Source organism: Natrix helvetica, assembly GCF_964273705.1.
Source record: "Natrix helvetica genome assembly, chromosome: 15".
NCBI classification, from domain to species: domain Eukaryota; kingdom Metazoa; phylum Chordata; class Lepidosauria; order Squamata; family Natricidae; genus Natrix; species Natrix helvetica.
The window spans coordinates 368,251-430,727 of NC_138565.1; the positions used below are offsets into that span (position 1 = coordinate 368,251).

General features: G+C 47.2%; 3 protein-coding genes across 6 annotated transcripts in view; all 3 read right to left on the bottom strand.

Moving 5' to 3' along the window:
• Positions 1 to 19,072, bottom strand: part of ABL1 (ABL proto-oncogene 1, non-receptor tyrosine kinase) — a 64,237-nt gene extending 45,165 nt beyond the window's left edge. The window contains exon 1 of one of the 2 annotated variants that reach the window (XM_081967529.1): positions 18,511 to 19,072. In XM_081967529.1, coding sequence (XP_081823655.1) covers positions 18,511 to 18,649 — 139 coding nt within the window. In that variant the 5' untranslated portion in view covers positions 18,650 to 19,072. The remainder of the gene's footprint in view (positions 1 to 18,510) is intronic. The other variant, XM_081967528.1, reaches the window with a different exon arrangement.
• A 2,043-nt stretch (positions 19,073 to 21,115) lies between these two features.
• On the bottom strand, positions 21,116 to 28,434 carry EXOSC2 (exosome component 2). The gene is made up of 9 exons (XM_081967443.1): positions 28,266 to 28,434; positions 26,863 to 26,964; positions 26,366 to 26,411; positions 25,949 to 26,038; positions 24,928 to 24,993; positions 24,403 to 24,471; positions 23,248 to 23,424; positions 22,220 to 22,348; positions 21,116 to 22,006 (listed from the first exon to the last, which is right to left on the bottom strand). The coding sequence occupies exons 1-9, from the start codon at positions 28,391 to 28,393 to the stop codon at positions 21,926 to 21,928; spliced, it is 888 nt and encodes a 295-aa protein (XP_081823569.1). The 5' UTR covers positions 28,394 to 28,434; the 3' UTR covers positions 21,116 to 21,925.
• Positions 28,435 to 32,516: 4,082 nt separating this feature from the next.
• PRDM12 (PR/SET domain 12) lies at positions 32,517 to 60,695 on the bottom strand (the record flags this gene model as incomplete). Of its 3 annotated transcripts, none has more annotated exons than XM_081967575.1 (6): positions 32,517 to 33,128; positions 33,848 to 33,959; positions 36,229 to 36,384; positions 40,447 to 40,637; positions 59,212 to 59,358; positions 60,497 to 60,695. In XM_081967575.1, the coding sequence occupies 5 exons, from the start codon at positions 59,312 to 59,314 to the stop codon at positions 32,746 to 32,748; spliced, it is 945 nt and encodes a 314-aa protein (XP_081823701.1). In that variant the 3' UTR covers positions 32,517 to 32,745. The 3 variants fall into 3 exon arrangements, with proteins under 3 accessions (XP_081823701.1, XP_081823700.1, XP_081823699.1); XM_081967574.1 differs by lacking the exon at positions 60,497 to 60,695 and adding an exon at positions 60,052 to 60,338; XM_081967573.1 differs by lacking the exons at positions 59,212 to 59,358; positions 60,497 to 60,695 and adding an exon at positions 46,597 to 46,864.
• Between the last annotated feature and the right edge of the window lie 1,782 nt (positions 60,696 to 62,477).

The window sequence follows — 62,477 nt, forward strand, 5'->3', positions numbered from 1 at the left end:
ATTTCCAAGCTGAAATATTGTTCCCTCTCCTGCAGAAAAATGATGGAAGGAAATTGGGGTCGTCAAAATTTCATCTGTTCATTCTATTCCCTCACTCACGGATTCATTCATTCAGAAGATATTGTAAAATTTGGAAAGGTAGCAGAACCATTAGCAGGGAAAATGGGCTGGCGATCAACCCTCTGTGGGGAATCGCTTAAAAGTCTGAATTTATGCCTGTGAAGAACTTTGAAAAAAAAAAGTACAAAAAAAAAAAAACCCTAACAAGGAGAGAAGCAACCTAGAACTAAGGAAAAACTTCCTGACGATCAGAACAATTAACCAGTGGAACAACTTGCCTCCAGAAATTCTGGGTGATCCATCACTGGAGGTTTCCAGGAAGTTATTGGACAATCATTTGTCTGGGATGGTATAGGGGTCTCCTGCTTGAGTAGGGGGTTAGACTAGAAGACCTCTAAGTTCCCTTCCAACTCTCTTATTCCGTATTTAGAGCGGGGTAAGAGAGCAATTTGCTCTATTTCATCAAAGGACACTACCATTGCTCAGTCCCAATTTATCCCCAAGCGGCTGTTTGGACAAAGTCAACGACACCGTCCTTCCAAAATTGTCAGTCTAACTCTTTTGAGAAACTCCTCTACATTCATGCAAATTAGCTATCCCCGGTCTTTCAAATCCTTTTTAAAGGAGGAAATTAATTGCACACCATTCCGTGGAGTTATTTCATTTGAGTGCCGGTCATCTTCTTTTTTAAAAAGTTTTTTCCCCCCCCTTTTTCTTCATTTCTTTCTTTCTGGGCTACCGCCGCCACTGCTGTTCATTTATTCCAATCTGCTGCATATTCCCGCAGCAAGATTATTACCTCTTTTGCTAATGGCTGCCAGGACTCATTTAATTCTGCTTAATGAATGTATGTCTGAGCTGCGGAACCTATTATGTGGAGCTTAATAAAGGTTGGGAATGAATTTCCCCCCCCCCACCAAATTTATGGCTACAGGCTGCTGCTTCCAGATAAAATACACGGTAATTGCTGGGAAGAAACCAGGCAGGGGAAATGCCGGGGTGAAATCCAGCCGGTTCTGACAGGTTCTGGAGAACCGAGAGCGGAAATTTTGAGTAGTTCAGAGAGCCGGCAAACGCCCCCATCTAGTCTCTGCCTCCCGAGTCCCAGCTGATCAGGAGGAAATGGGGATTTTGCAGCATCCATCCCCTGCCACACCCAACAAGCCACGCCCACAGAACCAGTAGTAAAAAAAATTGAATTTCACCACTGGGGAAGTGATGGAAAAAGCACCATACTCTGAGATGGGTGTGTGGTGGGTGAGGAAGGTACCCTGTGTATCAACTTATTCGAATCTGATTTTTAGGGGGAGAAATTCACTGCAGTTGTTAAGTTGGTCACACCAGTTGTTAAACAAATCTGCCCTTCTCCCTTGACTTTTACAATTAAAAGTCAAGGGAGAAGGGCAGATTCGTTTAACAACTGGTGTGACCAACTTAACAACTGACTTTGCTTGTCAGACGGTCGCAAAAGGGGATCACGTGACTCCAGGACACTGCGACCATCGTACGTGTGAGTCAGTTGCCAAGGGTCAAAGTTTTGTAACTGTGGGGGATGCTGCAATGGTCGGAAGTGTGAAAAACAGTCATAAGTCCTTTTTTCCAGTGCCGTTGTAAGTTGGAACGGTCACAAAATGAACTGCAAATACCACTGTAAATGTATGAATTGGAGTTTCTCTAAGCATCTCCATAGATAATTGTTGTGTAAAAGGTAAATGTAAATATTCCCCTCGCATATATGTGCTAGTAGTCATTCTCAACTCTAGAGGGCGGTGCTTATCTCCATTACAAAGCCAAAGAGCCAGCGCTGTCCGAAGACGTCTCCGTGGTCATATGGCTGACATGACTCAACGCCGAAGGTGCATGGATGGTCTAGGGTCTCCTGCCTGAGCAAGGGGTGGGACTAGAAGACCTCCAAGGCCCCGTCCAGCTCTGTTATTCTGGGAAGGTGGCCTCCCAAGAAGTGCAGTTGGTCCATAAACGTCCCTCTAAGCAAACAAGTTCCTGTTAGCATCTCTGCTAGATCCATCATCTCCTTCCACCATCCCTCCACTGTGGGTGTCTCGGAGCCTTTCCATTTTTTACATTCCACAAACTCCTCCTTTGAACCACAAAACTCCTTTCTCACCAATTACGTCACCCAACACCGCTTGCCTGCCTGCCTGATTCATTCCTGGGCTAGGGTGGTGACACATCGATTCAGCGGGGTGACTCAGAAGCAACTCACCCCCTTCCGAGATGCATCAGGCCACGTGAGCTGTGCAGCTTGGTAGACCCATCTCCAAACTCGGCTCCCTAATTTGGAGGAGAGCTTAGTAGAATAGCAGAGTTGGAAGGGACCTTGGAGGTCTTCTAGTCCAATCCCCTGCTCAGGCAGGAAACCCTACACTACTTCAGACAAATGGATGTCCAACATCTTCCGTAAAAATCTCAAGTGTTCACAACATCTGGAGGCAAGTTGTTCCACCAATTAATTGTTCTAACTGTCGGGAAATTTCTCCTCAGTTCTCGGTTGCTTCTCTCCTTGATGGGTTTCCACCCGTTGCTTCTTGTCCTATACCCTCAGGTGCTTTGGAGAGTAGCTTGACTCCCTCTTCTTTGTGGCAACCCCTGAGATATTGGAAGACTGCTCTCACGTGTCCCCTGGTCCTTCTTTTCATTAAACTAGATGTATCTACTGAGTTCAACCTTCCTTCTCCCCCTTCCCTGAAAAACAACAAATCAAGATCACCACGGTACATAAAAGTAAGCCAGTTGCATGAACGTGCAGGCCATGAATGAGTGAGCGTGCAAAATCTGCACAGTTCCAGAAGCAAACCACATTTTTTGGCCTTCTGTACGAGCCCAGCCTCTCCTTCCTTCGCTCGCTTGCCGGCCGAGTGAAGAATTAAGAGCAAATCTCGCCCTCGGCTCCCAGTCCAAATGTTCTCCGTTGCACGTGATCGATTTCACAGGCCATCACTTATTTAATGTGTGACTCGTGTAACAATTAGAGGCAAATAATAGAGCATCGGACAGTCAGCGGCTGCCAAAACTCCAAGCTTTATTATTCCGATATGATCCGTAGCGGGAAAGATAATTATGGGCAGAAGTGGGACCGCATCTCCTCCGTCGTAAATACAAGTCAGTTGCCAAGTGTCTGAATTTAGATCACGTGACCATGGGGGGGGGGGGGGGAAAGCTGCAGTGGTCGTAAGTGTGAAAATGGCCAAAAATCACTTTTTTCAGTTCCCTTGTAACTTGGAACACCACCAAATGAACTAAATGACATACACCTACTCATTCATAAACTGTTCAAAGTTTATTTATATTTTTTTTTTATATTTCTCATTTCTAAACCGCCCCACCGCCCTCTAAGGTGGTACCTGTTATAAACAAAGTGACAATGGCCCTGGGAAGAAGAAAAAAGTACCGTTGTTAAGCAAGTCGGTTGCTATGTGAGTCACACCTAATTTTTATGACCTTTTGGCCATCATTGCCAGGGGAACCACTGCAGTTGTTAAGTAAATCAGCTGTTTCTCCAAGCCAAGCATTAGCATTTGCAGGAAAGCAGAAAGATATATAGTAGATATATTTAGACACAATCATAATTATAGATAACTAAACCCCACACCAACGTCTTATGTCAGCCAAGAAGTAAATGTCAAAGCTGGAACAGAAGTGTGGCACAGAGGGGGAAAAACACAATTCTGGAAAAATTCACCCAATTAATTTTCCTCCATCTATCCAATCAGATTTTTCATCCACCTCCAGACAAGTCAAAATTGCTTCCTCCACCTCTGATCATCTGTAGTTTCTTTTTGCAAAAGCTCTAAATTCTTCTATTTTCTCTTAATTCCTCAACACGGTACCCAGGGATGCTATTTTTTTTTAATTAAAAAAAAAAAAAGAACAACGCAATCTGTTTTTGCATAAATATAATATGGTTCTCCCCACCCCACCACTCCAAAAAATAAGATAAAAATAAAACGGAGTGGAGAACTGGGGAACAAGGTGGAAAGTGACTAGAGTGGGAGATTCAAAGTTACTTCCCATCCAGGCAGGCATTTTGTGAGTGTCCCCACAAAACAATCCAACAACAATGCAGCCCAACAATAGTCAATTCAGTGGAGGCTTAGGCAGTGGGGTGGGGGGTGGGGAAGCACAGGTACAGAATAGGAGGTACCTGGCTCAATAGGAGTACCAAGATAGGGGGATCTTGGAGTCCTATTGGACAATCACATAAATATGGGCCAGCCGTGTGTGGCAGCTGCCAAAAAGGCCAACAGAATCCTAAATTGAATTAATAGAGGGGTAACAGGAGGACAATTAGCCAGTGGAACGGCATCCCTCCAGAAATTGTGGGTGCTCCACCACCACCGGAGGTTTTTAAAGAAGAGATTGGACGGCCATTCGTCCAGAATGGTATAGCGTCTCTTGCTTGAGCAGGGGGTTGGACTAGAAGACCTCCAAGGTCCCTTCCAACGCTGTTATTTAGATAGTGCTACTCTTATTATCGCATCGGTGAAATCACACTTGAGATATTAAATCCAGTTTTGGTCAATAATGATAGAAAAAAAGATATTGAGATCCTGGAAAGATCACATGATGAGCTAGGTATGCCTAGTAGTCTAACAAAGAGAAGGAATGGGAAGAACGTGGTAGCATCTTCCAACACTTGAAGGGCTGCCCCAAAGAAGAGGGGGCCAACCTATTTTCCAAACCCCCTGAGGGCAGGACAAGAAGCAAGGGATGAAACACATCAAGGAGAGAAGCTACCTAGAACTAAGGAGAAATGTCCTCTGCATGGAGAACAATTCACCAGTAGAACAGCTCGCCACCAGAAGTTGTGCATGCCCCATCACTGCAGCTTTTAGGAAGAGACTGACAGTCATTTCTCCAGAATGGTAGATGGTCTCCTGCTTTAACAGGGGAGATGGACTAAAAGAGCTCCAAGGTCCCTTCCAGTGCTATGGTTCTAGGAAGCCATCTCAAAATTCCCCCCCCCCGTGGCCCCCAGCCTCAAAAGGCTAGAAAACCAAACCTCTGCTAATTTTCTCTTGGTTTGCATTTCTCTTGCTTTTAAAAGCAAGGGATCAAAGGCTTCCTTGACAGTCAGGCCCAGGGAAAAAAAAAAAAAAGTTGATTGCCTTGAAGACTGAAGGGGTGGAACAGATGGTTTATTCGTTTTCTCGGTCTTTTCAAGTTTTAAAACAGCCCCTAATTAAGTCACTTAAAGGAGATCTAATTAGGTGGTGTCAGGAGACGTACTCATTATCAAGACATTTCAAAAACAGGCAAAAAATCCAAAAAAAAAAGAGAAAGAGAGGACCATTATCCGAAAGGAATTTTTAATAGCTTCAGTTATACCTCCAGCTGCATGTCTGTCTTAGACCAAATCCCATCTTCTTTGTATATCATCTTCTTCTATCTTCTTCATCTTCATCTTCTTCTGTCTTCATCATCATCATCTTCTATCTTCTTCAACTTCTTCTTCTATCTTCTTCCTCCTCCTTCTCCTGTTCTTCTTCCTCCTCCTCCTTCTTTTTCTGTCTTCTATCTTCTTCTTCAATGTCTTCTTCTTCTTTATGGCTATGTGGGCCATTTCTTACAAACCAGTTGATTTTATTTATTCATTATTATTATTATTATTATGTATTAAATTGGCATGCCAGCCGGCTCCCAAGCACAGTGGTTGAGAAATTGAAAACAAGAAAAGGACATTTTATTTATGCTCCTTCAAATGTTTTTACGGCCTCCTGTTTCAGTTGAGTGGGTAGCTGACAATACAGAAAAAAAACAGAATAGAATAAAAACAATATAAGGCCATGAAAAAAGAAAAAGAAATACCCCGGAGGCTGCAAAAAAACCACATATTTTTCCCATCATGTCAGGCTTTTGAACGCTGATGCAATTTATTGGCAGGTTTAAGACTATGCTTCATTCCTGGGAGCCCTGCAAACTCCACCAAGAAATGTCTTAATAAGAAAAAAAAATGTTTTCCACAAATGTAATTCACAGATTGGACCCAAAGATAAGAAAGCATTTGTAAGCCTAGAATCTGATGAAGGCATCTTTTTGGAAATGCCTTTTTTGCACAGGAAGAAAAAGGTTAAGCTGTTAGGATTGAACATAGAGTAAGATGGAGGTTGGAAGGGACCTTGGAGGTCTTCTAGACCAGCCCATGCCAGGACATCACATACCGTTCCAGGCGAATGGCTGACCAACCTCTTCTAGAGAAAATGACCATTGGCTTACCTGAAGGGTCCTTTTCTGTACACCGCGGGAGAGTCCAAGCAATGGGTTAATTCAGTCTGCTTGCCCTTAGGACTGAGGAACTATTTTTCCTTAAGCCACACCTCCTCCTGGTGTGCTCAATCCCCCAGAATTCTTTGAAGGAGTCAGTTCGTGCGGACGGAGCGAAGCGTCCAAGATGATGTACTGTTGACACGAGGAACCCGAATCCCGGCCTTGAGAGCCAGGGTGGGTTGGACTCTCCCGCGGTGTACAGAAAAGGACCCTTCAGGTAAGCCAATGGTCATTTTCCTGTACACCGCTTGGAGAGTCCAAGCAATGGGACATACCAAAGTTATTGTCCATCTGGGTGGGCAGAAGAAGGCTCCCGGGATTCGGTCTCTGACACAACCGCCTGGAGCACACGCCTGCCGAAAGACGCCTCAGCCGAGGCGAAAATGTCCAGTTTATAGTGTCGCACAAATGGAGAAGGAGAGGACCACGTAGCGGCCCTGCAGATGTCCAGGATCGAGGCCTGGGTGGCCCAGGCCGCTGAAGTAGCAGCACTTCGTGTGGAGTGTGCAGTGATGCCGCGCGGAACGGCTTTGGATTGACTTTCATAGGCAGTCGCAATGCAAGCGCGAAGCCACCTGCCAATTGTGGAGGAAGTGACCTTCTTCCCTAGGGAACCGGGCTGGAAGGAGAGGAAAAGAGCCTCTGATTTCCTGAATTCCGCAGTACGAGCGATGTAGACCTTCAGGGCCCTCCTGACCTCAAGATTGTGCCAGGATCGCTCTCTGGGATGCGACGGATGAGGACAAAAATTTGGCAACACAATGTCTTGCGCTCTATGGAACCATGAGTTTACTTTGGGGGTAAAAGTCGGGTCCAGCCTCAAAATGACCCTGTCAGGGTGGATGACGCACAGATCCTGGCGAACAGAGAGAGCCGCCAGCTCCGAAATCCGGCGAGCTGACGTGATGGCAATCAAGAAGGCCGTCTTCAGCGTCAGGAATCGAAGAGAAGTAGTGCGTAAAGGCTCGAATGGAGGGCCAGAGAGGGCCCGCAGGACCACGGACAGCTGCCAAGTAGGATAGCGATGAACGGTGGGAGGGCGAAGGTTAGAAGCGCCCTTGAGGAAAAGACGCACCTTCGGGATTTTGCTGAGAGGCAAAAGGTGGTCGCCCGACCAGACAGTAGACAAAGCCGCCACTTGGCGTCGAAGGGTGTTCGGGGCCAGGCCCTTGTTGAGTCCCGCTTGAAGGAAGTCAAGCACTCTGGGAACAGGCGCGGTAGTCGGCTCGATGAGCAGCTCCTCACACCACTTGGCGAAGGCGGCCCAGGACGCATCATAAATCCTAGTGGTTGAAGGGCGTCTAGCCGCCTGAATGGTGTTCACTACCTCCTCCGACAGGCCTTGGTCTTTTAGTTGGTCCCCCTCAAGTGCCAGACGGCCAACTGGAGCCACTGGGGCTCTGGGTGAATCACGGCCCCCTGGCTGAGGGAGATCTGGTCCGGAGGAATGCGCCACGGAGGAGACACCGACAGGTGGACAAGGTCGGCAAACCACGACCTGCGGGGCCAATGCGGGGCCACGAGAAGGACCTCTGCTCCCTCTGCGATGACTTTGGAGATGAATTGAGGAAGGAGAGGCAGGGGAGGGAAGGCATACAGTAGCTCGCGGGGCCACTTGCAACGCAGTGCGTCTGTCCCCTCCGCCCCCGGGGTGAAGAACCGGGAGTAGAAGCGGTCGAGCTGCTTGTTGTCCCTTGACGCAAACAGGTCTACGGCCGGAGTCCCGAATCTGTCGGACATCTGGTGGAACAGGCGAGGGTCCAGTTTCCACTCCGCAGGATCTATGGTCGTCCTGCTCAGCCAGTCGGCCTGTGTGTTGTCCACTCCGGAGATATGGTCGGAGCGAAGGGATTCCAGATGGCGCTCCGCCCAGCGTCCCAGGGACTCCGCCTCTCTCATCAGTGCTCTGGATCTGGTGCCGCCCTGACGGTTGATGTGGGCCTTGGTGGCCACATTGTCCGTCATCAGAAGCACATGTTGACGATGGATGGGCCGGCTGAAATGTCGCAGGGCCAGGCGAGCAGCTCTCAGTTCCAGCAGGTTGATGCTGTAGCTGGATTCCACTTGGGACCACTTGCCTTGAACAACCAGGGACCCCATGTGGGCTCCCCAGCCGGAGAGGCTGGCGTCTGTGGTGATGATCAACCTCTCGGGTTCCTTGAATAGGTGGCCCTTGAGGATGGCCGGAGACACCCACCAGCGGAGAGACCTCTTCACGTCCGGGGGAACTCGAATCGGCCTGGTAGAGTTGCTCCTGGATGCCCTCTGGTGCGGCAGCAGCAGCCACTGAAGAGACCTGGAATGCAGGCGGGCCCACGGCACGATGGAAATGCAGGAGATCATTTTTCCCAGCAGCTGCGACAGAAGGACCACTGGAGCCTGCCTCAAGCTCAACACCTTGTGGGTCATGGACCTTAGACCGGTCAACCTGTCTCGGGAAAGGAAAACCCTGCACAAGTTGGTATCTATCACCGCCCCCAGGTGTACAAGTCTGTTGGTTGGAGTGAGATGGCTCTTCTCTATGTTTAGAGTGAAGCCGTGATTTCTGAGGGATCTCATAGTGGTTTGGAGATCCCGAAGGGCCTGCTGCCTGGACGACGACTGGATCAGGATGTCGTCCAGGTAGCACTGGAGCCTTATGGGCCTGCGTCTTAGCTGAGCCGCCACTACCGCCAGCACTTTGGTAAACGTCCGAGGAGCGGACGAGAGGCCGAATGGAAGAGCTTTGTACTGGAAGTGGCGACCCGCATAATAGAAGCGCAGGAACTTCCTGTGCTGAGGACGGATGGGGATGTGGAGGTATGCCTCTTTGAGATCTATAGATGTGAGAAGATCTCCCTGTCGAATCCCCGCCAGAATGGACTGCAGAGACTGCATCTTGAACCTCCGGTAGGCGATATGCCTGTTGAGGTTCTTGAGGTCCAAGATGGCTCTCCACCCCCCCGAGTTCTTTGGTACCAGGAAGAGGATGGAGTAAAACCCCTTCCCCTCTTCGCCTTGGGGAACTGGTTCCACGGCCCTGATGTCCAGGAGATGACGGACTTCCTGGTCCATACGCTGCCTCTTTTGGGGGCAGGACGGGACAGGGCATCGGATGAAGGTCCGAGGGGGAAGGGACAGGAATTCCAAGGAGAGGCCTTCCCTGACTGTCTGCAGAACCCAAGCATCCTCGGTGTTCTGGACCCAATGGGAGGCGAACAGCTGTAGGCGACCCCCGATGGGCGCCAAGCCCTGGCAGTCACTTTGACTTACGGAACGGCCTGTTGGAGGCCCCACCGCGGTTATACTTGCGGAAGCCGAACTGCTGCCTGCCTCTGTCCCGAAAGGGCGCTCTGTCTTGGGACCTGTCGCCCTGCTGGCCGAAGGACCTATTAGAGGGAGAGAAGGAAGAGGCAGAGGTGGAAGGCTCGGAGGCACGAAAGGACTGCCTCCTAGAGTAGGGAGCGGCCTTACGTTCCTGCTTTTTATTTAGAGAAGGTAGGATCTTCCTCTTGTCCTTGGACTCAATGAGGAGAGGATCCAGGGACTCGCCAAACAATTTGGACCCCTTAAAGGGGGCGGAAGCCAGTTTCCATTTGTTTTTCTGGTCCGCTTGCCAATGTCGGAGCCAGATCAGTCGACGGGAAGTTATGTTAGAACCGAGGGCCCTGGAGGCAAATTTGGTGGCATTGAGGGACGCGTCAGCGGCATACTGGGAGGCCGCGATTATTTTTGACACGTCCTGGTGGAGACGGATGTCTCCCGCCGGGAGCTTGTTTAGGAGCTCGCGCAGCCAGATCACAGAAGCCCTATTAAAAAGGAAGCGGAAGAAGAGGCCCTGATGGCCCAGGCAGCCGCCAGGTGGGTCTTGTGGCACGCCTTTTCCGCCTTCTTGTCCTCCGCCTTAAGGCCTTCCAGGAGGTCGGCCGGTAGCGAGGAGTTGGAAGTGAGCGCAGCGATGGGCGGGTCGACAGTGGGAAGGGCCAGAAGGTCCTCCAACACTGGCTCCATAGTATAAAGCTTCCTATCTACCCCACTGGGAGAGGATTGCGTGGCTGGCTGAGCCCACTGGCGCTGGATTAAGTCGAGGAACAGCCCCGGGACCGGAACCAGCTCTTGCTGGGGCGCTGGCACATCAAACATGACCGCATTGGGATTAGCCGGAGGGGCATCATCCGCCGGCGCGGTCGGCTTGGGCTTGATCCCCACCCTGGTGGCAGCCTTGACCTTGTGAAGGACCGATTTAAAAAGGCTGGGCTTGAAGAGACCCGCAAAGGCGGGCGCTTCGGGGGGAAGGTCCTCGTCGTCCGAGAGGCCTAGCACCTCCGGGTCAGGGTCCTCAATGGCAGAGGCCTCGCTGACCACCGAGGATTCCAGGGAAGGATGGCGAGCACGCTTGCTTGGGGGCGGAGCTGCCTGATCGGGCTTGGGACCCCTAGGGGCCGCTGCGGTAGGGCTTTTAAATTTCATGGCCTCCGTGATGCCCTTGGCAATGGCGCGGGCCATTAGCTCCTGCATGCGGGGTGATAACTCCTCAGAGTCAGAATCGGGATCCAAGCCCTCTTCTAGGGGGGGTGAAGCCTCACCCTGCATATCGTCTATGCTAGCATCCCCAGGGGGAGGAACCTGTTCACAGGCCCAAGAAGGGACCGGGGAAGCCGGCTCTGCAGATGACCTATTAGGGGATAGGTCCTGGGATTCCACCTCCTCGGCGAGGACCGACTGGAGATCTTCCCGGGAGGGAGGGGCTCCTGAAAGGGACTGCACCCTGTCTGCCTGGCGTCTGGCCTTCTCGAATTGCTTGTCAAGGGCCCGCTGGCGCCTTTCAGCATCCTTGGCCTCAGCTACCGAAGGGGTTCTGGAACGCTGTTTCCCAGAGCTACCCCCACCACTCTTGCCCGCACCCCCACTCCCCGAAGAGGAGGAACCCTTGCTAGGGGCCTGCGAGAGGCTCGGCCTAGCGTCTTGGGAATCGGGAGGACTGGGCAGGTCCATAGTCAATGACCACACAAGATGGAGCAAGGCTATGATAAGGCAGAAGGATAGATATAGACTGGGTGCTGTAATGGGAAACAAAACGAAATGATCGTTAAAATTGCCATATATACAATTAATCGAATCAATACTATGAAATCATCCCATGTTTCACACCAGTCGGAGGCCCAGGGGTAGGATTGGGGCCTGCACCGAGGTGCAAGGCTCCGCAGGAGAAGCAGGGAGGAGAATGACTATAGAAAAAATCTTCAGGCCTGCGCTTACTTAGGCCTCCTCCCTGAGCCGGTATGATGACCGTTGGAATGGCACAGGAACCAGCGCCGCTCGCAAAAATAGACAAATGGCGAAGGTGGCGATCCTAGCCCGAGAAACCCTTGCTAGGCCCTGCCACCTCCAGCGGCCTCCTGACAACGAGGCTGATGCAAAATGGCGGCCATGGCTGGGCGCGCTATTTTCGCGCCTAAAAATGGCCGCCGCAACAGCGTGGGGCTAAGGGAGAGCGAGGGGCGAACGCGCCTCGCAATGGCGACGATCGCCCACTCCTCCCTGCGGCAGAGGTCCTCTAGCAGGCCGGGGAGCGAAAAAACTTCGACGAAAATAACAAACGAGGGGCCTGGGGACTTAGGAACCTCGCCGCTGCAGCCGCGCCGTTTTAAACGACAAGCGGCAGGCCTCCGAAGCCGTCCCAAGAGGATCGGCTGAGGGGCACCCCCCACCACCTTGTAGCTTACCTCCTGGCCTTCAAGTGCAGATTCTATTGAAGAAAGTCGCAGAATTGAAGAGAGAAACGTCTCACGAGGTTGGGGAATATTAGAGAAAAAACTTTAAACGCAATTAGAGAGTCCAAGCCAAAAAAAAAAGATCAATTTAGCTCAGAGCTCTAACTAAATACGTCCAAACGGGCTGACTGAGGAAGAATTCTGGGGGATTGAGCACACCAGGAGGAGGTGTGGCTTAAGGAAAAATAGTTCCTCAGTCCTAAGGGCAAGCAGACTGAATTAACCCATTGCTTGGACTCTCCAAGCGGTGTACAGGAAAACCTCCAGTTATGGAGCACCGAACTAGAACTGTGTTGTTCCTCTGGGTCATATAATATATGTGGGTATATACATAATTTTGTATTTATGTATTTTGGCGTGGTTATGTAGTGTGTATTGGAGGTGGTGACCCTTTGAGAGCTGCATGCAAGGAAATTTCATTTTAATGTATGTCAATAAGTGTACATTCAAAGTGGCAATAAAGTTATTATTCTATTCTATTCTGATTTCTATTCTATTTATTATTTCATTCTTCTATTCTATTCTAAAGTTATTGTTATTCTATTCTATTCAATATTCTATTCAATCCTATATTCTATATTATTTCATTCTTCTATTCTATTTTAAAGTTATTGTTATTCTATTCTATTCAATATTCTATTCAATCCTATATTCTATATTATTTCATTCTTCTATTCTATTCTAAAGTTATTATTATAGTCCAGTCTAGTCTAGATTCTATTCTATATTCTATATTCCATTCTTATTCCTATTCCATTCTATTTTATTGATCGTCAGACGTGGAGCAACCTTTTTACTTGAATTTCAAATATTTCAAAGATAAGCAGAGCTGACTTAGGGCCAATTAATTACTGGGGTTTCCGAAACTTGGTCATTCCAATTTCCCCAGAACCTGACATAAACGGTACCAAACAAACCTTTTGTGATCAGGGAACTTCTTAAGCCGTCCTTTGGCTGTTTGTGTGGACAGGCCCCTCCTGCCACCCTGTGGTCAGTTTCACACCCACACAAACAGACATGGAGAGCACAAGGGGTGTTTAAATAACGCCACAGCCAGAAAGCAAAATTTCTGTATTTGCAACCCTCTCTTGGGCTTCCTTGGGTGGGACAACAAACTCCACGCTTTGCACCAGATTTCACAAGCTTTTTAGGAGACGGATTTTTATCCCGAGAACTAGAAACCGATTAAAATGTGACAAAAGGAACCGTGAATTCCCCCCTTCCTCCTGCAGCAAACAGATCTGCTCACCGCTTCTCCAGGAAAACAGAAAATGAAATAAAGGATAAATACTTCAAGGCCTGATGGTGCATTTCGCAGGTATGGCCCTTTCTCTCTCACACATACTCCAAAACGCAACCGTTATTTATGTCTTTTAGCCTCCAGTCCCCTCATCATCTTTGTTGCTCTTTTCTGCACTCTTTCTAGAGTATCTTTGAACCACTGTATCCATGGTCCAAATACTGTTATTTCACCAGGTAAAAACGCTCAAGGACAGACTTGACCCATCAAAGCGACAAAAGTGAAGTCAGTGAAATCTCACATCCAATGTTATGAAATCTACTTACCAATCTGGTATGCCATCCATCATTCCTGTTAATGAGCCTGCACATCACCAAAAGAAAAATGTATTTCCAGAGGAACTAAACTAAACCCCACAGAACATAAAGCGGAAAGAATAAAAGTTGTCCAGTTTTTCTTTTCTTCCCCCCAAAAAAGAGAGAGAGAGAGAAACCCACCAACGTTTCTGCAATTGGAAAGAGCTACGAGGCCCAGGTGCAAACTTGGACCGGAATTCAAAATTCAATATTCCACTTTAAGGTGTTATTTATCGTGCAAAGCTTCATAAAACTGCAAGGCCGAATAGGGAGCGATTGCATGGTTTAAGTAACTGAAAAGCATTAAAAAAAAAAAAACACACACACACCACCATTTCCATTCAGAGAGATTATTCTGTAAAAACAGGCAAGGATCCCCATGGGGCTTAGTCAAGTTTTGGCTGATGTTTAATAGGTGTTTTCCCCCCCTTATTTTTCTCTTTCAAGTTGTAGGCTTCTATTCTTCCCGATCAATTAGGATACACGTAATTTCTACCAACATATGGTGAGAAGATGCTACAAAAGTTCATTTCCGTCAATATATATATATATTTTCCCCAAGCCATGATATTAAACTTCAAGCAAACTTTCAAAAGAATGATAAATGTTGAGTAGATTGAGGTTAGTCAGAGCATCAAAAGGTTTTAGATCGGGTTTTTTTTCTGCTATCAACTTTCAAAACTTCTCTTTATGAGAGAAGCATAAGCAGAAGTTGTGGAGTTGGATGGATCCCCAAGGGTTATCTAGTCCAACCCTCTACAAATTAGAAAAACTCGCTTTGAGAAACAACTAACCAGCCTCCTGAAGAGATGGAGAATAGCAATAGCACTCATATACCGCTTCACGGTGCTTTCCAGCCCTCTCTAAGCGGTTTACAGAGTCTGCCTCTTGCACCCAATAATTTGGGTCCTCATTTTACCAACCTTCTAAAGGACGGAAGGCTGAGTCAACCTGGAGCCTGGTGAGATTCAAACTGCCAAATTGTAAGCAGCCGGGAGGAAGCAGAAGTAGCCTGCAGTACCGCACTCTAACCACTGCGCAACCACGGCTCATAGAAGCCATCATCTCCAATGACGGAGTGTTCCATTGTTGGATCAACAATGTTACTATGATAAACTTTTAGTACTAATATTGGAACTGAAAGGAAATTGTTTGGCTCTCCAAGGAAAAATCCAACATTAGAACATGGAATTGGATTTAAAGACAAAATGTATCTTCTAAAATAGAACATACAATCATATTGTATGGAATATGATTGGAAGGGACTTGGAGGTCTTCTAGTCTTACTCAAGCAAGAGGCACTATAATATTCTGGGCAAATGATTGTCCAATCTCTTCTTAAAAACCTCAAGTGTTAGAGCATTCACAACTTCTGGAGAAAAGATGCTGGATTACCATTTGTGGTGTAGGATTTCCTGCCTAAGCAGGGGGCTGGACTAGAAGACCTCCAAGGTCCTTTCCAACTCTGTTATTCTATTCTAAAGTCTTTCCACTGATCAATTCTTCATTCTGTCAGAAAATGTCTCCTTAGTTCTAAATTGGGTCTCTACGTTCCAAAATTTCTCAGCAGATTATCGGCTAAGGTGGGAAGCTAAAATGGTTAGGAGTGAAAAGAACACCACCAGGAGATCCCAACAAGGGGAAAAACTGAACCAGGAAGCTGAAAAATATTGCAAAGAAAAATGCTTCTAAACCACTGCTAAAAACATCAAGATGTGTCTGCGTCATTCCCAGAAAGCCAATATGGTTTTAAAAAAATCCACTTCCCCTTCATCTTTTTTAAAAAACTTTCTGATGCCAAGATAACCTTAACTGCCTTCTGAACTCCCTTTCGCACCAGGGCAGCATGGACTGGCTGCTAAAACCCAAGACACCACTCTCTGATTTCCTTCTTTCTGTTATCCCACAGGGTGGAAATTATCTGTAACTCAAACCCAGAGTCTTAGCTACCCACATAATAAAGAGGCAAGGAAAACACTGCCAGCTCTCCAAAGGAAAGGGCCTTGTGTGTGTTGGTGTGCGTGGTTCATAAACTCTGCGCGTTTTGACCACAAGCAGCGTGGTTTTATGGTAGGAAAACCTAATCCTAGCGACAACGTTCCTGAGAAACAGGTGGAGCATCAAACGTGGTCTCTCTGTGGTTCCTTACCGAAAGGATCAACCACAAAGCAATCCATAATTCAAGATTTCGGACAGAGTCCAGGTCTCCCTGGAGAAGTGGACGAGGCTGCCAAAAATGAGACGCCCAAACCAGAGAGGCCGGAGGAGGAGGAGAACCGGAGTCCAAACGCAAGGCCGAGGCTCGGCTTGGGCAGCTGTTTGCAGAATCCATTTGGAAAACGGATCCTCCTCCCCTCAACCCGTGAATTAAAGAGAAACCAAAGTCAAAAGTTCAGCCTCCGTGCGAAGGCCAGGACGGGTTGACTCCATCGTCCTGTGGTTGCAGAGGGCTGAAAAAGGTCTGTGGGAGGCATGCGAACAGGAGGAAAATCTTGTTTTTCCAAGTTCCTTTAAGGCTCTGGGGTGGAAATGTATTTGTCAATCAAGGGAAAACTTAAAAACACCCACAAACGTCAGAACTGCCTGTACGGAAAGAAATTCATTTTGCAAAAGGACCAGAGCAGAAATAAATAAGATTCCTCTTCTTCCAACAGCCACGGAAGGGCTCTCCACAATCCAGCTTTAAAGCGCTGCCTCGCATCATGCTATATAGCACGAACGTGGTTCACAAGCCGTCATGTCCTAAACCAGGGGTCAGCAACCATGTGGCTCTGGAGCCGTGTGTGGCTCTTTCATCCCTCTCCCTGTCACTCAAAATATGCATCACAACTGCCAATGGGTGACACCTACCGATGCACAAATTTACTAAGCTTTTCCACCCCTGGTAGTCCAACCATGGATAAACCCAATGAAAGTTTCAGAAGGAAACAGAACCTTTCATTCAACTCCACATGCTAGTTTTGTGGCTGCTCAGGAAATAGTTCAGGCAGGGGAAGGGTCCCGTGTCTCCCGGTGTTTTCTTTTTTCTGTGGGAAAGCGCTCTGAGTATTTAAGGTTGCCGACCCCTGCCCTGCGTTAAACCAAGCACGCCCAATCCAGGTCAAGCAAAAAACGACTCAGCCCAGCCAATAACCTACTGTCACATTTTCTTCTCTCCCTTAAGCTAATCTGAGAGGCCACACCGCCAACCCAGGCTCCAGCTGACTCAAGATGCGGAATTAACTTCCTATCTGTAGGAAGAGGCGACAGAGATAAATAAATTTATAAAAGGAATAAATCAGGGAAATGCGCCTGGAGCCGAACTCATTGCCCTGTGGATGAAACGATGACTAAGTAGCTCAAACCTTTTATTTGAAGGCTTGCAACGAAGGCAAATTAAACCCTACTCAGAGGCAATTCAACACACAGATGACACTGATTCTTGTTGTGGTTGCTTTCATGTGTCATACGAATCCCAAGTTTGTGGTAGCTTACAGAGAGCAGGTTGCGTCTGCACAACTTCCTTTTTCTCATTTATTCAGATTTATTTTCTTAGATTTCCCCCCCCCCCCCGCTCCCACCCTAATAACCACAGACCAGTTTTTGTTCTCCATTCTTCAGGCCCACCATGGGAAGCATCTGAAAACTACCTCAAGAGACCAGCTTTCCTTACCTAAACCATTATTTAGGTTAACTACAGTTTGTTAAACGACTTCGGGGTTGAATCACAGTTTAAACATCACAACAAGCTTACATCTCGTGATAGGCCACAAACAAGCATTGCTTAGCGTGTGTGATCATGGCCTCCTTCTCTTTCAAACCTGGTTTGATTAACACAGAAAAGCAAATAGTGTGGTAGCTATTACATACAAACAGGGAGTCCTTGCCTTACGACCAAAAATTGAGATCAGAATTCCCATTGTGAAGCAAGGTGGATGGTTAAGTCAGTTGCACCTGACTTGATGACTTTTTTTTAACCCGGTCGTTAAGTGAATCTCTACAGTGGTTAAGTGAACTGTGCAGTTGTTAAATGAATCCGGCTGCCCCTTTGAACTTGGCTGGTCAGAAGGTCGCAAAAGGGGATGACATGACCCCGGGCACATTGCAATCGTCATAAATATGAGGCAAGCGTCCTCATATTTATGGAATTCTTGCGATATTTTCTGGGAAGAAAAAAAAATAGGGTAAATAGCTAGAAAAACTGTGAAAAAAAGGTGAAATACAGGGCATACAGTGATGTTAACTACATGTAAAAATTGAATAAAAAACGACAAAGAGCTTAGTAAAGAGAATAATACTGTGGAAGTTGGAATAGCAAAGCTATGGTTAAAAATGATTAATTTGTAAAGATAAATTAATAGTAATTGGTTGAAGACAAAAAGAAAAGGGTGTTTATTAATGATATGTAAGCTCGAATGAATTAATGGAAAAAGATAAAGCATTATATAAAGGAGATGAATATTGATAAAAGTGGGAAGATTTGAATATATTGAAACTATGATTATAAATAGGATGCATAAGTTGTGACCTGGTCCACACTCTGTCCATAAAGTATGTATGATGGGGAAAAATTGCAATAAAACTTGTCTTAAAAAAAATTACGAGCCAAGCTTCCAAATGTTGATCACGGGAATGACGCAACGGTTGTTAAGTGTGGAAAAACAGACATAAGCCCCCCTTTTTAGGGCCTTTGCAACTTCACATCATGGTCGTAAGTGGAGGTCTCCCTGAATGTTCAGTCTTAAAGGCTCAGTCCCCCGTGCAAACTCACCTGGCCTGGTTAAGTGTGCTGTATGAACCCTAACCCACTCTGGTCAAAAGAAAGTAGAACTCTTACCATGCTCCAGAAAGACGTTGCAGTGGGTGCCCCCTTGCTTTGACGACGCTTCCTTCTTCACCCCACTCTTGATGAAGTGCAGGGCAGGAAGACTGGGCCTCCGTTGGTCGCCCACAACTTTGCCAGGTTGCTGACCCATAGATTTTTTCCCCTCCCACGCGAGGACAGACAGGAAACTTCAGCGTAGCCGTCCAAGCGCCGGCCTCTCAGAGCAAAAGCCAATCTTCTCTCTCTCCTTCTCCCTTTCAGCCCTGCGTAAATTTGCAAACTTCCATCCGGTCAGCAGGCCGGATTTTAAAGAGTCCTCTTTTGCTCCGTCTTGGCGCTTCACCTGCGGTAAGGTGAGGTCATCCGATTGCAAGAAGACTCCCACATAAAGGTCCCCTTTTTCTGGCATAGCTCGGGCCAAAGTCCTCCTGGCTTTAAGTGTTTATTCCAACGGAATCAAACAGAGTCCAAGAATTTTTGGGTTGTTTTGTCGTTCACCAGACCTCCATAAAAGTCCCCAAATTGTCATCTGTAACAGGAGACATTTCAGTAATGTTCAGTCCCGATGCAAACACCTGTGCGCCCCCATAGTCATTCTACCGTTGTTTCTGCCCTTTGGACATTCCTAGGAAGGTCAAATGGGAATTGAGGGTGAGGGAGGGGGCGGGTGGGGGGGCATTTTAAGGACCAAATGTGGCGATATCCGCGGGTAAATTCAATAAACCCAGCCACAGTCGGGTGTCCTGAGAAGCAAAGCATTGGTGAGCCTCGGAAGGAAGAATGGGGGTTAGTCCAAGGAGAGGGAAAGAGATGGAAGAGGAGCCTTGCCATGGAGGGGTCATCTCCGGTCAGTGCCGGTCAGGTTGCCCTCCAAAGCAGGTATTGGGGGGGATGGGGGGTGGGGGTTCAGTCAAGTGGGGGTTTGGTTGCTTTTCTGAGGATGGGGGCCCAGCATCGGTTCAGAAGCAGCAGGAAGACCAAGTTTGCATTGGGAATGGAGGTCGGGAGGGGTCCCTTCGAAATATGCTGTGGGGAGAAAAACAGGATGGGGGGGGAAAAAGTGGGAAGGAGGGGAAGGGAAGAAGGAGGGAAGGGAAGTCTGAGGGAGTGGGGAAAATGAAAGGGAAAGGGGAGGCTAAGGAAATGGTGAAGCCAAAGGAGGAAGGGAAAGGGGGGGGAAAGGGAAGGAAAGAAACGGAGGAGCCAAGGAAAAGAGAAGGAAGGAAAGGAAAGAAGGAGGGAAGCTCCAGAGGGCGGAGAGGCCAGCAGAGGAGAAGCCGAAGGAGGTCCGGGGAGCCGGCGGGGGGCGGGCGGCGGGCTCTCCGGCCTAGGGAGAAGCGGCGGCGGCGGTGGTGTTGGTGTTGGCGGCGGCCATGGCTGTAGAGGGCCGGCGGGAGGCCGAGGGCGGCGCCCGGCAGGAGGAGGAGCAACAGCCCGGCGAGCGCCAGAAAGCCCGCCAGAGAGCGACGCTGGGACGACCCATCCTCCCCTGCCACAAACACCCCGCCCCCACTGCCCGAGAGGCAGCTCCCATGCTCCGCCCCCCCTCCCTCAGGTCCCATGCTCCCCAGCCGCCCGACCCCCCCCCCACCCCCTCCCTCTCCTGCCTTTACCTCAGGGGCCCAGGGCTGGGCAGTTTCCCATCCTCCACCGCTGTCCTGAGCGGTGTGTCTGGCTTTGGCGCTTCCCCTCATCCCCAGCCCTCCTCTTTTTACCTCAAGGATACTGGACTACAACCCCCATTGCCCACTTTGTCGGGTTGGGCTCTGGCACCCATCATCCTCTGCCAGGCATCTCTTAACCAAGAGATTTCTATTTTACTTAATTTTTAATTAAAAGCAAACTCCTAAACCTCTGTAATAAGCCACTAATTAAAAAATATAAAAAAACTTAAGAAACTGGTGTTATTTTTTGTTTCTCTTGAAACTGTAGCAAGAGTGAGTCCTAAAATTATATAATAAACAAGTTTAAAACGCAAATAAAAGAATGTGTCCTTAGCCCATTTTTGTTTTGAAGTCCCGATGCAACAGTAATTAAGTCTACAAAATAACCCTTTAACAATAGAAACAATGAATTGTGGTGCATTGCACCTTAAAACCTGGCGGGCAAATTCCATTTTCATCCAGAAGGAAGGACAACAGATTTGATTTGATTTTTTTTTTTTAAGGCAGGGTTGATGCAAGCGAATCTTGACTTCCAATGACAACTTGGGGCGAAACCCCCCAACAATTTTCTGCCGTTTTCTTGGCAAGATTTCAGAAGAGGTTGCCATTGCCGGCTTCTTAGGGCTGAGAGAGAGTGGCCGGCCCAAGGTCAAACAGTTGGCTTTGTGTCCGAGGCAGGATTAGAACTCAGAATTAAAATGTATTCCCTCGTCCAAAGAACTGAACGAACGAGACGCAATTCGAAATTTGGTTTCGCTCCGAATTAAACACATTCTTTTTTGCAGCAACCACAACTTGAACCCAAATTTGCAAAGACAGCAATTCGAATTCACTGCCCCCCAAAATCTGAGGACTATTCTCTCGGTTGCCCAAACCCACGATGCAGAAATAGAAATTTAAAAGATTATTTATGGATTCCAGACATTTCAAAAGCCTTCCAACTTGCTCATAGGTGGCTTGTAACATTTTCTTTAATTAAGACACACAGTTTTAAGGAGGAGAGACATAAAATTACACAGGAATTGGAGATGGGTAGGTTCTCTTTTTTTTTAACATCAAGTCCTTTTGCGCCAAAGAACAGTTGTATGCTTAAGAAATCTCTTTCTAGTGCAATCTTTGGATTTTCCATCGATGCTGAACTTCAAAATCCAGCATTTGTCAGGGACACACAATGGAGCAAGGTTTTAAATAAAGGAATAAAAAACTGGGATGTGGAAAGATATTGTTTGAGGAAGAGAAGGATGTGGATTATATTAGCTCTTCCTTGCTACTCATCCTTCCTGTTGAGTCTAGAATCTTCTCCAATGATATTTCCAGGTCATGGAGCAGGAGACATGTGTTTGATGTTATTCACACAACAAGAGAAGATGGACAGACAATCCATCTCTTTGTGGTCTACAACAGGAGTCTACAACCTATGGGCCGCAGCCTACAACCGGACCACAACCGCGTGAGAAAGGAAGGAAGGAAGTAGATAGATGGGATGGATGGAAGAAGGAAGAGAGGGATGGGATAAGAAGGAAAGAAGACAAGATGGAAGAAAGGGAAAGGAAGATGGAAAGAAGATATGAGACGAATTGGATGGATGGTGGGTGGAAGGAAGGAAGGAAATGGATGGATGGAAGAAGGAAGGAATAAGAAAGAAAGAAGAAAAGATGGAAGGGAGGAAGGGAAGAAAAGAAGGAAGATGAGATGAATGGATGGATGAGTGGGCGGAAGGAAGGAAAGAACCCTTGCCGTTCCTCACCACTCCTTCTCTACCATCATCCTTCCAACTCCAGGAGCCTCTGGCGTGTCTCCAACACAATCTCCTCCACCACTTCTGGTTTGAGAAGGTCTTTGATCTGCAAGAAAGGAGAAGGAGACATCCAGGTAAACGTCACGCTTCCCTCTTCTCCCACCTCTGGCCCGGAAGCCCCCTGGCTTACTTGAGTTCCTGCCGGGCATCTCTGGGCCTTGGAGGTCCACCCGGTCTTTCCCTCGCAACCCCACCCCTTTCCCTTGAGGGACCTTCCCTGGTAGAGAGACCTGGTGCCCAAGCCAAGGAGGGGCCCTACCTGGTGAGGAAGAGAAGCTTCATAACAGTAGAGGATGCTGGTGTCGTACAAAGTCATCTTCTGGGAGACGAGCGCCAGGAGGCAGTTCCGGAGGCGGGAGATGACCTCGCGATCAGACAGGGGCACTGGCTGAAAAGACGGACACCTGAGCAGCTGCGTGCTTGGTGCGTACAGGTAGTCCTCCACTCAGGACCACTCGTTCAGCAACCGTTCAAAGTTATGACGGTGCGGAAATACTCCACCCTTCGCTCTTTCTTTCCTTCTCTCTTCCTTCTTTCCTTCCTCTTTCTTTTTTCTTTTTCTTACTTTTATTTGCTATGTATATGTATATGTGTTGTGTATGTATGTACGTTTGGTGTTGTTATGTATTTTATGTTATATGCTCCATTGTACGCCGCCCCGAGTCCTACTTGGAAAGGGAGCGGCTAATAAATCCAAATTTATTATTATTATTATTACCTTACTTCCCCTCCTCCCTCCCTCTTTTCTTCATACCTCCCTTTTCTTCTTTCCTTCCTTCCTTCTTTTTATTTCTTTTACTTCCTTTTTTCTTTGCTACCTTCCTTCCTCCCTCCCTCTTTTCTTCCTCCCTTCCTTTTTCCTTCCTTCCTTCCTTCCTTCCTTCCTTCCTTCTATCTTTCTTTCTTATTTATTTATTACACTTCTTCACCACTCATCCCCCTTGGAGAAGGGCTTTGCGCAAAGTACCATTGAATCCATAAAATTAAGCATTTGAAAGCAAAATAAGATTATTTTTTTAAAAAAGAAAAATATAAAACAACATTCTAAAATTACAAGAGAGATTTCCAGGATGGGAAGATTAGCAGTTGTTAACACAGGTGACGGGACTCGTGGGGCCAACTAGCCCCATGGTTCTGTGCCCCCTCCCACGCAAGGCTCCACAAGCAGATTTTGACCCGTTCGCAGTAAGCCAAGAGATTGGGGGGGGAGGGGAGGAGGATTTTCTCACAAGCTCCCCAAATTTTTGAAACCTCTTCGGTCACGGTATCCCCGAGTCTTCACCTCACCTCCAGATTAGTCACGAAGCCCCCAGCCTCGTCCTCTTTCTGCTCAGGGGTGGGGTAAATCCAGATGAAGCCATTGTTGCCAAGGATGATGGAGGCCCCACAGGGCAAGTCGTGGAAGTGAGTTTTCTGACGTTTCACCAGGGATGGAGAGACCTGGACTAAGACCCCCTGGCCCAGCTGGACAGGGAAATAAGGGCACCAGGAATGAAGGCGAAGGGTGAGCAGGTGGGGGGAAAATATATTACATTTTTGATATATGTATGTATATATATATATATATGATATATTTGATATAGCCTTGATTGTCATTGCAACGAAATTGGTTTTAGCCTCACTGCCGCAACCCATGACAAAAAGTACAAACAACATAAATAGCATAGGGAATAATCCCTATGCAAGTAATCAGGAAAGAGAAAGAGAAACTAGTCACGCATGTGTGTTTGGAGTGAGTATGGTTGTATTTAAGAGTCTGACAGCCCAAAGTTGCTCATTATTATCAAACTTAAAGTATTGACCATAATGTAAATATAATGGGGATATGAACAATTAATATTACTACAACTGTTAGCACAACTGTTATTACACTATGACAGATGTTAAAACCTATAAGGCAATGTAGATTAGAGGAGTACAAAAGCTAAATATGCATGCCAATACAGTAGATTGTAAAATTATTTTATATTGTTATGTTTGTCTTGTTTTTTCCTGTATTTGTTTTTTCCTGTTTTTAAAGGTAAAAATGTTTAATAAAAACTATTTAAAAAAAAAAAAAAGAGCCTGACATTCCAAGGATAGAAACTGTTTTTAAACCTATTTGTTCGGCTGGCTCTGCTTCAATGTCTGCTGCCCGATGGTCGAAGTGCAAAGAGACACTGACCAGGCTGTGAATCATCTCAGAGAATCTTCCTTACTCTGCTAAAGCAGCGAGACCTGGCGAGGTCATCCAGTGGTGTTAGATGGCGACCAATTGTGCCGAATTGACCACTCTCTGTAGGGCCTCCCTGTCCGCATCAGTTAAATCAGGGTACCATACTGTCATGCAGTATGTGAGGACACTTTCTATCGTGAACCTACAGAAAGAGGTCATCGGCCGTTGTTCCACCGGAATATGTTCCAATATTCTTTATTCCATATGAATAATGTTCGTTCTTATACCTTCCCGTATTTGAGACTTCGAGTGTGCAATGAGACCGCCCCGTCGGAAAACACCGCTTGGACTTCGGCCTGCCGGGAGCATTTAAGGAAATAAAAGCACAGTGGATTCCCCCTGAATTTCTACCAACGCCGATAATTACAAAGCCAACCGATGGCTGAACTTAATTCAAAGTTCTCCTTCCAGAATGACTGAATGGTTCTTCCCACCCTCTAGTCAGGCGTGAGAGCAAAAGGTGTTGGGAAATGTATGCTAGCTGAGGAATTCTGGGAGTTGAAGTCAAGTGGACAAAGTTGAGAAACACCAACCAAGCTTGGTATTATTATGGGCGCAGGAGCCCAGCAAACGAGGCTTTAACACAAGCCAACCATAAAAATGTTCAGCAGTCAACATGTAGACCTGCAGGAAGGATGGAACGCAGCTCCCATCATCCCCAGAGTATGGGCAACGGTGCTCCATCAGCAACGGGGTCAGAACAAGATTCTTAAAAGAGATTTTCACTTCCCCCCCCCCCAAAAAAAGGATACGCTGACAAGGTCTCCTTCTTGGAGGAAATCTCTCATGGCCAACTCATCTTCTGCAGATCGGCGTCTCTGGGGAATAAATACAGATGGAATTGAACACTTCATTTGGCCAAGGGGGCTTTAGACACACAAGGAATTTGCCTCCGCTGCAGGAACTCTCGGTGTACATAGAAAAAAAAGCAACAGAATCCAGGTATTGTGCTTGACTTACAACAGTTTAATTTAGCAGCCATTCAACGGCAACGAAAAAAGTGACTTTCACACTTAGGACCGATGACGCATATCCGTGGCCATGTGATCAAAATTCAGATGCTGGGCAACTGCTTCATATTATGACCGTCGCAAATGTCCCAGGCTCATGTGCTTTTGCAACCTGATGAGGAGGGCTGATTCACTTAATAACTGGGTTATCATCTGCAGTGATTCACTTAACAACGGAAGCAAGAAAGGACTCAAAATGGGGCAAAACTGGGGATATTTTTTAAATAAAACAGTGGCATAACTGAAAATTAGAAAGGGTACAAGGGAAGATTATAATTCAATATAAATCTGTGCATTACTATTAGAATTATAGAAGTCTGTTAAACATAACAAATGTGATTATGGGTATTTTATATGTAATAAAAGGAGTAATATCAAGAATATGGAGATTGGCATAAAAACATTACATTGAAATATGGAATAATTAAGGAAAGATTATAATTCAACAGAATATACTGTATGTCTTACTACTAAAAGTTTATAAGGTTGTTAATTGTGTTAAATATGAAGAGCATTGTTTTATTTGTACTAAAATGTAACTCTGGCTCAACACTGTTCTCACACTATGTTTGTAGAAAAATTAAAAAAAAAAACTTTAAAAATGGGGCAAAACTCACTTAACAAATGTTTCACTTAGCAACATAAATTTTGGGCTGAATTGTGGTTGTAAGTCGAGGACTACCTGTAAAATAATAACTAAAAAAAAAATCAAAATAACCCTCCCTATAAACCCCACCCATTTCTCAATGAAAAGGACTCTCACCAACTCTCCACCTGGGAGATTCATGGAAGACAACAGCAGCACAGACTCCAGTCTCGAGTTGGTCTCCACCTTCCATCGCTTCTGCTGAACCTAAAAGAAAAGTATGTATGTGTGTGTGTGTGTATATTAAAAAAAAAACAAGTTCAGAACTTCCATTGAAAAAATAATAATTACAGAATTCTTGCTGCTCTGCATATTTTAGGGAGGGGGGAAGGAAGAAATAAAGGAAGGATGGAAGGAAAATATAGGAAGGAAGGAAGGGGGAGGGAGGGAGGGAGGGAGGGAGGAGCGAAGGAAGGGAGGAAGGAAAATATAAGAAGGAAAGAAGGAAGAAAGGAAGGAAAATATGGAAAATATAGGAAGGAAGAAAGGAAAAATAGATGGGAGGGAGGGTGTACGTTTAAATGAAAACATTACCTCTGTAATTCGCCCAACCACAATGTCTCCAACTTCACCATTGTACCTGCCAGGAAAATCAAAAAGAAGCATTATTCAATAATTCCCCAGCTAAAGGCAGAACGTATAACCTTTTGCTGTAATAAATGTGCCGATCTTTTAAAAAATCCCTTGAGATTATGGGTTACTTTTCAGCATTAAATCAGAGGTCAGAACTAGAACAGGGAGAAAAGCTCAGATATACGATAACCAAGCAGACGTGCCAAAGTCCTCGACTGAGAATTGCGAATTGAATTTGAAGGCTGAGCTCAGTGTTTCTCAATTTAGTAAATGTTTAAGATGCCTGGATCTCCTCTCCCAGAATTCCCCCAGCCAGCCATGCTATCAATATATCATCTGTCATCCCATGCTGGTTGGGGAATTCTGGGGGAGCCAACGTTCAATCCCAAATCACAGCGTGTCTTGCTTAGGATTCCCAGGATATACTGTATATTTTGAACCCAACTTCTTTTTCTCACCTGGTTTTCAGTGCTTTCACACACACCAGTTTGTTCACTCTCTCCACAACTCCAGCCACTGAAGCGACCAGCTTCTCCTCCCCCAGGTAGGTTCCGTGACCCCTAGCAAAACCAAAAGACAGAAGGAAATGAAAAGAGAAGCGAGGGGGGGGGGGGAACACTGGTGGAAGAGTTGCTGTACATTGTTTTGGAATAGATACATAGACAGACAGATTACGGGTCGTCCTCAATTTACAACAGTTCATTTAGTGACCGTTCAAAGTTACAACGGCATTAAAAAAGGGACCATTTTTCACACTTATGACCGTTGAAACATCCCCAGGGTCAGTGATTTACATTTGGTCGCTTGACAACTGGTTCACATTTATGACGGCCGCAATGCCCCTGGAGTGACCCCGCCCTCTTTTTGGGGAACTTCTGACAAGCAGAGTCATCGGGGAAGCCAGAGTCACTTAACAACCATGTTACTCACTTAACGACTGCAGTGATACACTACACAACTATGGCCAGAAAGGTCATAAATTGGGGCAAAACCCACTTAACAAATGTCTCACTTAACAACAGAAATGTTGAGCTCAAAAATAACCAAGTTCAGAGAAGACCCAGGACCCCACAGTCCTCCTCTCCCTCTCCACAAACTCAACAGCCTTCTAGCACTGATGATGTTACCTAGTTTGGGTCATGAGAGGTCTGTAAAAAAAGGAGCCATGACAAATAAATGACCAATAGATAGAAGATAGATAGGTGATGGGTGACACAGAGATAGAAAGAAGATAAACAGAGGATAGAGAAAGAGATGATGTGTGGGTGAATGGATACATAGACAGATGTAGTGATAGATAGATAGATAGATAGATAGATAGATAGATAGATAGATAGATGGATGATAGATAGATGATAGATAGATGTAGATATTATAGATGAGAGATAGGAAGGAAGGAAGGAAGGAAGGAAGGAAGGAAGGAAGGAAGGAAGGAAGGAAGGAAGGAAGATATAGATATTATAGATGAGAGAGAGGTGATAGAAATAGACAGACAGACAGACATGGATAGACAGAAAAAGGAGAGATGACAGATAAAACTTGGGTATTCTGCAAAGTGTTTCCAAACCTGCATGCTGGGAAATCCCATCCAGCCGCCCCCCCTCCCGCCCTCCGTCATGCAGCCTCTCTCACTACCCCAGGAAAACCCACCCCCACCCCTACTTTGGGCAACCGCCCTTCCATGGAGGGGGGGGGAAGAGTGTCAAGGGTGGCTCCATGCTCTCTTCCCATGCTCAGGAGCCCTCTCGCCTCCTCTTTCTTGCAGCAGAATGCCAAAGGCAAAGGGGAGGGGAGGGGGCTTTCCTGAGCACGTGCAAAGCGCGCCCTGGGCTCTGTTGCAGCCCCGTGAATCCGCCCTCACCGCATATATCCCGGGTCCGTGGTGATGGTGTCCCCGGGGACCACTAAGTTCCGCTCGCCGCCGCCGCGGGACAGGTTGGACGCTAAAGGCTTCCGCGACCCGGGCAGCCTGAACTCCACCGCCGCCATCTTGGTTGAGGGCGCAACGACCACCGCCGCGGGTGCTGCCGCCTCCGCGCAAGCGCAGAACCCCGCGCGGCCTCTGCCACATGTCTACTCCTGGCGGGTTTCTAGAGGAAAGGGTTGCGAGCGCAGAATGGGACAGCTCCGGGCTTCCATTCGCGGCGCTGGGAAAACGAGGGAGACTGGTTTCCCTTTTGCAAAATAAAAAATAAAAAAGAGCCACCCTTCTCGCCGTGGGCAGCTTGGATTATTCAGGGGTGGGTTCCTGCCAGTTCTCACCTCTTCTACAGAAGAGGTTCCACAAATCTACAGTGCCCTTTAGAACCAGTTCCAGCTCCCCCCCCCCGCGCCCATCATCAAGATGAAGAGCGAGAGGGGGAATTTTGGGAGTTGAAGTCCACAAGTCTTAAAGCTGTCAAGTTTGAACACCCCTGGGTTTTTTTTTTTCTTCTTCTAAAGGGTTAGGGGTGCAAGGGTCTTGTAACTTGACAGCTTTTAGACTTGTGTGCTTCAAATGCCAGAGTTTCTGAGCCAACATTTTGGTTGCTAAGCACCAAGCCATTCCCAAACGGTCACATGGCTGGCAAACCACTCCCACAAAGCAGACCACACCTACAGAAGAGGCTCTAGAAGACCTCCACGATCCCTTTCATCTCTATTCTGATTTATCTAAGTCACCGGGATCGCGACTGTAACGTCTGCATTTTGCACTTCCCCCACGCAGAGGGCATGTTGAAAAGAGAATAACAGAGCTGGAAGGGACCTTCGAGGTCTTCTAGTCCAACCTCCTGCTCAAGGAGAGTTTCTAATCTATACCATATCAGACAAATGGCTGTCCAATCTGCAGGCGCCCTCCCCGCTTTGCAGCCAAGATGCAGCCTCCCATTAGAACACGCCCCCTTCCAATGTCCCCGCCCTCCTTCCTTCGAGCACCCGTCCAATCCGCCAATTCGCTAGAGATGCCCTGCGTTTGCACGGATGCTTAGGAACCAAAAACCTACGTTTTATATCACTTTTGCTTAGACTGTTCCTCTTGGGGTTAGCAGAGCGCAGCCCTGGCTTGAGAAGGCAGATGCAGTCCGGTTCTGCGCCTATTTTAAAAGCGGTGCTCTGTCGCCCCCTAGTGCCTATTTAGGGGATATGCTTTATTTCCTCAAATCTGCTGTTAACACATAAGTGAAACCCTTAAGTGACTTTTGCCCCATTTTATAACCTTTCTTGTCACAGTTGTTAAATGTATCATGGCAGTTGTTAAAGTTAGTAACACAGTTGATAAGTGAATGTGGATTGTCAGAAGTTTGCAAAAGAGCATCACGTGACCCCGGGACCCTCGTAAATACGAACCAGTTGCCAAACATCTCAATTTTGATCATATGACCATGGAGGTTGTAAGTGTGGAAAACGGTCGTAAATCACTTTTTTCTTTGCCTTTAAAACTTTGTCAGTAACCAAATTTCCATAAGTATACCTAATTCAACTGGCAGATTTGAATTTCATAGATTTATAGAATCTCGGAATTGGAAGGTTTTGTGAAAAGAAACCAATTGTGACAGAGTTCACACACTTCTCTACATCAAATTATATTATTATATATATATATATATATTATATTGGCAGATTTGAATTTCATAGATTTATAGATTTATAGAATCTCGGAATTGGAAGGTTTTGTGAAAAGAAACCAATTGTGACAGAGTTCACACACTTCTCTACATCAAATTATATTATTATATATATATATATATTTTATATTGGCAGATTTGAATTTCATAGATTTATAGATTTATAGAATCTCGGAATTGGAAGGTTTTGTGAAAAGAAACCAATTGTGACAGAGTTCACACACTTCTCTACATCAAATTATATATATATATATATATATATATATATATATATATATATATATATATATATAATTTTATATTGGCAGATTTGAATTTCATAGATTTATAGATTTATAGAATCTCGGAATTGGAAGGTTTTGTGAAAAGAAACCAATTGTGACAGAGTTCACACACTTCTCTACATCAAATTATATTATTATATATATATATATATTTTATATTGGCAGATTTGAATTTCATAGATTTATAGATTTATAGAATCTCGGAATTGGAAGGTTTTCAGCCCAGGCCAGCAAACGGAACAAAGAGGACTAAAAACTTAAAACCACCAGTTTCTAGTGATTCCCAGAACACAGCAATTGTAAACTATGCGTCCAAAAAAGCTATTCAGTTCATGTTATATTTTGTTCATGTTTTTATTATTATTCTTTATTTAGAATACAAGAGCATGAGAGATACAAAGATATATTTATATTTATATATATATATATATTTACGTATTTACAGCTGTGTACATCATACAATTATTATATAATCGATATTAAAGTGTTGGGGGTTTTGTTTTGTAAATAGCAGTTTTACATTATTTTTATCTACAAGGTTAAAGTGACCATTGTGTATGACAACTCAAGACCTCTTATGCTTATCAGGAGAGATTTTCCAAAGCAGCCGGGGACTTTTTCGCCTTTCTTAAAATATGTCTATTTTACAAAAAAAAAAAAAAAAAAAGTTCATTCCTGAATCCCATTTAGGTCCATGATGGGAATTAGGCAAAGAAACTGTTTCTTCTGTATGTGGAAGGTTGAAGTTGGTACCGAGCATTTGCAAAAACTTTGACAAAAGATAGAAATTGCACAATTATTATTATTTTTTTCCTGGGGAGATTTAGGAGGTTGCAATCCCAGAATACAAAGCTGAGTAAAATCCTTTTCTTTAGGAAATGTCTTTGTTTTTATTTCAAGTCTTTTTTTATTCCTCTGTTGTGGCCCATCAGCAGCCAGTGGAGATGGTAGCAGATTCGTACAGTGAGGAGGTTGAGGCGGAACCTGGGCCAGTCCTGGGGGGCTGAGGAAGTTCAGACGAGGGCTCGGCAGAGAGGGAGCAAGACAGCAGCGAGTCAGAGGAACAGCTGGAGCCTGTTCCCAGTGTGCGCATGCGCAGAGCTGCCAGAAGACAAGGACAACTAAGAAATCAGGGTCCACTTGGGAGTAAAGCCACACCTTGGAGGTGATTGGCCCCTCCCAGAGGAAACAAAGGAGGAGTGAATGGGGAGGGGGCTTTTGCAGGAAACAGTTCGTTCCTTCGGTCGTTTCAAGAGTGGAAAGTTCTGTTTGTGACTATAAGAGACTCTGGGCCAAGGGTTGCCTTGCCCTGCGGTTGGAAACTAGTTATCTGGCAGCTCTCCAAGCGAGATAAGTTCCGTGTGGATAAACATTCCTCTGAAAGACTGTTTCACTAAGCCTTGCTGAGTGTGAATGAAAGGAATTCACAGTTGTGTAAATAAAAGGGGTTTTGCCAGGATCCAGACTCCGCTTCTTGCTTGTTAAGGAAGCCTGGGTCAGAACATCCTCCAGGTTTTAAACATGAGTGGGCAACTGTTTTTTATCTATCAGACAAGCTTACACAAGGAGAAAAATGTGTGCAACCGGATAAAATAATAATAAAAAGAGGCGGCCATTTGCAAAGGAGTCCCGCGTTGCAAATGGGAGAAGGGAAAGACTCCCCCTTGTGGCTGAAATGGGAAATGAGCAACGAGGGGAGGACTTCAGGCTGTCCAGAATGCAGAATTTGCCTTAAATTAATTCTTCCTTCTTGGGAAATAATCTCTAGACTCAGGCAAGGAGCATCAGTCCTGTGATATATATTCTAGATTGGAACCCCATTGGCTCAGGGGTCTGTCTGTCTGTCTGCCTTTCTCTTTCTTTCTTGTTAAATTTATATGCTCCTATCTCCCCTACAAGATGATTCTGGGCAGCTTACCAATTTATTCTTCCTTTCTTCTTTCCTTCCTTCCTTCCTTCCTTCCTTCCTTCCTTCCTTCCTTCCTTCCTTCCTTCCTTCCTTCCTTTCCTTTCCTTCCTGGGTGGAGAAACTGCTGGGCAACAATTTGCCATTCTTTTTTCATCGTCCCATTTCTACCACAACTTGCTTCCTCCGACAGCTGCACCTCCCCCAACTGGCCGGGCCCTGAAAAACCTCCTTCCTTCATCCTCCCCTACCCCCCCCCAAAAAACGATCCAAATCCTCCCCCCACCCCCGAATTAAAAGACTGGTCGCCTGTGAGAGAAGGGCTGAGAACCGCATCTTCTCCCCACATTCTGCACTGTTAGGTCCGCATCGCTCTCTGGGGGCAGAGCCAAGAGGGCTCTACAGTAACCCAGACATGGGAGGGGGGTCCAACGAGGGGGGGGCAGCCAGAGCCCCCGGGGGACGGTGCCCAGGGCCCCGTCGTGCACATTGGCTTTCCCTGGAGTAAGCAGCCCTCCGCGTGCCCCGAGGGAGTCCACCCAGCCTTCACAGCACCATGGTGGGGATGTGGTGTCCCAGAGCCGTAGGGTGTGGCACGGGCAAGGCAGGAGAGTGTGGCTGCAGGGCCCCGTTGGGGGGACGGTGCCGGGCGCTTTTCTGGTGTGCCCGGAGGCCAGCCAGCTGTGAGTAGGCGCTCTGGCAGACCTGGCACTTGTAGGGCCGTTCCCCGGTGTGGAGGCGGACGTGGTTGCGCAGGGTGGAGGACTGGCTGAAGCGCCGGTTGCAGAAGCGGCAGATGAAGGGCTTGTCCAGGGTGTGGATGCGCATGTGGGAGCGCAGGTTGCTTCGGGAGTTGAAGCCGCGGTGGCAGATGACGCAGCGCATGCGGCCCACGGTGTTGACACCGCCTTCGACCAGGTGGAAGTCCTCTGGGGTGGGGAGAGAGGGAGGGAGGGAGGTATGAGAAGGAGCTTTCTAGCGATTTGGGGGAAGGTCGCGGCTGTTGTGCCCGTGATGCCGCGAGAGATGCCTGCGCTCGGGAATCAGGAGAGACCTTCGGAAATGGAGAGATTCCACATGGCCACTGGGAGAAGTCTGGAGATGCCTATCCCTCCCTCCCTCTCCATCCATCTCTCTTTCTCTTTCTCTTTCTCTTTCTCTCTCTCTCTCTCTATGTCTCTCTCGATCATCTGTCTAATTTCTATCTACTGTATATCTATCTATATTATCGATCTCTAATTATCTATATCTATCTATCATCTATCTATCTATCTATCTATCTATCTATCTATCTATCTATCTATCTATCTATCTATCTATCTATCTATCTATCTATCTATCTATCCCTCTATCCCTCTTCCCTCCACAATGAGTCTCTTTGAATCCATCCCATACAGGACTGTCATTAGCCTCTATCATTAAATATGCCTTCCATAGGAGGGATGCCAAGGACGTCACGGGGGGGGGGGGGGGGTTATATACTGGCGTGCTTATGTTGTCAGGCCTGGAGGGCACATCGTGACAGATGTGGTGGCCTCTCCTGGACGCCTAGGAAGGCATCAACCAAGCAGTCAAGCCAGAGTCTTCCAGGTGATATAATACCCAGAGAGGTCCTGCCAAGGGCAAGAGAATCTCACCATCTCCTCACCATGTTTGGTCTTCTTCTGTTCCTCTTCGTGTCCCAGAACGCCAGGAATCCCCAAAAAGGTGTTGTGAGAATTTCCATACCAAACCAGCAGCTCTTGATCAGGCGGGATCATCTGGAGGGGGAAGAGAGGAGGCAGAAGAACAGTGTTGACTCTCTTGGTCCTTCCCTATGTACGTGCAATGGAGGCCAGAGACGGCCTCCCCCAACACTGAACCATGGCTACCCAAATCGATAAAACTTCAAGGGCTGCTCTCAACTTCGCCAAAAAGCACAACACAAGAGTCCTGGTCCCGACAAAAAACCCCTTTTATTAAACAAATGTGAATTCCTCTCATTCACCTTCAGCAAAAGCCGGGCAAACAGTCTTTCAAAGGAGTATTTATGAACACAGACCTTATCTATCGTGGGAAGCTGCCATGTAAATAGCCCCCCTCTCAGTCCCTCCGACACAGAGCCCTCCTCAGAGCCTTCCCCAGACTCCAGGAGTGGCCCATCTTCCTCCCCAACCCTCCCCACTGTCCCAACCTCTGCTGCCAGCCCCACTGGCCGTTGGCATGGGCCACAACACAACTGTTACTAATGGAACAACCACAATGATTCCCTTAACAACGGTGGCAAAAAAGGCCGTAAAATGGGACAAAACACACTTAACAAATATTTCACTTAGCAACATAAATTTTGGGCTCAACTGTGGTCATAAGTCAAGGCCTACCTCGAGCCATCCTTTTGACCCTCTATAAGGACACCTACCAAAGAAAGCAACATTAAAATCACAGCTGGTGCACGGTTTCCTCCTTCCCATTTAATCTTTTAATTATAATTACATCTTTAAAAAAATTAGCCAAAGGAGGCAGCTAGGAGGCACCTGGAAAAGCCAGGCATCGCCACGGTTCTTCGAAGACACCCACGACTGGGGAAAAAAAATGAATATTTAGGGCCGCCAAAAGCCAAGCCGATTAATTAAATCAGTTTAAACGTAGCTCTAATGAAGCGGTTGGCTTGTAAGGGGGAAAAGTGTTTGTTTTGGGAATTCAAAAACCATCCAAAGAGCATAAAAGGGGATTTAATTTCTCAAGCTGCAGAGAAGTCCTTTTGGGGAAAAGGGGGAGGCGCGGCTGTTTCCATTAATTGGTTTTTAATACAGGTGTTTACATGAGCTGCAGGCAGGAAGCCACAGGGTGTGTGTGAGTGTGTTGGTGGGAGGATTGGTTTGTGTGTGAAATGACAGTCACCGCACCTTCTAATAGGTGTGAAACCCCTCCTGTGATTTCACACCTATTAGAAGCAAATACCTTTACTGTAATTGTCAGGAGTTGGATGGCAACAATTCCTTTCCTTTCTTTTCTTTCTTTTGAAAAAGAGGAAATTTTTTTGCTGATGGCTTAAGGCCCCGACAGCTTCACCTGTTTGCCCTGTCCTATTTTCTTCTTTGCTCTCTTCGACAGTGTCACACCGCTGTCATTATCCCTCTTTTTGTGGGTTGCCAAAGAAATAAGCCGCAAGCTGCCATCAACAAGCATTTGAAAACCCCCAGAAAGGAAAGGGGTGGGGGGAGGGAAGAGAGAGAGAGAGAGAGAGAGAGAGAGAGAGAGAGAGACTTGGGTAGAGAGACTTCCCCCCCCCCCTTCAAAGAGGCTCGAGTGTGATTCTTAACTGTTATTTTTCCCATTAGGAAGCCCAACCTGAGCCGTAAAAGAAATGGGGCACTCCATAATAACAGTACTTAGTTCATGCGCGGCACAGAATCACATAGATTGAAGGACGCGCGAGGAGGCACCACAAGCATCGCAGCCTGTTAGTGGGTGCGTTGCTCTTTTTGCGTAGCCAGGAATTTTAGCATTTTCAAACTGCAAAGCTGGAGGCCATTAAGGTTGTTAAATCGATCAATGGAGCTTTTAAAGTGCAGCTCTCAACAGGTATGGTCCCCACGCCCAGAGATCGCTTTTAAACTTCCTTCCTTCTCTTTTTTTAATGACAAATTGTCATTTAGCAAGCAAACTTGGATGTGGCTTGCTTGCTTGCTTGTTCTGACCGAGGCTTCCCAAGAGCAGGAAGCAAACTCCTTGCCCCCCCCCCCCCAAAAAAACCCTCTTTTTATTAATTGACTGTGACTTCTGCTCATTCACCTCCAGCAAAGTCTTTCGAGGGAGGATTTACAATCACAGACCTTCTCTGGCTTGGAGAGCTGCCAGGCCCATATCTGCAGAACTTGGCAAGGAGCCTCAGGAGAATCACAAACCAATTAAGGGAACTAATTTTGTCTCCTGCAAACTCCACTCCCCTTCCTGTTGCCGATGAGGAGGTTTGTTCAGCAGATGCATTCTCACTGTGCCCAGAGTATCCAAGAACCTGCCTTCATTTTGGGCTGCCCCATTTCATACCTCAATGGCCTTGTAGAAGATGCTGTTCCCAATCTGGACCACTTCCAGATTCTGTTCCTGCTCGTTCCGGGCGCATTTGATGTAGGTCATCCAACTGCGATGGTCTTCTTGGCTCGCATCAATGAAGTATCGGACGGTCCCGTCCTCGTTGAATACCTGAGGTGAAGAAAACACAATGATTCATCCTGGTTTTCTTTTGTTTTATGAAGTCTTCAATATATAATACTTTACTGAGTAACCATTAAACCACTCTTTCTTTACCTTGGCAATTTAAGACAGGTGGACTTCAACTCCCAGAATTCCCCAGCCAGCCTGAGGAATTATGGAGAATAATGCAGATTTTCTTTCTTACGTGATTCTTAAAACTGTTTGACTCAATGGCTTCTTAACTCAATTTCAAATAATGCCCTTAGGTAAAAAATAAAGGTTCCCCTCGCACATACGTGCTAGTCATTCCCGACTCTAGGGGGTGATGGTGCTCATCTCCGTTTCAAAGCCCAAGAGCCAGCGCTGTCCGAAGACGTCTCCATGGTCATGTGGCCGGCGTGACTCAATGCTGAAGACGCACGGAACGCTGTTCCCTTCCCACCAAAGGTGGTCCCTATTATTTTACTTGCTTTTGAACTGCTAGGTTGGCAGAAGCTGGGAGAAGGAATGGGAGCTCACTCCGTGACGCGACATTAGGGATTCGAACCGCCGACTTTTCTGATTGACAAGCTCAGTGCCGTAGCCACTGAACCACCTTGTCCTTACCCCCATATAAAAATCCAGGATTCACAAATAAGCAATTGCACGTAACTGCATTGTTCCCAGAATATGCCGAGATTGTCCCCCGTTTATACTGATGTAAAGTGAATTAAATTGTTGGACATGAGTAAATGGTGTATCAGATTATGAAAAACACTGCAGAAAATAGATGGAAATGTCTTTGCTTCCATCTCAAGAAGACCACAGATGGGCTTTAAAAATCTCAAGGGAGCTTCTAAGAACCCATGCATAGATATCCGGATTAGCCTGGCTTGGAATGGGGAAAAATCTTGGCTATTAAGTCTTTTAAGTCAGCCCAGCAGTGACTGAGTCTTCTTTGCTGTGTGAGCCACACAACAAACTCCTCTTGTGTTTTGGGGTATTTTCTAGTGTAGAAATCTCCTTCCTGCGGAAATAGGAAAACTTGCAAAGAGGAAAAAGAAAGAAGATAATTGGCTAAAAGGAAAAGAAAAGAAAACTCGGGATGGAAGGAAGGAAAAGAAAGAGAGAGAGAGAAGAAAACTTGCAAAGAGGAAAGAGAAAGAAGATAAATTGGAAGGAAGGAAGGAAGGAAGGAGAATGAGCGGAGAAAGGAAGGAAAAGAAAGAAGGAACAAATGAAAGAGAACAAAAGAAAAAAGAAAACTCGCAAAGAGGAACAAGAGAAGAAAACTCGAAAAGAGAAATTGGCTAAGAAGAAAAGAAGGGAAAACTCGTGAAGAAAGGAGGCAAGGAAGGAAGGAAAATGTGAGAAGGAAGGGAGGGAGGAGGAGAGAGGGAGGAAGATATGCAGAATATAGGAAGGAAGGAAACTTGCAAAGAGGAAAACAAAAGAGAAGAAAACTTGCAAAGAGAAATAAAGAAAGAAGAAAACTTTCAAAGGGGGAAAAATGGTCTTAGGAGCACGAATGAGTTGGAAAGGGAGCTGCAGAGGCCCTGATCGGCTCTCAGCTATGGAATATCCTATGTGGGCTTTGCAAAAAAACGTTGGCCTCAGAAGAATTCAAGCACGCGAGAGGGAAGAAACGTCTTCGGTTTCACACTTTGCCAATCAAACGGGGAACCTCCAGAAAATAGGAGTATTATTCCCCCTTTCAAATCAAATCGCGCACGAAAAGGCCTCTGTCGTGGGAGAAACGGTGCATTATGATGCATTCGTGAAGAAATTACATTTAAAAATAAAAAGGAACTCGCCAAGGATGGTCGCTTGCAAAAGTAGGAAAAGCTTTGAAAAAAAGGAGAGAGAGAGAGAGAGAAAAAAACAGCAACTGCAGAAAATACATACAAATTTAAATTCCTGTATTTATAGGTGTGCAACATCTCTCACCAAACTGATACAGAATGAAGTGAAGTGCGAGGCGGGGAAGAAAAAAGAACCTTGAGCTTAATAGGCAGCTTCCTTTATCCCTGGGCTGAATAGCTGTCATTTGCCTTCATTTATGGAGTTTTGAATAAAGAAAAAATTAGAAAGGCAGCATTATGCCTCTAATGGCAGTTTAAAACACACATTCAGCTCCTTTTTCTCAAGGTAGGTAACAAAAACCAGCCAGATTCATTCCCAGAGCCTGCAATGCTGGGCTGGTTTTAACCTTGGTTTCGTTTTAGAGGCTTGGTTTCCTGAATTCAGCCTCTTCTCCCAGCTGAAGGGTTCAGAACCTAACATTAATATTTATTGACGTCATCGTTGCAGATTTTACCTGCTTTGAGCAGGAGCGCAGAACGAGCCACCGTAAATAGCCAAAATGGTCGTAAGCTGGCCAAAGTTACTGTGTGGTAATAGGGGATGGCCATTACATTTTACAAACAAATGAACCAATAAACAGGCCGGATTCTGAAAACCTGCCCAACATCAAAGTAACCAAGTTTAAAACTAACCAGGATTAGCATGTGGTGAGAGTGGGGCCAGTCAACCTTCCCCTGTAGCCAAGAAGTTAAAAGAGGCTTGCTCCTGGGGAGAAAAGTGATGGCAAATCTAGACGGCATCCTAAAAAGCAGAGACATCACCCTGCCAACACAAGGGCGTCTAGTCTAGGCTACGGTTTTCCCAGTTGCAACAGATGGCTGTGAAGGTTGGGCCATAAGGAAGGCTGAGCGCCAAAGAATGGAGGCCTTTGAACTCTGGTGCTGGAGAAGACTCCTGCATTGAGTCCCTTGGGACTGCAAGGCCATCCAACCGGTCAGTCCTAGAGGAGATCCACCCTGACTGCTCTTCAGAAAGCTGGATCCTGAAGAGGAAACTCAAAGACTTTGGCCACCTGATGAGAAGGAAGAAGGACTCTCTGGAGAAGAGCCTCATCCTGGGAACGATGGAGGGCAGAAGAAGAAGAAGGGGACGGCGGAGAAGGAGGTGGCTGGATGAAGCAGTCGGTGTTTGCTTAAATGGACTCCAGAGGATGGGAGAGGACAGGAAGGCCTGGAGGAACGTTGTCCATGGGGTCACAAGGGGTAGGACATGACTTCGCAACTAACAACAACAAACCCACTCCTGAGCAAGATAAATGTGAATTTGAGGTAGTCCTTGACTTACTATCAATGATGGAGTCCAAACTTTCTTTTGCTAATCAATATGGTTTTGAATGAGTTGTGTCCATTTTACGACCTCTTTTGCCACGGTTGTTAAGTGAATCCCCGCAGTTGCAAAGTTACTAACACAGTTGTTAAGTCGATCCGGCTTCCGCCTTGACTTGGCTCGTCAGGAGGTCGCCAAAGGGGATGGCGTGACTTGGGGACAATGCAACAGGCATAAATACATGCCAGTTGCCGAGCCTCCAAATGTTGATCATGTGATCACAGGTGTTATGACCAAGGCTTCCCGAGAGCCTGAAGCAAACTCCTGGTCCCAACAAAAAACCCTTTTATTAATTGACTGTGACTTCTGCTTATTCACCTCCAGCAAAGTCTTTCAAGGGAGGATTTACAGTCACAGACCTTCTCTGGCTTGGAGAGCTGCCAGGCCGATAGCTGCAATACTTGGCCAGGAGTCTTGGAGAGTCAAGAAGCAATGAAGCAAACTATTGGTCTCCTGCAAACTCCACTCCCCCTTCGCTCCTCTTTTATTCCCTATGGAAGGGGCCATTCATCCTGCACCTGTGGCTTTACTCCCAAGTTGACCCCTGTACTTTAGCTCTTCCCTTCGTCTGGCAACTCTGCGCATGCGCACACTGGGAACAGGCTCCAGCTGTTCCTCTGCTTCATTGATGTCTGACTCTGAAGGCAGCTGATACCTGTCGGACGGCCCTCATCCCCCCACCCTCTGCTTCCGACACAGAGCCCTCCTCAGAGCCTTCACTAGACTCCAGGACTGGCCCATGTTCCTCCCCAACCCCCTCACTCTCCGAATCGGCTGCCAGCTCTGCTGGCGGGCCACAGCAAACGGTCACTATACAAATTGAGAGGAGGGCTGCCTATAGGATGTGTCTCTGTAAGCACCCAGCCTGTGAGCCTTCTTTGTGCGCGCAGAGTCTGACTTTACCTCCCACATGAGGCTGTTGTTCTTGCACAGGTCCACGTGTTCGGGAGAGATGATCCGGCCCGTAAATGGTCCCATCTCCGTGCCGGCCTTGATCCAGGTTTTGGAGAAGATGCCCAGCCCTTCCCCAGGGATAGAGCTTTGGGCGATGATGACCTCCGAGGGCAGGACGAGGCTGGAGAGCTTCTGGACCTCTGTCAAACGAGAGAATCAGAAGGGGAGGGAGAGATTAACCACATTGGAATAACAGAAGGGACCTTAGAGGTCTTCTAGTCCAGCCCCTGCTCAAGCAGGAGTCCCTATCCCATTCTGGACCAAAAACACGCCCAAAAGTGCAAGTCACGTCCCAAAATTGCTTCCTTCCTCTGGGTTAACCAACACACTTTTGCCCTGGTTTCTCCAACCAGGGTTTGGCAAATTAACCACCATTGCCTAGATTTGCCCATCATACAAAGCTGGACTGGCTTCACCCCAGCATTAATGAAGGAATCCCAGTTTGTAGCCTGACCTACATTCTAAATCATCATTTCCCAACTGTGTCCCACAAGGAGGCTGCGCTGAAGCTGAACAAGACACAACCTTGTTGGCACCTAACCGATGAAAACCCAATTGCTAAATTGTGTAGGGCAGCAGCACCTTCACAATAAGAAAAGGGCACTTGATTTAGACAAGTTAATCCTCCGTCGAAGCTGGCTGGGTTTTCTTTTTTTTAAAAAAAAGGGGGGGGAATTATATTAGTTTAGGGGAGAATGATGGGAATCGGCTGGGAATAAGCCGCTTGGCAACGGGGCACAAACTGGGAAATGCAATTGGTTGGGATTTAGATTTGGGGACTCCTAAAAAAAAAAAAAAAACCTCCTCTTTCAAATGCATTTTGGATGCAGACAACTTGCACAACCAGGGGAGTTGTGTTAATGAGCCACACAACAATGTCCTCTCTTTCTCAGTGGCCAAGAGAGATCGGTCAACGTGAATTGGCCCATGACAATTGGTCAGTTGTTCTCATCCTCTTCTTAATATATAACTCTGCTCGGTTCCAGTTTTGTCTATAGTTTTTAAATTGTTGATCAGTTTACTTATCTATCTGTTTACTATTTGTAAGCCGCCCAGAGTCCCTTGATAGGTGAAAGGCGTGGCAAATAAATTTAATGAATAAAGCAAAACAAAACTCTGGTGCATTTGTGGATTAGCATCAGTCGGTTTCTCCTTGCATCTTTCTTGGTTAACTTGTAGATGTGAAGCCCTTGGGGCAAACAATCAATCAATGTCTTTTTACACTTCTGTTTTCCTAGAGAAAATTCTAGGCCAATGTCCCTTGTAGTGTCCACCTCAGCTCATTTAGGTGTTGTGTTTTGCAATTGCACAGATATTGTCAAGGACACATGGACAATCCAGAGTTTGTATGTCCTAGGATCTACATTACACACTTGACGTAAGAACAGAGGCAAGAGGTAAGGTGAGAAAATCCCCACAGCATTACGCATGATGTAGAAATAGACACGGAGCAAAGTTTTGCAGCCTGTATGTGGCCAACATACAGAGGGACGTGGTGGCCCAATGGCTAAGATGCTGAGCTTGTCGATCAGAAAGGTTGGGGGTTTGAATCCCAGCGCCCCGTAACGGAGGGAGCTCCCGTGACTTGTCCCAGCTTCTGCCGACCTAGCAGTCCGAAAGCATGTAAAAAATGCAGGTAGAAAAAAACAGGGGCCACCTTTGGTGGGAAGGGAACAGCGTTCCCTGCGCCTTCAGCATTGAGTCACGCCGGCCACGTGACCACGGAGACTTGTATTCGGGCAGCGCTGGCTCTTGGGCTTTGAAATGGAGATGGGCACCCCCCCCCCTAGAGTCGGGAACGGCTAGCACAGACGTGCGAGGGGAACCTCTACCTTTACCTTCATAGTTCTATGAATCTTTGATTTTATGATTCTATATTATTATGCAACTATGATATTATAGTTCTATCAACCTATGATTCTCTGAGATAATATAGAGAAAATTAGCATCATAGCCTCTCAGGTGGAGAAAGCAATTGAGGGAATCAGGTGCACTAGACGCTTGGAACTGAACACTGATTTCAGGGCACATTTTTGTTATTAGGGTTGGTGGCCCAGTCAGCCAGATGTTCAGACTGGATTGGGCATTTTTGTCTAGTTACTGAGTCCTTCCCGAGGACCTGAGACAGGAAGACGTGGATGTTTGATGGGGTTGCAAATATCGTCGCAGGATGTAAGCCGCTATTGAGACAGCTGCCTTCTGCAATTGACCGACGGGGATTTTGTCAATGCCGATGGTGTTCAAGAGTTGGTCCAGATGTTTTGGGATTGCACCCAAGAGGCCTATGTCTAAGAGTACTTTATTATCAAAGTTATTTGCCGCCCATGTCACAGTTTCCGGCGACTCTGAGCAACCTAATCAATCAGTCAATCAACCAATTCAGTCAATCGAAATATTAGTCTATTTTATGTTGCGGTTGGAAGCAAATTATTGAGGAACATCAAGACTTCCTTGGGTCTCAAAGGACTTTTCTTCTTTTTTGAAACTGCCCTGAAAAAGACACTTATACATAGCGTAAATAAAGTATAACAATTTCAAGGCTACATTGAATATCTTTCCATCACGGCAGACTCGGTGCTGAAATCGTTATCCGCCCCACAGCATCCTCTTTTGCGAATAGCACATGGTTTGAGGTGTGTCGTGTGCCCTGTGGGGGAAATAATGCACGATACAGGACAGACTTGTTGTGAAGTTACGGCCAGGTCACGCATGCAGCCTGAAATGATACACGCTCGAGGTGGGAGTATTCTGTGGCTGAGATCTGAAAAAGTAAGCGGTCAAACGGACGGAATTTGCACGAGGGATCTAATGAGATGCCTGGGGTGTCAATCATCAGAGGTTGAATTTGAGAGCCCCTCGTTGCTCCTAAAAAGGTTCTTTTCTCCAAATGCATCTATCCAACTCAAAACAAAACAAAAAAAGAGAATTTTAAATTAATGTTCAACTTTCCTTTTCTTTTCGTTTTTTTTGCACAGACCTAAATTTTCTATCTCCACTCTTGGCCCCTTTTTACCTCTCTCTGTGGGCTTTCTAAGAGAGATCTAAACCCGGGGTGAAATCCAGCAGGTTCTGGAGAACCGGTAGCGGAAATTTTGAGTAGTTTGGAGAACTGGCAAATGCCACCTCTGGCTGGTCCCAGAGTGGGGAGGAGGGAATGGGGATTTTGCAGTATCCTTCCCCTGCCACGCCCACGGAACCGGTAGTAAAAAAAGAATTTCACCACTGATCTAAAGTCCCCCTTGATGAAAATCCCCACCCACACTGTATTCGAAGCTAACAAAAAAAAAACCCCAGACGATTCCCAACTCCGTGTGTCAACTTCATGTACCTTCTGCAAGATTGCAACCTGTGGCATCCTTAAGATTATTTTTTCCCCTCTATTTTCTCCCAAGGACACCTGGGGCTCTGCGCCAGTTCATTTTATTTATTTATTTTAGTTAGTTAGTTAGTTAGTGTGTCACTCATATACAAGGTAACAGGAATAAGAACACAGGAAATGGGTACAAATATATGGGGACAGTAGGACAGGGATGGAAGGCACACTGGTGCCCTTATGCACACCCCCTTACGGACCTCTTAGGAATGGGGTGAGGTCCACACTAGACAGTTTGAAGCTGTGGGGGGGTTTGAGGAAGTAACAACGGAGTCAGGTAGAGCATTCCAGGCGTTGACGCGCTCTGTGGCTGAAGTCGCATTTTCTGCCATTGACTTTGGAGCGGTTGACCTTGAGTTTGTATCTGTCGTTCTTGCCCATGTGTTATTGAGGCTGAAGCTGAAGTAGTCATTTGGACAGGTAGATAATGTTGTGTACTACACCTAGGTCAGACCGTAGGCAGCGCAGTTCCAGGTTGTCCAAGCCCAAAATTTCAAGCCTGGTGGCGTAAGGGAATTCTATTGTGAGCAAAGAAGCGGAGGAGTCTTCCCATGAAATTCCTCTGGACTCGCTCAATTGTGTTAACATTAATTAATTGTGTTAATGTTAATTTTGGCACCCCTCTTCCTGGGAAAAGTGGAACAAGAAGGACCAGACCTTAAAAATAACACCACCACAACAAGGCTACCTTGGTTAAGATGGCTCAAGAAAGAACTTGGGAGAAAGGGGGAGTGTGTGGGAGAGAGAGAGAGAGAGAGAGATCTTGAAAAAGCGAAGAGTGTGAGGTTAAATGGTGCCACGGCATTGCATAAAGCAATTTGTCACGCTGTTTAAAGTGACCCGCATTCATTCAAGACCCTTGGAAGGAAAATGGCTAATTCTAAATTCATTAGCCTTTAGAGAATGCTGTCGGCCAACATTGGGGGAGAACTGAATGGCCTAAGAAACTTGTTTTAAAAGGCGCAGGAATTTCTGGCGACAAAATGGGAAAGATTAGCGGGCTGACATCTTTTGAAAGGAAACAGAATGGAGTTTTCACGCTAGATTAAGAAAGGAACAGTAATCTTTTGGGGTGGGGTGGGGGGACAAAAACCAGGGGATCCCAAATGGCAGGAGGGAAAAGGAATTGCTTGTCCAGGGGTTTGATGAATGAAGAGTAAGGGCTTGAGACAGGTTGAAGAAAAGAAAATGGTCCCAACAACTTTTAAAAGTTCTCCGTTTAAGTGGGAACGTGCCCCTCCCACTCCTTTAAAGTCAGGCTCAAGTTAACTAAATGAATTTAAAACTTTTTTTTTTAATCAGTCAACTGCTATTACACGCCTAATAAGCTTTTAAATGCCTGGGGGCTTTTGCAAATAATAATAATAATAATAATAATGATGATGATGATGATAATGAAGCCAGGAAGAGATCCGAAGGGAAAACGTGAGAGGGAAAAGCACTCAAAAGAAGGATTATGATGAGGAGCATGATTTATTTATTTATTTTTATTTTTAATGTTTTTTGAAACCTTGGGAGAAAAGCACCTCCCAATCTCAGCTAATCGGGTTTGAAGAGGCGGAAAAAAAGATCTTGAGAGGGGATTTTTAAAAAAAGAGTGGAAAAGTTTTGGTTCCGTGTTAAACATAATCAGGACAGGGTGAAACTTTTAGCCATTAAATAGAAGCTGAAGAATGAAGCTTTGGGGGCTCTGCGGAAAAAAAGGACCGAAGAGATCTGCGATTCTTTATTATTATTATTATTATTATTATTATTATTATTATTATTATTATTATTATTATTATTATTATTATTATTATTATTATTATTATTATTTGCTGGGAGGATCTTGTAAATAAGAAGCTGCTGCTCCGGATTTGATCGGGAGGGGAAGGAGAGAGAGAGACCGAGAGGGAGAGAAAAGGCAGGATTCACACAAGAATGTGTTCCAATGAGTCATTCCTGGGTCAAGTGGTTGTGTGAATGAGGCTTTCAATTGTAAACCGAACCATGATGTAGTAGTTGCTGGGGCATTGTGCAGTCTGTATTTTGGACGGTTTCCCGTGAGGGTGGGGGCAGATTCAGGATTTCAAGGTTGTGTGAACACGGGTCTGGTGTGGCTTGGGGAAGGCAGGGGCATGTCAATTTTAGCTTTTTAATTTTAATTCTTTAAATCGTCTCTTCTTTTAAACTTCTGCATAACTGCACACATGGTTTGTGGCAAACCCAGGGCCCCTCTGAAGCGCCCAGTTACACCCACGGCACGCACGCCCACCCACCCACCCACCCACACAAAAAAAGAACAGGAGGCACCCGTGTAGAGAAAAGAGCAGGTACACACCATGCCAGAAGGAATTCGGACCCGTACCTGTAGTACAAATTTGGCGGCATTGGTGGCACACAAAGAAATCTCCTAAAAAGGAGAATGTGTCCAGGCTGGCTCGTCTTCCTGGGTCGAAAGAACCCCTCACCAGCCGGGGTCTTTCTCAGGACACCGAGGTCCAAACCGGGCGAAGCGCACAAGTGTCCGACACCCCCCCCCCCATCCTAGCCCTCGGAAGCCAGAGGAGGGGTAGAGAGAGGTGGGCTTCCAGAATGCCGCAGTCTTTACCCGTGTCAGCCATCCCCCAAACCCAGTTCCCGGGAAGAATCAGAGCATTCACACGTGCAAAGTCTTGTTCTCCATCAGCGTCTCCCCCCCCCCCTCAAAAACCCCCCACAGTTGGAAAAGAGAAGGGAAAACTCACCTCCGGAGAAGGATTGCGCCAGGACCTCCGCCGTGAAGGCCGTTTTGGGGTTCCCGTGGCCGCCGCTCAGGCCACCCCCGGCCGCTGCCGCCCCGCCGCCCCCTCCGCTCTTCTCCTCCAGCAGCTGCTCCCCCAGCACGTTCCTCCAGCGGCCGTAGAGAAAGCTGTGCAGGATATCCGACGTGATGACCTCGGCCAGGGAGAGGCTGGGGGGCTTCAGCGCTCCTTTGAGGACCAGCGCTTCGGCCGGCAGCACCGAGCCCATCATGGGGAAAGCCAGCGAGGCAGAGCCGCGAAGGTTGGGCAAAGAAGGAAGGGGCTCCGAGAGAGCTGGAGGGGAGGCGCGGCCCCCCAGCCGATTCCCAGCTCCGTCCCAAATCGCAAAGTCTGGGACGCAACTCCGGGGCTGGTATATATATATGGGCTTGGGTGACCTTTCTAATTGCTTATTAATGACGCCCGCTCCTCCCAGAGGGAGGGAGAGAGGGGGGGAGAGAGAGAATTTCCCCCCAGAATGAAGTCCAGAGAGCGAGGACAGGCGGGAGGTGCACCCCTCCCCTTGGTGAAAGGGGTGGGGGCTCGGCTAGGAGAGGGGGGGCGGGAGGAGGCGAGGCTCCGCCGGCCTGAGCCCACCCACCAGACGAGGGAGACTGGGCTGCCCCCCTCCAAGGCACCTGCTCTACCAAGGTTCTTCGCAGACACGAGGAAATAAAGGGGAGGGGGCGGCCAATCAACCACCCACTCACCAGGCGGAAAAGAAGCTCTGGAAGAAGACAGCTTCACCCGGAGGAGCGCGTCCAACGCCCCCACCTGCTCACCTCCGCGGGGCAGCCCAAGACGCCTTTGGGTTCTTGTTCCCAATTCTCTGGTTTTTGGGGGTGGGTGGGATTTATTTTAGAATTCAAAAGAACCAGGGTTCCCCGTCTTTTATCCTGGGTTCCCACCTTCGTCCGAGTTTTAGCGGGTCCAAAGTCGAGGCGGCTCCGGCGGAGCAGCCAGGTGAGCGAAAAAGCGCGCCGTGAAATTGACGCGAAAGGAGAGAGGGAAATTGACTTTTGGAAAATCGGTTCATAATTTTTACTGTTTTTTTACCAGATGGGAAGGAGACCAAGTGCCTGGCTTGGTCCCAGCCCTCCAATTTCAAGTCGGCCTCCACGCAACACCCGCGCAACCGAAGGTTCCCCTCTTTGATCCTACACACACACCCCGAGCGGGCTGGGCGCAATCCAACATTCCCGATTTCTCTCCAAATTTTCTCCTGAAAAAGATTTAAAGCGATTTTTTTTTAAAAAAGCAGCTTTCGAGTGGGAGGGAGGAACGAGCGGGTGATGGGGCTTCTGATTTATTTTTTTGTCAAATATTCATTTGGATCCGTCCCCCTTCCCTCTGCGCCCTTTCCTTTGCCAAGAAGGCACGGGTCGTGCGTTTTTTGAGCAGCGCCCCTTTTCCTTCGGGACAGGAGGGCTGGGATCCCTAAAGTCCGACCCCGACCTTGTGCAAAAAAGGGGGGGCGCAACTCAGCGCCGGACAAGGCAGGGGCGCGCTGGCCGGTCTGCGGGCGCGCGCAAAAGATGCAGGGCGCGCCCGGAGGGAAAAAAAAGAAGAAAAAGAAACGCGTTTATCCTGGAAGAGCTATAAAAGCGGCCGAGCGCGCCCCTCTTCGCCGAGCAGCCCCTAACGAAGGATTGGGGGGGGGGTGTTCACGAACGCACCTTTGAACTCGGAATGTTGGATTGAAGAGCCCCTCCCCCCAAAAAATTTACAGGACTGGAAATTATAAGGGCAATTCAGGAGAGGGAGAGAAGAGAGAGAAATGAAACGAATAATACTAATACGAATACGAAGAAGAAATAATAAAATCAAATTAAAGCACCTGTGGCGCTTTGTGTCTCTTCCAGACCGAGAAGCAAAGGCTAGAAACAGAAGAGTAAGCGGAAAATAAATTCAGATTTTATAAAAGGATGGAGTCGGGGTTTTCCCCCCACCCCTCATTCTCGACACCCACCCCCTGTTCAGTTCGGGGACACCCACAATTTTCAGAAACGGTTCTTGACTTTCTGGGGAATGAAAGTCTTTTAATTCCGGGCAAAATTAGGGTCAAAAAGAGCCTTCAATGTCGCACGAAGACTCCCGGAAGATCATTTAATCTCCATACAAAAGGCAGGTTCAGGGCAGAACTGCGGTAGTTTATACTTATTATTATTATTATTATTATTATTATTATTATTATTATTATTATTATTATTATTATTATTATTATTATTATTATTATTATTATTATTATTATTATTATTATTGTTCCTTTGAAAGATTAAAACATCTTGTCGCCCACCGCCAGGGCTTCAACCTTTCTGGGGAGGTGGGGGCGCCTTACCTTCAAAGACCCGTGTTTTCCCTTTCCATTTTTATTCAGGAATGGGGGGGGGGGCATCGGGGAAGGTGAATTTAAAACTCCAAAGAGCTGCTTTTACTGATCAGCTTCCCGCCGCGCGTTAAGACAGCCCGGTGAAAGAGAGAAAGGGGGGGGGGAAGGAGATTTCGTTTTCAAAAGAAACACCACCAACTCCTCCTCCCCAAATGGACAATAGGCTGGTAGGTGAACTCCTAAATGAGCCCCCCTTAACTCGAAAGAGGCTCGTTCCGGGGGAAAACATAATTGGCAACCGCGTTACCATCCCAGGTTTAAACTAAAGATGGGGTTGTTGATCCGATTTGACTAAACACCAAAACACAGGAAAAATTAGTCCCAGGCTTTGCGGGGGAATAAAACTCGCTCCAAAAGTTAAAGTTATCTTGCGAAGCAAGCAAGCCAGCCGGTCTGTTTCGGACTAACGGGCTTAACGCGTGGCGTCAAAACTTAAAAAGAGAGTCCTGCTTTTTCAGTAGCTCTGGATACGATCGTCTTGAACGGGGAATGGTGAGAAAGGGATGTTACGAGAACAATGCAAACCAAATTCGGAACTGGAAATTTACGCCCAACAAAAGAACGATACACACAAACTCTCTCTCTCTCTCTCTCACACACACACACACACGGCGCGAAGGATTAAATGCGAGCCCTAACAAGAAAGTTAATTTTCAGATTTTGCTGAATAAAACGGGGCGCGCTCACAAATGAGGTTGCTTCATCGGCACTAGTGCCCCAATTTTCCTTTGGAGTGCACCCCCTTCGTGAACCGGGCGGTCCGCCTCCCGTTCTTTACCTCCGTTGTGATGGCCGGGCCCAAATTAAGCGAAACGGAGAGAAGGGACCGAAAGAGGTTCTCGAAGGAAACAAAAATAATAATTTTCAAGCACATTTTTTTCCGCTTCTTGGGGGAGAAGAGCGGGGAAGCCGCTCGGCCTGCGAAAAGCGGGAAAGAGCGTTTGCGCCTTGAGTCCCGCGGCTTCACACGTTTCGGGGAAGCCGCGAACGCCCCGTTTCGCTTTGTTGAAAATTGGGGGAGCCTGACCCGACACGCTTACGAAATAGGTTACGAGAAGCGAGCCGAGACTCCCGCAAACCTGCGTTCCCACTTAGGGCTACGGGCGGACCTGGCATTCTTTCATGCATGCTAGACAGCAAAGCGAAGAGAATAACAGAGTTGGAAGGGACCTTGGGGGTCATCTAGTCCAACCCCACCCTCTTCCCCGCCCAATCAGGAGACCCTACACCAGATAGCAGTCCAAGCTAGTTAGCTTCGCCCAGTTTTTACGCGGCTCAGTGCCTTGGCGTCTTCTCCCTTATACATCGGGGGTTCTTTTTTTTGGGGGGGCGACTAAGAGCTTCCCAGACAATCAAGATTCCCACATTTCATCGAGTTCACACGTTACGTTCCTATAAATCTACCCCAGACGTCGGTCAAGCCTTGCGAAGTTACGACTACTGTTACTACTATCACATAAATTCTTATTTTTCGGGGAGATTGGGCTGGTTGGGACTTTTTTTTTTTTAACTCCAGCAAGAACCGCCTGGGAAAAAGACCTTTGCGCTTTCCAGAGTCGAGCGGGCGCCAGACCCGGAGAAACGGACCACGGGGGGGGGGGGGCGGGGGGGGAAAAACTGGGTCCGTTTGAAGGGAAAATCTTCCCGCCTGCGAGGGAAAGAAAGAAAGGCGGCGAAGGATGAGCGCTAGGGCGCAATCCCTTTACTCGGGAGTAAATTGATTCCAGAGGCGCCTCCGGATTCCGGTGACCTCCGCTGCCAAAGTTAAGAGTAGGTCGAAGAAGAAAAAATAGCAGGAAATCCGCCCTTTGGTTCCCCACGGTTCGGTATTCAGGGATAGACTGCCTTGAGAAGGGGAGGTTCTATTTGAGCAACAGGCGAAATGTTGACCGGGAGATTCGGGGCCTCCCCGTCCCTTCTCCAGCCTTTTGCGAACAGAAGCATGTTATTATTTCTTCCACCCAAGGGGTGTCTGAATGCCATCATCCCCCCCCGGGGGGTCTCCATCACAAGGACTTTTAGCATTTTGAAGAGGAGGAGGAGGAGGAAGAAAAAGAAGAATTAGAATTAGAATCAGAAGAAGAAGAGGAGGAGGCGTAGAGTGGCGGCCATGGCAGGGGAAGGATACTGTAAAATCCCCATTCCTTCCCCACTCTGGGGCCAACCAGAGGTGGCATTTGCCGAATTTCTCCGAACTATTCAAAATTTCCACTACCAGATCTCCAGAATCTGCTGGTTTTCACCCCTGCGTATGAGGGACCTATATCACCACTGACTTTCCTGCCTGATCCAACGCAGGTACTCCTCGACTTACAACGGTTCAGTTAGCGACCAAAGTTAAAACGGCACTGGAAAAAAGGGGACTTAGGGACTACTTTTTTGCAGCCTTCCCCAGGCGTCATGTGATCAAAATTCAGGCTCTTGGTGACCGACTCGTATTTATGACGGTTGCCGTGACCCTTTTGTGATGTCCTGTGATTCCCTTTGGGACCTCCTGACATGCAACAGATCCACTTCATGTGAGTCACTTAATTGCTGTCTTGAAAATATTTGAACTTAGAAAAATGGATTGATTCAAATCCCCAGCCGTGGGGGTCACAGAGAGGATGCCCCCCCCCTTTCTCTTGACCGGAAGGCTATGTAGTACCTTTTAACTGGGGGGGGGGGGAATGGAACCTCCATGTCCCTAACATCTCTCAGCAAGAAGGCTGAGAAAGAATTAAAAAGATTTGGCAAAGATGGGTTTGGTGGGAGACGCCAGTCGGGGTCTCCAAAGGGCTTCCAGCCCCAAGCAAAGGGCCCACGCTGGCCTGCAGCCCCCTGACCCGTGGAGTGGAAGGGAGAGGAGGACAGCAAGTCTTTGCCATCATTTAGGAGGACAACAATGAGCCAACCCAAAATTCAAGGAAGCCCTTAGCCCTCTCTATGTAAACCAAGGCTTATTTTCTCCTCCTCTTTCCTCTTCTTCTCTTTCCTCCTCCACTTCCTCCCTTCCCCTCCTCTTCTCGCCTCCTCCTCCTCCTCTTCTCTCAAACTTCTTCCTCTTCTATCTTCTTCCTCTCCTCCTCCTCCTCTTTGTCTTCTTTTTCTCTTTCCTTCTCCTCCTCTTCCTTCCTTCCCCGCCACTTCTCATCTTCTTCTCCTCCTCTTCTCCTCCTCCTTGCCTTCTTCTCCCTTTTTCTCCTTCTCCTGGTCATTCTGAGAGAGGATAGTGTGCTTCTTCACCTCCTCCCTTTCCTCTTCCTGTCCCCCTCCCTCCCTCCCTCCCTCCCTCCCTCTCCTCCTTCTCCTTCATTTTTCACCTTCTCCTTGCCTTCTTCCACCGTTTCCTCCTCTCTCTCCTCCAATCCTCAGTGTCCCTTAATCTTCATAACTGCCCTAGAAGGTAGGCAAGCTCTGGAAATCCAGGAGAAGGAGTGGGTGGAAGCAGACGCTTCATACCCTCCCTGTCCTCCTGGGCCGATTTAGGGCTCCCGAGATCACCGTGGCAAGAAGCAAACTCTCTGCTCTCCCCTGGTGGCCTTTTGGAGTTTAGCAGCCCTGATGCAGTAACTGTACTTCACTCAAATGCTTTCAATTAAGGATTTGGAGTTCGGATGTTTCTTTACTCTCTCTCTCTCACCAAATTGGGAAAAGTGGAGAAAGCAAGTTTCTTATCTCGGTTTTAAAACCCTGCTCCAGCTTTGCCAAAGAAATGTATTTCACCGATGCTCGTGCCCTGCAGCCACCCGCTGCAGCCAACAGAGGGAGTCAGTGCCAATCAAGCCTGGATGGGCTTTTGTCCTGGCTTTTACTGGAGAAGGAAGGGCTGGGCTTTCCTCATTCCAAACCCCAATGAGGCCACGCCCACAGCCCCGAAAAAGAGGTCACAGCGGATCTTCCACAACCAGTTGACCCTCCCGGCCCAGCGACCTTTGGGACGGGTCCCAGCCTCTAAGGCTCTGAGGAAGCCAGAATCTGAGCACTTGGGGGCTCCAATAAGCACTCTGAGGCCTTGTCTCTCAGTCCAACCTACCTCACAGGGGTGTTGTGAGGTTCAAAGGGAGGGTCCCTTTACAGCCAATTTGAGCTCAACCCACCAATCCGCAAGTATTCCCTTTGGGCATTGCACGCTTCTTCCTATAAGGGCTGCCTGAGTGGCATTTCTAAGGGCCTCCTGCTCTGAGCAGGGGGTTGGACTAGATGACCTCCCGAAGTCCCTTCCCATTCTTAATCTGAAGCTCGGGAAGGTTTCCTCCCACAACAACAGCCCTGCAAGAGAGGCCAAACAAAAAAGTTGCTTCTCCTTTTAAACTTGAAATCCCTCCACCCGTGTGTGTGTACACACACACACACACACACACACACATATATATATTTGTGTTACAACCCCTGGTATGCCTAAATATGGGAGGAAGGTCACTACTCCCTCTTTCTGTCCTTCGGCTTCATCACAGAAGACCATGCAGGCAGAAAACCATATTCTTATTTTTAATGTTGCCTTATATATATGGATTTCTTGAGTGTTTCCTTCACCTCCTCCAAAGTTTTGTGGGTTTTTAAAAAGTAAATTCATGGGGGGGGGGAAGGAAAAAAAACCCACTTTAATATTCATAGCCTTTAATAGACCAGCCGTTCTCTTTAGGCCCCATTGTTGCCCCACTCCTTGCCTTGTCTATAGTCCCATAGTTCCTTCAAAAAGACTTTAATATTCATTGATGTTAATAGAGAGACCCCAAGTATATCGCCCCATTGTTCGGGGGCTGTTCTTGTAACCACGGAGTCAATAGCCGAAGCCCCTTTTCCCTCTCCCTCCTCCCCCCCTTCTCCTTTAGAGAGGGGACATCTTTATCCCTGCTTTTAGATTTGGCCCAGGTCCCCCCCTATTCAGAGGCAGAGACCCCTCCCCGAAACCATGTCAAGTAGGGAAACAGTGGAACAGATCAATCATGTACGGTGCGCCGGAGCGATCTGACATCCATGGGCTGTTGGCTGTTTTGAAAACACACGGGGGAGGGAGGGGATGATGGGTGATGGAAGGCAAGGGCGTGGGGAGGCTGCGGGGAGAGCGGGGGCCCGTTGGGGGACTGAGGGGCGACGGGAGAAAAGGGACGTGGGGGGGAGGCCCCAGGGAGCCACAGGGAGGGAAAAAGTGAAAGGGGGGGGGAAGAGATTAACGCAACAGCTGCTTTTTTGGGAGGAGAAGAAGGGGCGATCCCGGGGGGGGGGCAGAGGAGAAGGGGGTGCTTGGCGAGGCTCATTCAGCACCCCTCGTGAATAGGGATTGTGGGGTGGGGGTGCTGTGGGGGCTTGATTTATGTCTCTGCCGACTGAACATTTATTTCCCGGGGAAGACAAGAGGCCAGGGTGGGGGCCTTTATTTCTTTTCTTTTCTTTTTTTTGTCTTAAGAGGCGATCAAATGAAGCTCCGTCCGGAGGAGCTGATGGGCCTTTAATGGTCTGCCCTAAAATGAAAATAAAATATTTCTCTTCGCCAGCCGACCCCCCCCCCCCTCCTGTGGAAGCCATGTGGGCAGAGGGCATCCTGGGGCTCTCAGCCAAGGGGAGTGGTAGCAGCTGTGGGAGGTTTGGGAAGGGGAGCGCTGGGGAAATGCGCTCCTTCCTTCCTCCTGCTTCTTTCCTCCCTCCCTCCCTCCCTCCTTCCACCTTCCCTTTTCCTCCCTCTCTTCTTTCCTTCGTTCCTCCCTCTCCCTTTTCCTTCATTCCTTCCTCCCTCCCTCCCTCTCGGAAAGAAAGAAAGAAAGAAAGAAAGAAAGAAAGAAAGAAAGAGCAAAAGAATGGTCTACTCCGTAAAAAGAAGGGAAGAGTGGAACGCTTCATTCATCCACCACATCATAAATGAGCCGCGTTAGTACAACAGGCTAACTCACAAAGTAACCGACCCGCCTTAAAACTAACCAAAGCGGGTGTTCGTGTCTGCGATCAGCCTCTTGGTGTGAAGCGGACTGTTCCCAGAAGCCGGTGGGGAGGACGGAGCGAGAAAAGAAAGATTGCAGGAAGGAGAGGAAAACACCAGGGGGTTTTGTTTTTCTTTTGCTTCCTTTTTGTATTCGTCCCAGACACAGAACCAAACGAAACCCCCGGGGGGAGGGGGGGAAAGGTAGCCAACTCGCGTGGCCCGCTGGTTGTCGGAACGCAGCTGCGGCTTAGCTAGAACATGGCCGGACCGCCCCTGGGTTGCACGGGTACGCGTGTTCGTGCGTGTGAAAGCGAGAAGGAGCAAGGAAGCGGCCAACCTGACAGGCGTGCAAAAGAGACGCGGGTTTGGGGGAAGAAGAGGAAGAAGGGGAGCGAAGCGTATAGGCGCCTCCAGAAATCGTGGCTGCTCCCATCCCTGGAGGTTGGGCAATCGAAATGGTCTAGGGAGCGCTTTTACGGGCGTGGGCTGGCGCTACGAAGGGTGCCCCCGTGTTGTTTCTGCCATCTTCCCAACCTCCCTCTGAGGTAGGCCCGCGAGGTGGAGAAAATGGATGTGCAGTTGCCTTAAGGGGTGGCGTTCGTGGCCTTTTGGGAGCCTACCCACTACCACAGACGTCTTGCGTTGGGTGGTGTCTTGGAAGAGGGGGAGATCTGTATGTAGAGGGAGGGTCTCCCAACTTTCCCTCCTTTGTGTGTCAATACAGGTCATCCTCGATTTATGACCAAAATGTATGTTGCTAAGCGAAACATTGGTTGAGGACTGCCTGCATTTTTTGGGGGGGGGGAGAGGGGAGGAAGAAGCTCCCAGCTCCTCTCCGACGAGGTTTTAACCCCTGCCCCCTAAAGCCCACCGCCTGGGACCCCTCCCCGGCGCTGCAATGAGAAGCGGCTCATTGCAAATGCGAGCGGGGGAGAAATTGAGCTTTAACTATCGATTAAAAGCCTCTTAAACTCTTTTTAAACTTTTTTCGCTTCAATTTCTCGCCTCGCTTTCGGTCTCCTGCCCCCCCCCCCCCCGACTTCGCCTTCTCCCAAGGGGGGCGCGGTGGGAAAAGGGGGGTGGTGGTTTTAAACATCTGCTGGGATGAAATCCTGGCTTTAGGGCACCTCTTCATCCGCACTCCAAAGCCCACCCCCTCCTCCGGTTGGGAAGTCATTAAAAAGATATTAGTTAGGCTGTGAGTTAGAAGGAGCACCGGACCCTGTAGTGATGGGGAGGGAGAAGGGGGGGGGAAGGCATTTTGGCAAATTCTTTTGCGCCCCCCCCCCCTCTCTCTTTATCCTGGCTGGATTTCTATTAATTGTCTTTCTCACCATCTAAAGAATTCCTTCCTTCTTTCCCTTCGCTTGCTCCTACTTTCCTTCCTTCTTTCCCTCCCTCCTTAAATTCCTCCCTTTTCTTCTCCTTCCTTCCTGCCTTCCTTCCCTTCTCTCATTTCTTCCTCCCTCCCTTCCTTCTCCCATTTCTTCCTTCTTTCCTCTCCTCCTTCTTCCGCCTCTTTCCTTCTTTCTTTCCTCTCTTCCTCCTGTCTTCCTCTCCTTCCTTCCCCTCTTCCTCCTTCCCTTTCCCCTTCTCCTCCCTTTGGTGGGAAGGGAACAGCGTTCCGTGAGCCTTCGGCATTGAGTCACAGAGATGTCTTTGGGCAGTGCTGGCTCTTGGGCTTTGAAACAGAGATGAGCACCATCACCCCCTAGAGTCAGGAACGACTGGCACAGATGTGCGAGGGGAACCTTTACCTTTACCTTATAAAGAATAAACATATTTTTCCGGGGGGGGGGGGGGGGAGGATATTGATCTTCCCACTGTTTTGCTTGATAATGTTTTGTTTTTTTTAATTACTTGTAGAGAATTTGAAGGGCTGAGCGTCAGACAGCAAAAAATCCACACCGTGTCATTTGTGCAGTAACAACGCACCCCCTTCCAAAGCTGGATGCCGGAGGTTTTGCAAACGCAGCCCTGCCTGTTGCCAATCCTCCGGCAAAGCTTTCAATTGCTGCAAAGCTTGTTTTGTTCCCAAAGTCACGACTTCTCCGTGGGATGGCCATTCCCGTGTAAACACCATCCACGCAGGCGAAGGGTGTAATTATCGGCTTCTGGGAAAGGACTCGGGCCCATTGTACGCCATTGTTTGGCTCGGTGGGCGTCCTTCGTGGCCGCCCCGGGCGAGATACTTAAGCATCCATTGTCGCCGCCCGATGATGATATGTGCAAAATTGTGCGAGGAAAAAAATTTGACGTCTGCCGGCCGCAAACCTCTGGGCTTGGTTTGCTTCCACCAGACGGCGATTGTCTGAAAACTCAACCTGGCAGCTGGCCAAGGCGACGGAATTGGCCGAGAATCAGGAACCACTCAGAAAGGGACTTCGAGGGCCCCCAAAACCACTGTCTCGGGGACGTGGGCTGGGGAACTTCGGACTGAAATAAGAAGAAGAATGGGTTCTTGACAAGTACACGAAGTCGCTTTGTGTGGCATTGGACCATTGGTAAGTCCTGGCCTTGGGCTACCTACAGGGGTGAGATTCAGCCGGTTTAGACTGGTTTGGGAGAACCGGCTCGCTCCAACGATCAGGTGGGCCTGCCTGCTTTACTTACCTATCTCCTCTCAGCTGATTCGCACAGCAGAGTGGATTGATGTACCTCGGCTGTCTTACTCCCCAGAGGTAACGTGGAAGGCAAGCATGGAGCATCTTATACTCCGAAAAATACAGTACCTGTTTAGTGACCATTTGAAGTTGCAACGGCACTGACAAAAGCCACTTCAAACCAGCACAACATCTTCACTGTGACATGGTCAAAAAAGGGTTTGTAAATTTGGTCGCAACTCCCTTAACAACCGTCTTGCTTAGCGAGAGAAATTCAGGGCCCCAATTATGTTCGTAATCCAAAGACTATTTGGACGGCACTAAATTAAATTTCCCCAGGATGCAAAAGATGAGTTGTGCAAATTGGGATGAGAATTGTCTACTTCCAAAAATCAATGTTGGCCCATTCTGGCAACGCAGCCAATGTCTTCCACGCACCCGCATACCAGATTGCAAGAGAAGGAAACGTTGGCGAATGGGATTGCAATCCCCGCTCCCCACTTGATAAATTATAAATGCAGAGAAGGGAAATAAGATTCCAATAAATCAGTGTATTGTCAAATAAAAAGCCTTTAGAGTTAAATAAGGCCTGGACCACCAGCGGCTATATTCCCTGGAGCTGATGCTTTTGCTAACAGAAATTACAGTAAATATGAGGAAGAGGAAAGGAAAGGCAAATGGATTTTTAAGAGTCAAGAGACCCATCTCTTAGAACCTTGGGGGGAAGCAATTACTGAAGTGAGAATTTGCAATGAAATCTGGGGAGGCAAGGCAAGTCAGGATTCGCCCCTCCCCAAAATATTTCTAGTCTTTTTTCTTTTTTAAAAATTCTAGCAGAATAAAACGAACCTTTCTAGCATTATCTCCAACCAGGCAAGGCCTGGGATTGACAAATAGCAGGGGAGTTAGGGTTAGGGTTAGGGTTAGAATAGAATAGAATAAAGAATAGAACAGAACAGAAAAGAACAGAACAAAATAGATAATAGGATAGGATAGGAATTCTTTATTGGCCAAGTGTGATAGGACACAGAAGGAATTTGTCTTTGGTGCAGGTACTCTCAGTGGACGTAAAAGAAAAATAAAATAAAATACATTCATCCAGAATCATAAGATACAACACTTAGTGATAGTCATAGGTTACTAATAAGCAATCAAATTATACTAGGGAACAAATGAAACAATATACATTTTAAAGATACAAGCAACATGGTCATAGTCCTAAGTGGAGAGAGTTTAGTGTGAGAGTGGATTTTCAAACCAATGTACAAAACTGAAACCTCATTTTGAAATGGGCAATTTTCCCAAATGTGCAATGCACTTCAATTATCATAAAAAATAATGGGTATTAAGGACACCTCTGTAGAAAACTGCATCTACTCTGGACATTCATAGGCGTAAATGCATTCATTAATTGCCACTGAATTGAGTTCACCTGATGGAAATTGTACAAAGCTTTGGCCCCTTGAGAAGCTTTTAACGATTAAGGAATATATATATATATATATATATATATATATATAAACGTCACCAAGATACTCTCAATCTTACACGGGAAAAGGCCCGTGAGTACGCCAAGACTGGAGCAAGGATGAAAGAAGGAAGAGGCGGATGTAAATTGCTAGAGGGAAAAACATTACGCTGCTTGAAGCTCTCGTGAGAAAAGGTTGAGAAGGAAATATTAGACCTACCTTTTTGAACAGGGCAAACCGGCCTTGTGTGAAGATGGGTGCGGAGAAGGGTGGAACTGTCTGAATCGAGGCTGGCTGGGGAGTGCTGGGAGTTGAAGTCCATACGTGTTCAGGTTTTCAAGGTTGAGGAACACACTGCTCTGAGCCCTAAAACAGATGAAGTGGAAATCTAACCAGTTTGGCAAGAAACATACTAGTTAAAAGTAATATATTGGCCAACCTTCTTTTTTGGCTGGACATCTTTTAGACTAGTAATTTGCCATTCCCAGAATCCTCCAGCTAAGCATTCTGGGAATTCTAGGATATCTTCCCAATAGGTGACACTCACCTCCCAGAATTCCTCAGCCAACATTTGACTGTTGCTGAGGCTTCAGGGAGTTGAGGTCCATTCAAATAGTGACTCAGGATAGGAGAGGATGGGACAGGAGAAAGAGGGTAGGGTAGGGTACAGTAGAGAAGGATAGAGTAGGATAGAGTAGCGTAGCGTAGAGTAGAATAGGGTAGAGTAGAGTAGAGAAGAATAGAATATAGTAGAGTAGAGTAGAATAGGAGAAAATTAGAATAGAATAGAATGGAATAGAATAGAAGAATATTCTTTATTGGCCAAGTGTGACTGGACACACAAAGAATTGGTCCCCTGTTCAGAAGCCCTCAGTGTACATACAAACAACAAAATGACAGATCATAAGATCATAAATCATAGTTACCATCCTTAATCATAAGATACAAAAAGCAAGTGATAAATCACAAGATACCAGCAGGAGAAGGCAGCAGGAAAGGGAAGGAGAAAAGAGGAGTAAATGAGAAGATAAGAAAGATGATAATAACAATACAGCTTACGACACGGGTAAATTTCTTAGATAGTGCTGTGGGAATTAAGTATGATATCATGGGGGGGGGGGGGGGAATCTGTATGCCTAGTTGTTTTGGTGTGCAATGCCCTGTTCCGGCATCCAGCAGGGAGCAGTTGAAAGAGTTTATGTCCAGGATGTGAGCGGATCATTTTCTCAGCTCTCTTTCTGACCTCCACAATGTACAGGTGTTTAATGGAAGGTCGTCGAGGGACGCGGTAGCTCAGTGGCTAAGACGCTGAGCTTGTCGATCGTTGAGCCATGCCAGCCACATGACCATGGAGACGTCTTCGGACAGCGCTGGCTCTTCGGCTTTGAAAGGGAGATGAGCACCTCCCCCTAGAGTCGGGAATGACTAGCACGTATGTGTTAGTGAGGCGGGTTGGTTGTGATTGTTTTTTCTACAGTCCTAACTATCCGTTGAAGTCTGTTACCTGTCCTGTTCGGTTGCCGTGCCAAACCAGTTAGTTATTGGGGTGCAAATGGCAATCATTCCTCTGTTGGAATTGGGTCAGCAGAATTTTGGGCCAGCTGAGCTTCTGAGTTGATGCAGGAAGAACATTCTTTGTTTTTTTCATGACGGTTCTAATGTCCAGGGAAATAATAGAACCCAGAAACTGAAGGTCTCTACAAGATTTCTTTTTTGATTGATGTTTGATGGTTCAATTGAAGCAAACCATTTTGGATTCTGCTAGTTGTTTCATTAGGTGGAGGACAGTTAACCGAGTCTATTGGGCACTGTATTGTGGCTTAGCCGGTTAACTTTAGATGAGCAAGCCATGGTTTCTAGCAAGGCCCAGGTCATCTTCTGCCATGTAAATCCAGCCATTTTAACCCTTTTCCCAGAGGAAGAAGAACAGATTTCCTTTTGTCCCACAAAGAAAATTCACCACCGGAATCTGCTCTCCACATGGTGATAATCACCTGATCCCCTTCCAGATGTTGGTGAACTAACCCATCTCCCAGATGTGTCAGCCCTTCAAGGTAGACCGCACTGGGAAATTAAGTCATGCAGACCTCCTGTCCCTCAAGACCAGGCCTCCTTCCCTCTACAGAGGTTGTTGGGTTTTGCCCCATTTTATGACATTTCTTGCGGTCGTTGTTAAGTGAATCTTGAGACGTTGTGGTTTGATGGTGTTAAGAGGTTTTGTTGCAGGACGTCCGCTCTTCCGAGCAAAGGTGCCTTTTGTCACTGACCAGTGGTGAATTTGTTGATGCTATTGGTATTCGGATGACCAAATCATCTTACTATTATAGTTCAGCACACAGCCAGATGTTTAGACTCGTTTTGGCGTTCTTAGCCCACCTATGGAGTCCTTCCCAAGCACCTGGGCATAGGCAGGTCTTGATGCTTGATGATGTTCAAAGGTCTCGTCGCAGGATGTCAGCTCTTCCGAGCAAAGCTGCCTTTCGCAATTGACTGAAGATGAATTTGTTAATGCCAATGCTGCCCGAATGTTCGAGTAATAAATTATTGTGGTCCATTGCACAGTCAGCCAGATGTTCAGACTGCAATTGGCACGCTTGTCCACCTGTGGAGACCTTCGCAAGGACCCCGGAGAGGCAGAGGGAGCTGTTTGATGGGGTTATGGATATCATTGTGGGATGTAAACTGTCTTTTGCAATTGACCGGCGGTGAATTTGTCAATGCCGATGAGGCTCAAGGGCCGCTCCAGCTGTTTTGAGGTTGCCCCCAAGGCCCTTATGATTTTTTGGATCTACCTTTGCTTTCTCTTGCCCCAGTCATTCTGTTTGTATTTGTAGCTCTTCCTAATTTGGTTATCTTCCCCAGTTCTTTCTCTTCTGGCATTTCTTGCGCATCTCGTCAGGCTTAGCCACATAAGGTGAATCAGAGGAAAAACAGCTCAGGTTGTCCTCAATCGCCATGAAGACACGGAGGCAGGCACAATTTTCCCCAAGTAGCCCGTCGGCTCGCTTTCCTGATGCCAAGTTCAAAAGCGTCTCTAATGCAGGGAGTGGCCCGACGTGGCCATGGGTGGCTGCTTAGGGCTGGGGGGAGACGAAGAAGAGATGAAAACCCATTACTGGATTTGGTCTCATTTCAAGCCCTTAAGTGTTCTTCCTCAACACTAGACTGCTGACAAAATAAATAAATAAATAAACAATTGCCCGGCCTTCACCAGGCGCCAGTCCTAATGGCTGGGTTGGTCTTGAAGGCCTCGGTGCTGGGTGGCCCCACCCACCCACCCGATATTTGAAAAAAAAAAAGGGAGGGGGGGCATGAAAATGAAGTTTGCATAAGAGCCGGGTTCCATAATTCATATCAAGGATATTCCACCAGGGACCCACTCATCGGTACTTACAGATAACATTTGAAGAAAATGCATCTCCTTGGCTCCCCCCCCCCCAGCACTTACGGTTGGGGGGGTGGAAGGGCACCAAGGCATCGGCTTC

What these genes read in the sequence shown, in the direction of transcription:
- EXOSC2 (XM_081967443.1), bottom strand. Translation starts at nt 28,393, where the DNA reads ATGGCGGCGGTGGAGTTCAGGCTGCCCGGGTCGCGGAAGCCTTTAGCG. An exon ending in ACGGACCCGGGATATATGCG is followed by an intron (nt 26,965 to 28,265) that starts GTGAGGGCGGAT and finishes TGGTTTTGCTAG; the next exon opens with GGGTCACGGAACCTACCTGG. An exon ending in ATCTCCCAGGTGGAGAGTTG is followed by an intron (nt 24,994 to 25,948) that starts GTGAGAGTCCTT and finishes TTTATTCCCCAG; the next exon opens with AGACGCCGATCTGCAGAAGA.